Below are 53,802 nucleotides of genomic sequence, written 5' to 3' on the forward strand. Positions count from 1 at the left end.
CTGTCAATTCCTATAAATCACACCAAGGTGTCCCTTGGGTTCACGGATCCTTGCACATTTGTGCTCACCGTGCCTAAACCACCTGATTGTAAGGTAAGCAGAGTATGATTTCCTGAGCTTCCTTGGTCTCCTTGACCCGTGGTCAAGTTTGGCCTCGGCTCAGTTCTAGCAAGGGCGGAAGAAGTGCCCTACGGATGGGACTGTGTTTGGAGTGTATGGGTGACATTCAACAGGATGGAGTTCAACTCCTCAGATGAAAAAATATGCAGTCGGGAAGCCCCAGAGACTTTAGGGCGAGAACCAGTATTATCCCTTTGGGAATGTACTGGTGGGGAGTCTCCTCTTTGTTGTGATTCAGACTCACTTTCTGAGTCTAAAAGGAAAAAGATGGTGGTGTTGAATGGATGTGCAGGCATCCCAAGGACTACCAGAGCCTGTGGAGTGGCTGAGGTATCGGTCCGATCATGCATTTGGCTAGTGGAATCACCTTTTCGTTTCTTGAGGATAGAGATGGGTTGGTTATCCTCTTCAGAATCACTACCAGAGTCATGGTGACTCAGTTCAGCAGTTGTGATTACGGGTGGTGTTTTTCTCTTCTTTGATGGTTTGGATGGTTTAGGGGCATCCTTTTTGGGAGTGCTAGATTTCTTTGAGGTGCGAGGACCATGGAGAGAAGAAACCTTATGTTTGCGTCTTTGAGAGACGTTAGAAAGAGTAGTGGAAAAAGGGATTGCGGTACCTTTAGGGTTTAAGGATGCGGATGGGAGAGGCGGGGTAGGAAGGTATGGGTCAATACCTTCCGTAGCCTCTATGTGATCTGAGACATCAGCAGTCTCGAGACCAAGAGAAGAAAGAATGTGTGTAGGGAGTCTGCGGATGGGACCAAAAATAGTTTGATCTCATGAAGGATTGTACCTTTTTAGTTCTTTGGTGATGAAGAAATTGATGTCATCACCCATGTCAATCTTTGCATCCGCATGCAAGTCAGATATGCATAGAGACCAAAATCGTGCAAAGGTAAGCTCGGATGGGTTCTGCATTGGGCTCTCCTTGGGAATGTATTGGAGAAAATCATCCCAAAGAATCTGACCGTACTTCATGTCGCGGCCTGTGAAGATGCTCCAAACCAGTTCTAACAATTTTAAGCCCATATTGTATGTGCCTCCGGTTCAGTCGGACAGACTGCGGATGATGAAGTGACAGACAAACTGCCATACCGCAGGCAATTGGTTCTTCTTGAACTCACTAATTCCTTTGATCGGCTTCTGATAGCCCATTTGATATAGTGTAGAGGTCATGTCCGCCATTGATGGTGTGAAGAACTTGACGGAAGGATGAATCAGAAGGTTAATGGCTGAAAGGAACTTTTCTTTGGTCAGGATGACCAAGGAATCATTAACAAGGTTTAGGTGAACTTCTTGATGGTTATCGACTGGGCGATATGCAGAAAAGGCGCACTTGTAGAGAGTGGAGAGTGGAACAATGTCTGTAAATGCATCAAAAGGTCCAGACTGGGGATGATTCCTCAAGAACTTGATCATCAATTTGGTTGGTGCATTGTAAGTGGGTTGATCGTCGAACAGTACTTTGAAATTGCTCGAGGCAATTGTGGGAGAATCTAAACCAGTTGGCTCACTGATCCAGAGGCTTTGGTTTGTTTCTTGGAAGCACCAAATTTCACCATTGTTGAGTTGATAAGAGCTTGAAGAATGCAGAGAGGGATCAAGGTTTTTGATAGCGTAAAAGGTTCATTGTGGAGAAGAAAAGGGTTTTATAGTGATTTATTGGAGCAGGAAGCGTTTATGTTTTGACCTAGGTGAAATTGGGTAAAAAAAACGTTTGGGTTTAACGTGCGATAAGCATCTTTTAATCTTAACCACAAATTGACAAAAAAGGATGAAGATTGAAATTGGGATTAACAAAAAAAAATGGATTCTACATTTAATAAAATGTCAGAGGTAAAATCACGTCTTGAGAACGTGTGGAGGGGGGTGAGAAAAATTCGTTGGATAAAGTAGAAGTTGTAACGGATGGGATGGTTTGGGGTAATAGGAAAAGACATATTAGAGGATTCGATTTGCAAAATCTTTTATTTTGTCATCATACCTAAAATAGGTCTGACACGAGGTTTTTGGAAGAAAAGAATGTGGCAGTTTCTCAAAGGAATGTTTTTATTTAATGTTTTATTTAATGAAGAATCATTAAATAGCACACTATTTTTTTTTAAATGAACAGTCTGTGAAACAATTAATGTGACTGCGGACGAACACATCATTACGGATGGTTTCCTTGGCATTGCGGATGACTGCAGTGGGAGTAACTGAGAAGAGCACTTGTACAAAAGTTAGTAACAACAAACAATAAAGACCCATGAAAGATAAATATAATATATGGTTGCAGTACATTGACTGCGGTACACAGAATGTACAAAAACCATCTGTTATAAGTGTCTTTCATCTAGAACCGCAATGGAAACCAACAAGGTCTGCGGAACCTATTAATTCAAGAAGAATTGGGGGTCCGGATTCATCATCCCTAACATTTGTAAGAATGCATTGAGTTTGGTAGAGTCAAGTGCTTTTGTAAAGACATTAGCAATCTCTTCATGAGTAGGGACAAAGATGAGTTCGATGTTACCTTTCAGAATGTGGTCTTTGATGAAATGATATCGTAGTTCAATATGTTTCGTCTTGGAGTGCTGAATAGGATTATGATAAATCGCTATGGCACTTTGAGAATCACAGTAGATTGGTATCCGCATCATTTTGTAACCGTAGTCTAATAGTTGAGTCTTCATCCATAGAACTTGAGAACAGCAACTGGCTGCGGCCACATATTCTGCTTCTGCGGTAGACAAAGAAACACAACTTTGTTTTCTTGAGGACCATCTGACAAGTGTACCTCCCAAGAATTGACATCCACTAGATGTACTTTTTCGATCAAGTTTGCATCCAGCATGATCCGCATCGGTAAACGCTTGCAGACTGAAAACATTGCCTGCGGGGTACCATAGACCAAGAGATTTGCTTCCTTTCAGGTACCGAAGAATTTGTTTGGTTGCGGTCATGTGGGACACTTTTGGGTCAGCCTGATACCTTGCACATACACCAGTAGCAAAAACAATGTCCGGTCGGCTTGTAGTGAGATACATTAGAGACCCAATGATACCTCTATAAGTCTTGTGATCCACATATTCGCCAGAGGGATCAGCAGAGATCTTATATCTGAAGGCCATAGGGACCTTAGCCGAGGAGCAGTTGTCCATAGAATATTTCTTCAAAAGTTCAGTGGTGTATTTCTCTTGATGAATGAATATTCCTTGTTGAATTTGTTTGACTTGAAGACCTAGAAAGAAATTAATCTCTCTATTCATGCTCATTTGGAATTTGTTTGTCATGGGCTTAGCAAATTCATCCACCATTCCTTGATCAAACGATCCGAAGATGATATCATCCACGTATATTTGTACAAGCATAAGGTGAAAACCATTTGCTTTTCCAAATAGCATGGGATCAATTACTCCTCTTTTGTAGCCTGAAGAGACTAAGAATTCAGAAAGAGTCTCATACCAAGCTCTTGGAGCTTGCTTCAGACCGTAGACTGCCTTTTGAAGCTTGTAGCAGTGGTCAAGGAATTCAATATTTTCAAACCCCGGAGGTTGTTGCAAATAAACCTCTTCTTTCAATTCCCCATTGAGAAAGGAACTTTTAACATCCATTTGGTGTACCTTGATGTTTTTGTGGGCAGCATATGCTTAAAAGATTCGAATTGCTTCCATTCTTGCCACCGGAGCATATGTTTCATCGTAGTCAACACCTTCCAGTTGACTATACCCTTTTGCAACTAATCTTGCTTTATTTCGGATGACCGCATCAGATTCATCTAACTTGTTTTTGAACACCCATCTTGTACCAATAATAGTATGGCCTTGTGGAATGGGAACAAGTTGCCACACTTTGATTCTTTCAAATTCTTCCAGTTCTTTTTGCATTGCAGAAATCCAATCTGGTTCCAATAACGCTTCATTGATAGATCGAGGCTCAACTGCGGACATGAATGTTGCATAGTGATAATGATCAGATAAGTCTTTGGCAGATCGAGTATGGATACCTGCGGATGGGTTGCCAATAATTTGACCTGGTGGGTGATCTTTCGTCCATACGTGTAGACGAGGCATCAGATGGTCAGCAGCTGTGGTAGAAGGAATGTTTTCAATATCAGAGGTTGCTTCGGATGGACAAGGAAGTTCCCCCTGAATTTGTGAACAGCCTGTGAAATCATCTTGACTTGTTGGAGCGAGAATGACATTTTCTTGAGTAGTTTGAAGAAGTTCCTCCCGGATTGCTGATGGGAATTCCTCTGGAATTTGAGAAGGTTCCCCCTGGACTGCTGATGGGAGAGAAATGATCCTTGAGTTGGTTCGAGTGTCAATGGTCTCTATGATTTCATCATCCGAATCCGAAGATACGTTTGATGGTAGTGATCTTTTAGGAAGAGGAGCTTGAGCATCATCAAATACTAGAACCTCGATGGTTGTTGCTTGATCCGGAGTAGAGCTTTCCCCCTCAACCGGAGAGGTGAAAGTATTGAGAGATCCTACTTCGGATAGAGATGGACCAGAAACATCATCGTGTTGTTTTTGAGCAGTTGGTAACACAAGAACTTCGGATAGTTTTGCAGTTTCAACAGGGTCGAAAAGATCATCATAATTGACTTCAACCAGGTTTAGAGGACCTGAAGAAGCAGGAATGTCACTTTCCATGATGGCAGTGGTTTCAATAGATGGAGGGGCGTTGCGGATGTAAGCATCATCGAACTTCACATCAAAGCTTTCAATGATAAGCCTCGTACGTCTGATAAGAACCCGATAAACAACCTTGTTTATAGAGTAGCCAAGAAAAATGTCTTCATCGGACTTCGGTTCAAATTTGTTAAGCTGATCTCTGTTATTGATCACAAAACATCTACACCCAAAGATGTGAAAGAAACGAACATTTGGTTTCCGTTTGTTGAGACCCTCATATGGTGTTTTATTGAGGCGTTTGCACACGATGCTTCGGTTTTGAACAAAGCATGCAGTTGCTACAACTTCAGCCCAAAAGTAAGAGGAAGGTGTGCAAAGTTAAGCATGGATCTGGCTGCTTCCACTAGAGTACGGTTCCTCCTTTCTACTACACTATTTTGTTGAGGTGTATACAGAGCCGAAAAGTTATGAGAAATACCTTTTGACACCAAGAAGTTGTTGAGAGGATGATTAGTGAATTCAGTGCCATTATCACTGCGGATGCGTCTTACAGGCAGTTTGATCTGAAGTTCTATCTCTTTGATGAAGTTGATGAGAATCTGCGGTGTTTCGGATTTGAGTCTGAGGAAGAATACCCAAGTGAAGCGAGTGAAGTCATCAAATATAACCAGTATGTACTTTTTGTGATGAAGATTGGCTACGGTTGATGGACCGCAGAGATCAATGTGTAAAAGTTCAAGTGGTTCAGATATTGAAGAATCAATCACCATGGGGTGACTTGCTTTGGACTGCTTACCACATTCACAAGCAGGACATAGAGTGTCATTGCTAAAATTGAGAATGGGTAATCCTCTGACCAGCTCTCCAGTAACCAAGGTGTTGATATACTTGAAGTTGAGATGAGCGAGCTTGTGGTGCCATAACCAGCTAACTTCGGATACAACTTTGGAGAGAAAACACAACTGCGGTTTTCCAATGATGAGAGAGACATCCAAAGGATACATGGTACCCTCAGATCGTGACTTGATCAAGTAGGTACTTCTATCACTTGTCATAACGTAACAGAATTGATCATCAAACTCAACTCGATGGCCTGCCTTACATAGTTGGCCAACACTGATAAGATTGTGTTTAAGGCTTTCTACATAAGCAACCTTCTGTATTGAAAAGTTCCCCGTAGTGAGTACACCGTAACCTCGGATGATTCCATTCGCATTGTTGTCAAATGTAACATTTCCACCATTGCATATAGGCCTGAAATCCCAAAGGTATTCTAATCTTCCGGTCATGTGCAAGGAGCATGCACTGTCGATCAACCATTCTTCTTCTTGATCCTCCTTGCATAATGCCTACAGAAATTAAGTGGTTAATTTGGGCACCCAAGCGAGTTTGGAGCCCGGAGTCACATACGAGGTATTAATCGATGCATGATGTGAGGTGACAGGGACAGGTTTTAAGTCAACTTCCAAGCCTAGTCATGGGTGTTTGAGATCTTTTGGAGCTTTGTGAGATTGTGGATAGTTACAAGTCTTTTGAGAACGATGAGATTTTTCATGAGAGAAGATCTTTTGATATTGACATTGACACGTGAACTTTTTAACATTTTCTCTGACATTTGACTTAGACTATTGTTTTGAGGAAAAAGTATGCTTATTTCCAGTCCGAGGATTGTAAGATTTGACCCTTTTGTCTGTGTGTTTTGAAAAGGTGTTTTTTGTAGGTCTCGCAGGTGTGTAGACACGTGCAGGCCTTTTGTGAGGTGATTTCTTAAACTCTTGAGGTGACCTTTTGAGTGTCGGAGTTGGCAAAATTCCTTTCTATTTTTGAGTTTTTTAGAGTGACTTTGGAAGGGTCGGAGTAGGTAGAATACCTTTCCATTTTGGATTGTCTAATGAATAGACTTGAAAACCATTTGATCGAAAAGACTTATCCTTAGAGTCAGATGATTTTTGAGTAATGTAAGAAACAGTAAACTCCTTCTTTTTTGTTTTCTTGGAAACAATTGTTTTGAAATGACAATTTAAGAAAACAAGTTTTTCTGGACTCTTTGACTTGGGATATTCCATAAATTTCTTTCGTTTTGAATGAATTTCCCGTTGCTTCTCACGGGAACAAAATTCTTCTTTAAAAACTCTTTTAGCTTCGGTTTTAGGAGAACCGCAGTCAGTGACATTTAATTGCGCTTTCCTTAAATCTTTTGAAGATTTTGAAAAACAGGGACTTGATTCATCCGAACTGGAGAAGTCATGATTTTGAGAACATTGACCAAATTCAAAATTTTCGATTGGTAATTCATGATTAATTGGTTCAATAGTCACAAAACTTTTGACTAAGGTCTGCGGTGTAGTGCTTTAAACAACCGCAAAGTAAGCCTTGGTGGACACTTTAGTGGGACAATTGTCACTGGGTAATGGGACGGTTTGCAGTCCAAGACTGCGGTTAGGAACACTGCGGTCAAACTGTAGAGATGGAAAGTCTAATCTGACTTCAGGACTTTCTACAACAATTTCCTCATCGACTACGGATGAAGTCTGAGAATCAAAGTGATCTATGTTATCAACATGATTAGAAAATTCAGGGAGAATTTCCTCGATAACACAGTTATTACTCAGATCATGGAGTTTACCAAAATGAGCTTGGATATCATCAGGAAATGTTTTGTCATTGACTGGAAATAAGAAGTTGCGGTCTGGAGGGACATAGGGACGTTCCGGTGTGAACCGAGGTGAGGAGTCTGTTGCGGTTGGATACCCATTGTACCAACCCCAATTAAAAGTGTTATCAACATTCCCATTATTAACAAGATTCTCAATGGCCTCAGTTTCATTAAAAAGCTTTTCAATTAAAAGATTTAAGCGTACAGTTTCATTATGTGCTAAATCTCTCTGATTTAAAGCTATTTCTAATTGTGTTTCGCTTAACATCCTAGCATCCTTTTCTAGCATCAAGTCCTTCTCTAACATTGCCATTTTGAGTCTCTTATTGTCCAAACGTCCTCTAACGTGGAACATCTCCTGCGAAGCGATGTTCTTCTAATCTAAGGCTTTATTGTAGTCTGTAAGGACGGCAACACATGTGTCATTAAGTGTGTCCAAGTAAGGTTGACAGTCATGCATGCAATAATTTAAAGTTTGAATCATAAGTTTTACATGTTCCACAATGCTGAGAGTTCCATCTTTTGCATATAGCAATGGTTCTTCTATAGCTTGGTTGAGCCGTCTTCATCAGCAGTTGCCATCATACAGATCTTGCCTCCTCTTTTACTGCGATCGTCTTCATCTTCGTCTCCGGATGACCACACTTGATGATTTCTTTTCACTTGAGCAATGTAGGCTTTTCCCTTTTCTTTGTCCTCTAGTTCTTGAGCCATTCTGAGATAGAAGGCTCTATCTTTCACTACGTTTGCCTTGCAATCCTTGGCAAAATGGTTTTCTTTGTTGCACTTGTGACATATAACAATGTCACTTTTGTCTTCTAAAGAGGTATCAGAGTCAGTTGATTGAGGCTGCAGTGGTACGTCTTTAGACTGTGTTTGTTGAGGCTGCAGTGGAGAGAGAGGATTCTTGGTGGAATGAAAGTGATTATTTTGAAAGTTGTGGTTGAAAGGTGGTCGGTTGTACTGTTGATTTTTAGGAAATGAAGGTGCTAAGCGATTGAATTTTTAATTGAAAAGGGCAATGGCATTTTGAAATTCTTCTTCATCGTCATATTCTGAGTCTGCTTCATATGACTGTGGTGATGAGTCATACGAAGTGGGATAAGTTTGAGTGTGAGATGACTGTGCTACAAGAGCAAGTGGACCTCCAAAGTCTGAGCAGTCCTTGAGTACAGTGGACTCTTGAGCTTGTAACTCACCATAGAGCTTATAGAGGGACAACGAGTGAATCTTCCTGTCTCCTTGAACAATCATTTTGGCTGTTGTCCAATGTCTTCCCAAGCCAATAAGGAACTATAGGTTTGTTTCATGATTGTTGCGGACGGTGCCCGCATTGGACAGTTTTGTGACAATCAAGTTGAATCTCTTAAAAGAGTCTTCCAAACTTTCACCGAAGTGAGCTTTGAAGTTGTTGAATTCATTGAGGGCCGTAGTGAGCTTCTTGTGTTGAGCCTGCTCTGAACCTTCGTACAAGTTTTTGAGAACATCCCAAATCTCCTTTGCTGATTTGCAGTTTATGATGATGTCGAAGTTGTCAGGAGCAACTCCACAAGAGATTTCATAAAAGGCAATAGCATCATTTTCCATCTTGTTGAGATCATCTTTGGTGGGACAGTTCAAAGCCGGTTGACTTCCTCCTAGCCTTGTTGTGGCTCCAACAGTTTGGACTGGTGTGAGGACTGGAACATGTGGTCCTTCTTCTATAGATCGCCAAACATCTCTACCAAGTCGTCTAAGATATCTTTCCATTCTTTGATACCAGTGATGGTATTCATTCGCAACCAGTATTGGGGCTCGATTAGAACCACCAACAATGTTGGAGACATTTAGTGATAACGATTGTGCCATTTTGAAGATTTTTTTGTGTTTAAGAAATGAGCTTCAGTGGTATAGAAAGCTCTTCGAGAAATCAGAGTTCCGATTTTCAAAAAGCAACCACTATGGCTCTGATACCAATTGTTGAGAGAAAAACTTTGAGACACACTTGAACAAATCGTTAGAACAAGTATATAGCGGAAATAGTTAATCTCGAAGGATCTGTTAGCTCAACAATAAAACTAAGTATTAGAAATTAGTGAGTTAGATGCGGAAAAGTAAAGAAATGTAAATGACAACAATTGTTATATCAAGTATACACAAAAGCATATTCATAACAAGGAATGCATTCAAACCAAGTTAGTAAATGAGATCTAGCTTAGTGATTAAGTCACAAGTGACTTGCTCTTTTAAAAGAGATGGTAATTGATTATGAGAGTAAGAAGGTTTGATAAGTAAGATAGAATGAGAATTGATGTGCATTAGAATTTGATGAGAGATTCACACCAGTACAAATTACATGAGAAATGAACTCTATTTATAGAGACAAGTTTACAACTCTAACAATAGCCATGCAAGGCATACTGGACATTAGAGTGTTGTACAGATAAGACAAAATAAACTAAGTAAAGATAACGGTTTCGGTGCTGAAGACTTCGGATGGCCAGATGATAAGATTGCTTGACTGCGGTTGCTTAGAGGCTGCGGTAGCTGAAGTTCAAGAGGGTCACTTTTTTTTTATTCAACAATGATTGATGAGATTCAAAATGTTTTGAAAACTAGACAAAATTCCAGACAACTTTCATTTTTGAGAAAAATGTTGATTCCTAGTTCCCACACTGTGGAAAAGCATTTCCACGACGTGGAAAATCGAAAAATTTCATGCACAGGAAGATTCTATCTCCCACGGCATGGCAATACTTTCTCCATGTCGTGGGGACGCTAAAACCTATAAATAGAGCCGAAAGTTAACCCTAATGTCATATCTTGAATCCTAATTCATTCCTTACGAAAATAAACCTTAGAGAAGCCATTTTAAGGGTTTAGAAGGCGGTCGTAGGGCCGTTAAACTAATATGGAGCAAAGATATGAAGGATTCAAGAGCATATTCATGTCGGGAATCATTTGTTTTGCTTTTCTGATCACGAGTAGTATTCTAATTGTGTACAAGGTTAGATGAATCATGAGATTTTGGATTAAATTGCATATTTGGTTTGTTTATTCATATTTAATTTATTGTTTCAAGTTTTATTGAAGATCCATATGTGTTAAAGGTCATTGCTTTATTACCTATTGTTGAGTTTATGTGATTAGAAGAACAATCTAGTTATATGTTATTGAATCATAGTTGTTTTATTACCATAAAATAATTGTGACTAGTGTTGGATCAAATCATAGGGTTAGGTTAATAAAGTTATGAACTTTAATGTGTTTGTATGTCTTAGATGACCAATCTTAGCATGGTTTAATTCTAATAATGTTTAAGATTAATAAAAGTCAAATCTTGCATGATATGAACTGAATAATGAATTTAGGGATAATTAATTGCATGACGTTGAAATTAAAAGTCTTTATAGTCATTAGTATTTGTGTATGGACTAGATACATAAATCAATTTATGAATCGGTGAATAATGAATAAAAGACCATTACAATTGTAATTATCCATGATTTTGAGATGTAATATAATTTGAACCAAAGTACCTGAAGTGATTCGTTTCCAATAAGTTTATCGAGATTAGCTGTTAATTTAATAATAACCCCCCCCCACTTTTATTTATTTTCATTTATTTAATGTAACCTATAATAAAAAATTCTAATATTAATTCACTACCGTTCCCATTGAGTTCAACACCCTTGCTTATAAAAAAAATATATTGTACTCGATCAGGTTCACTACCTGTAAAGTATGGTTTAGATGCGATAGACTAGGAATTATAAATAAAAAACTAGTGCATTAAAAATAAACACATCAATGTCATTTATGGATCATCGGTTTCTGGTGGCTCATAGTGGTCCATTTATTCTTGATTTTGGTGGCTCTATCTTTATGAATCATAGTGGTGAGACCTTATCAGAAGACCTCTATTGTTTATCTCAATGGGTTGACCTTTATATAAACTTATGGTGGCTTCAAAATTCCATTCTCGTCATTCTTGGTGGCTTGTTCCTGTATGGAGTGTCGCGGTGGGTTCCCCAAAATCCTTTGTTGGTAATCACAGTGGATTAACCGTTACAAAATTTATGGTGGATTTGAAGTGTTCCTTATTGTTAATCCAGGTGACCATGCCTTTACGAATTATTAAGACATGTCATAATCCACCTGGTTACCTATAGTTGGTTCATATAGGTTATCATGATAGATTTGAAGTTTCCTTTATCATTGATCCCGATGGCCACGTCTTTACAAATTTTGGTGGTAGATATCGCTTTCCCATAACACTTTCTATAAGATTGTCATACATGACTTCAGTGGTTTTGCTTGACGACCTCCACTCAATGGTCGTACTTTAAATCTCTCATTGTTGCCCATTATCTCTTCTATAGCATCGACGAATAATGCATCGTCAAGGGACAAATTGAATGGGGACAATACATGCATTGCTTTTTTCTTTCCGAGGACATGATCGTCTCGAGGTGGTTAGATCATGTGTGGGGTTTCTTGAACGATTGGTGAACCATTGCACATCATATAGACACATAATAATGATCGCATGCATATGTATATTTATTAATATATTGCATGTTTATGAGATGTTTGGCATGATGCTAGAATTCCATGCTTAGTTGTTATATCAGTTATGATGATGATAATGAGCTTTGTAATTGTTTGCATATTGTTCGAATTGCATGCTTGGAGCTGTAATGAGTTGCATATGTTAATTATGCATTGAGTTATGGGTAAGAAGACTATGAGAGGTCTGGACACACTCTTCGAGTTATAGTTTATGTGAGACATTGACAATTCTAGATAAGTCTTTGTCAGAAATGTATGGGCATTATGGATGTAATAAGTCTTATCGAACAACAACCATTTACACTAAGAATATTACAAATTCTAGTGCTTCAACCAAGCCTCGTACTTGAACCCCATACAAAGACTAGATTTAGAAATTCATTCTTGCAATCCATTTCTCAAAATCTGATTACTAAATGGTTTTCTCTTAGTTGGTCGGTTCATCCCAAACAACTGACGTCTTTGTAATATGTGATGAGATAACCATATCTCTATGGTTTCAGATGAAACCTACTAGACCGACGAGGTTCTCCTGCTTCAAAAGACATAAACATCTTGTCCCTACGCATTTTGAACCATCAGTTAGAGAGCTTTTCATTCTTAAACATGTTCAAGTTAGACGTAAATCCTAATTTTTTTGAAAACAAACTTTTTCTTTGTGAAATAATATGTTTGTGCTTTCCTTAGTATGTCAATCAAACCTACAATTTTTTGATTCATAATTTACTTTATTTAGTGTTTTATCTAATCTTATCATTAGTAATTTATACATATATTGAAATCCTAATCAAACAAAGAAAAATATACTATACTACAACTAATAATTCAAGAAAAATAATAAGGAATGTTTCCTAACCACGTACATGATATATGGTTTGAAGTTTAAACAAACATCAATCATATACAACTCGTTTTAGAATTTAGATTCAGTAAAATAAAAATCAAATCATCTCAAAAATAATATCACATTATCATTTATTTCATATGTCAAAATATTCAATGCTAATGATTTCTAACTGGGCCAAACTTCATAAACATAAATGGGGCTAATGGACTTATGCTGTCATTTTGAGCCCAAAAGTGTTGAGAGAAATAAAAAATGGCATCCATGGTGACAAAGTTTTATGTTGACGAAGAAGAGACGGAGTTTCTTCAAATTCCCGCCACTGCTTCACCGGTAATCGACGAATTCCATAGTTCTTAAGTTCATACAGCATTTCGTTAATCCTGCTTATAGGTGAAGTTGTTTCCTCTTCACTAATTATCTTCTTTTTGTTATAAATTTTAATTCTTCTAGAGCTCCGAGAAGTTAGCTTTTTTCTTCTTCCATTATACATGTATGCTCGTATTTTTATCGGATCCTTTTTGAGAAATTGAATGCGAAGATTTAAATTCCATGCGACTTTCCCATTCTCAGTTAACAATCGACTAAAACAAAAGTCTACTTGTATTATGTCATTGCTTGCTTCAGAAATACTGTAATTGCTTTAGGGTTTTAGCTTTGAACTTTGTTAATTGTTTAGAGATTTGACTGTTGCATGCACAAAATAGAGACTTTATCGACACTTCTTTTCATATAAATTCATTGATAGTAGATACTTAACTGCTTTTTTCTCTAATCATGAATTATTGTTCTGTTGTTTTAGGGTTTAAGAGCTGAAACTCTTGTACAATGGGTGATCTATCAAGGTAAAAGATGTCCTAATTGTTTGAACTATCTATAAACCCTAATTCTTATCACATGTCTACATGTTCTGTATGATATAGGGAGGATAATAGCAACACTGTTCGTGTACTTGTTGCAACAGATTGTCATCTGGGCTATATGGAAAAAGATGAGGTTCGAAGGCATGACTCATTTCAAGCATTTGAAGAGATATGCTCCATAGCAGAACAGAAAAAAGTAACATATTTCTCCTCCCACATTCATCATTAAATTTTTGTAAGTGGATGATATGATAAAAACTAACATTCAATCTGTCATCAGGTGGACTTCCTACTTCTTGGTGGTGATCTTTTTCATGAAAACAAGCCATCAAGAACAACATTAGTGAAAGCAATTGAGATTTTGCGTCGATATTGTCTTAATGATAAACCAGTGCAATTCCAAGTTGTCAGTGACCAGACTATAAACTTTGCAAATGTGTAATGATCTGTTTTACTTTTGGTAACATCTACAAATGGGATTGTCTTTTTTCTTTTTTCTTTTTTCTTTTTACTTTGTGTCAATGTGAACAGGTTTGGTCATGTAAACTATGAAGATCCTCATTTCAATGTTGGCTTACCAGTGTTCAGTATTCATGGAAATCATGATGATCCAGCTGGAGTGGTAATATTCATAGTAGAATTAGGGTTTAGGGTTTAAGTTATAGTGAAAATAACATCTTTTTTGTTTTTTACAGGATAATCTTTCTGCAGTTGATATTCTTTCAGCATGCAATCTTGTAAATTACTTTGGGAAAATGGTTCTTGGAGGATCTGGGGTTGGGCAAATCACTCTCTACCCAATTCTTATAAAAAAGGTCCCTTGTGAATTCTTTTTATCAAAGTTTAAAAAAGTATAATAATGCAATAATTGTTTTATATGACTTTTACAGGGTTCCACTTCTGTTGCTTTATATGGCCTTGGAAATATAAGAGATGAACGTCTAAATAGAATGTTTCAGGTTCTTTCTTCTTAATTCTTATCCAAATTATGCATATTTTATTTTCTTTATTTATTCTTTTTAATTTTCTTTTCTGTTTATGTATTATGATAGACTCCACATGCTGTACAATGGATGCGACCTGAAGCTCAAGAAAGCTGTCAAGTGTCAGATTGGTTCAACATTCTTGTGCTTCATCAAAACAGGTTATAAATAATATTAAATAATATTTGAAACATATGATTACTAAAGTTGAGAAATAGAAAATGATTTTGAGACATAGCAAAATATTAAAGTTATTTTTTATATGCAGAGTGAAGACAAATCCCAAGAATGCCATAAATGAACATTTTCTACCTCGGTTTTTGGACTTTATAGTTTGGGGGCATGAACATGAATGTCTTGTGGATCCTCAGGTGGAATTTGATTCCAAGTTGGAATGGAATGTAAAAGGAATGGAATGGAATAAGCAAGATAGTGGAATGAGTTTTCATATGAACTTTTTCATATGGATTTATGACACCATTCCATTCCATTATGCAAACCAAACAACTTTTTTTTTTTTTTCAAGTTTTTGTATTCCATAAAGCTTTGACTAAATATTAATTTATATTTTAATGTTTAAATATTTAATAGGAAGTTCCAGGTATGGGTTTCCACATCACTCAACCAGGTTCTTCTGTTGCCACATCACTTATTGATGGTGAATCAAAACCAAAACATGTACTTCTTGTAGAAATTAAGGTTCTTCCTGAAAACAAACTAGAAAAAAAATACATTTTTTAATTTTTTTTTTATTCCAATTGTCTGACAAATATTTATTCAGGGTAATCAATATCGACCAACTAAGATTCCACTACACTCTGTAAGACCTTTTGAATATAAAGAGGTAGGTTGATAATATATATGCAATTTTGTTTTTTTATAAAATTTCTGAATGAGTCTTTTTTAATAGCTGAATGTTGATGACACAGGTAGTGTTAAAGGATGAATCTGACATTGACCCAAATGATCAAAATTCAATTCTTGAACATCTGGACAATGTGGTAATTTTTTTTTTAATTAATCCTAAGATTAATTTGACATAGAAATTACAGATATGGTAACTTACTTTAAATTGCATTAGGTAAACAGTCTGATAGAAAAATGTGGTCGAAGGGATGCTAGAAATTCAGAGGTTATGCTTCCACTTATCCGTGTAAAGGTACTAAAACGTACTTAAAATGACTATTTTACCCTTTATCTAATAACTAATGATAATAATAATAAACAGACTTATGCATGTTTTTCTGTTTTCACATGAATAAATTTTTAGGTTGATTATTCTGGATTTATGACAATAAACCCTCAAAAATTTGGTCAAAAGTATGTTGGCAAGGTACTTTCTATTTTTTTTTTTTTTTTTTTTTTTTAATTTAGTTTCAAGAGTAAATCTTTATAAAAGTTGAAGCTTTTCTTTAATATTGGTTCAACTGACATGATATTTTATAAAAATTGTAGGTTGCAAATCCACAAGATATACTTATCTTTTCAAAAGCTTCAAAGAGAGCTCAGGGTGAAGGTTAATAAGATTATCTCAAAACAAGAAAAAATTGTAATTATTCAATTTATTTTCAAAACTTTTAGTAATTGTTTAAAACTTTTTGTTGGCTTTAGCAAAAATTAAGGACACTGATCGATTGAGACCTGAAGAACTGAATCAGCAAAACATTGAAGCTTTAGTAGCCGAAAGTCAACTGGTACATGGTCAACTCCCTTTGACTTCTTATTATAAAAATATCAATCTACTTTTTCACTTTTAACAATATTTTATAATAATTTTTACAGAAAATGGAGATTCTTCCAGTGAATGATTTAGATGAAGCATTACACAATTTTGTTAACAAAGATGACAAGATGGCTTTTTACTCTTGTTTACAATACAATCTTGAAGAAACACGTGTAAGCATTACATTCTTTTTTTTTTTTTTTTTTTTTAAATTTCTTTTAAAATCATATATATATTTTATGATGATGATTATCTGATCATATTTTTATTTTCTGAAAACAGAAAAATATATCTCGGGATCCAGATAATCTGAGCGTTGAAGTTGAGGATATAATTGTCAAAGTGGAAAAGTGTTTAGAGGCAATGAAAGATAAAATCTTGATTTAATTTTGGTATTTTTCAGTTCTATTTTATTGATATAATAATATAATATAAATGCAGACACGAGTGAAGGAAAGATCCAAGTCTAAAGAAGATCAACCATTTTCATCTAGTGCTCAATTCGATGAGGTAGGTAGGGAGGGGGCGGAATTGGAATTTGGTATTCCATTCCATGGTTGTTATATGGATGGAATTCAATTCTTTTTGGGCTAATATTTATTTTTGAATTTCTTATTTATGCAGAATATGATAAATAAAGCTCCTGGAATTGGAAGTGCAGTTTCTTTTAGTGATGATGATGATGAAAGCACACAGTTTATTGGGTCAAAGTCTACTGCCAGGGGCAAAAAAGGAACATTACAAGGATTTAAATCAGCTCGTGATGTCCCTGAAGTCAGCAAAACTTCAAGAGGAAGGGGTAGGGGTAGTAGGGGGGGTAGGGGGTCTAATAGTTTGAAGCAAACTACCCTTGATGCATCCATCATGTTTCGTCGTTCAGAAAGGTCTCCTCATTTTTAATATTATATATATATATATATATATATATATATATATATATATATATATATATATATATATATATATTTGTTTAAGAAAATAAAGTTAGTTTATTTTATTATTCCAGATCAGCATCAGTTGCTGCATCAGCTTCTGTTCAAAGTATAGCTGTTGATGAAGAAAATTTAGATTCTGATTCGAGTGATGAAGCTGTGAAATTTGGATTAAATGAGCTTCATGATACTTCGGGGGTATGAATGTTTTTGTTTTTATTTATTTATATAGCTTTTTGTTTTTGTTTTTACTTAATCAGCTTAATGGATTAAGCCAAAAAGTGACTTAATGTATTAAGACATTAAAACTTAAGCTATGTGCAGTTTCCTCCATAACCTCTCTTAGGTTAAAACTGATGAATATTTTGTTTGAATTAATGGTTGTTTTTGGAATGTAAGGGTAAATTGGTCATTTAATCTCATTCAGATGATTTTTTCAGTCTAGAAAAGAAACAGACTTAATAGGGTTTTGGAGTGTTTCTTTTCTACTTAATGCTAGGGGGAGGAACACTTTATGCATTGAAAAGGGTAAAATGGTCATTTACTCGTATAAAAAATAAAAAAAATCTTAATGTATAAATAAATCACTTATTCAAGACAGACATCAAGTGTATATGGGTGTTTCTTTTGATTTTCCTTTTTAAGTTCTGAGTTTTGACAAATGACAATATTGCCCTTCTTTTTCTTTTGATTGTTTTAAGGATGATGACACGAGTATACAAGGTAAGGGCCGAAAAAGAGGTGCTGCTCCTAGGGGAAGAGGTAGGGGGTCCACTACTGCTAAAAGGGGAAGAAAATCAGACAACACTTCATCATCAATCCAACACATGATGATGAGTAAAGATGATGATGATGATGATGACGATGATGATGATGATGTTCCAAAGAAAACAAATAAATCTCAACCAAGGGTAAGCAACATGTTTTAAGAAAATATGGATTTTAGCACATCATCATCATCATCATGATTTATCATTGTTTGCTACTTTTTATCTTTATGCAGGCGACAAGGAACTATGGTGCATTAAGGAGGTAGCACAAGCGAGGGTATTATCGTAATTTTGTAGTGTTAGTGTGTGTTTCTATGTATAATCCAGGCCATGTAATCTGCATTTTTTGATTTTGACATGCATTAGTTAATGATTTGATTTGTAGTTGAGATTTTGTGAAACTGCAATAAGAAAGTTTTGAGAACAATATAAAATCGGGAGTTTGTGAGCTTTCTTCAAAAAAAAAAAAATAGTTTATGTGGTTTCAACATTTTGGTGCTGTTTGTTTTTTCTGAGGAAAAATGTCTGCAGTCTGCGGACCACATCTGTAGACCTCTGTAGTAGAAGAGGTGGACCAAACGTCTGCAGTCTGAAAAAAGAAGACTGTTTTTTTTAACATCTGTAGGCTATTAAAATAAACTGAAAGCTAAATAAACTGATTTTTTAAAACTTCAAAGTGATTTTTTAATATTTCTATGACTTTGTTATAAATAATTAACAAATCTAGATCAACTTTTATGTATTATTGTATAAAAAATAAAAATAAAAATGTTATGAATTAACGGATATATTTGATAAAAACCAACAACTTTGGTTGCAAAGTTCTAACTAGACATTATAATTAGTGATCAAAGACTTTGATATATAAATTGATGGAAATAAATTTCGATTTTTTCAATTAATTCTATTAAAAACATACCATAAATATTTTCTCGAGAAAAATTGACGATACTATATTAAATAATGTTTTACAAAATTTGACCCAAAAATATAAGAATATAGTATGATTTTTTTTTTTTTCATATTTATATAAACAACTTCTACGACTATTATTGTAATAAATCTTTATTTATAAATTTGTCAAAAATATCATGTTTGTATTGTCGAATGTTTTTTCTTTTAAGTTTTGTAATTTTTTTTCATTAATAAAGTTGGAAAAAATATAAATTAAAAAAAAACTTTAAAAAAATAAAGATATATATGTTTTTTAGGCTAGAAGATGTCTGAAGATGTTAGAAGACTCTGATCCACATCTGCACCAAGAAGAGGGCGCACAGACATTTTTAGGTCTGTAGTCTTCACAAAAACAAACAGTCTGTGAAGGTTAATGTATGCGCGTGGTCTACGCGGCGCAGACAGAAGAGGCCACGCAGATCTGCAGACAAAAAACAAACACTACCTTAAACATGAAATGCGATTTGGAAGTGGTTTCCTTTGGAATTATGTATTTAATAATCGATTGGTTTGATTTGATTTGATTAAAATAAGTCATTCCAAAAAAGTTTAGTTGTAAACTTAATTTTGCAAAACAAAATGTTGAATTAGACATCATAATTCAATATTATACATGAATGATAATGCCTAACTTGTAACAATTTAATTGGATCGATCATGATCCAAGGTGGATATATATATATATATATATATATATATATATATATATATATATATATATATATATATATATATATATATATATATATATATATATTAAAAACAAAAAAAAATTATGTTATAACTGTTTAAACTATAAATGGTTGAACATAATATCTTTTTGTGTTGAAATATATTGATATTAACCGAATAAAGAATTATCAACTTTCATATATATATATATATATATATATATATATATATATATATATATAACACAATAAACAATTGTTAATATAAAAAATAAAAAAAAAAATTGACCACACCATGGGTTCAACATTTCTATGGTTTTTTTTTGGCTAATTCTATCATTTTAAACAATAACGTGAATGTTGTGATTATAATTGATGATATGAATTTGGATATGAACTCTGTCAGAAATATAAATTTCAAAAAAGGAAAACTTTGAAAGTATCTAAATCTTACACAAAATAACTCTGAGTTATTTATAACTAGACCAAGCTTTATATAGGCAAATAAACTTTTCTATCATGGACTTATTATTAAACATCCTTTCTTATAATGGACGTACTTTTGCTAGTCTAGTCTATTTATATCACAATTATAATTTCACGATACATATTAGATGACTAAGCAAACACTATTCACATTATTACAAACAACAAAACTTCATTATCCAAGTAAGAATATGTATTATATAATTGTTTTCAAACATCTTGACGCATCGTTCAGGTATAACGTTCCGATCCATCCTAATTTTTATTAACGTCATCGTATGTGCAAAATTTGGTATCAAAGCAACGTATTGTTTTTATTGTGAATTCTCATCGTTATGAATTATCATGCATCATCATAAATATTATTATGAATATGAATATTCATCGTTATGAATTATCATGCATATTACTTCTCATAATCATCATAAAATATAATAGTCATAATAACCTCCACTATCACTATCAAATTTGAAGCTATAATTTTTAATCGTAATTTTAATCTAAAACATAACTAAATTATTGTTCTTATAGAATTATAATTATGAGTTTTCCAAGTCTTAATTTTAATAAACAAGAATTTTTTTTTTTCGTAAAACAATAAAACAGTCTAAAAAATTTATTTTCAATTTAAAAGTAGATTCTAAAATATCACTAATCAATACTATATCTAATATTGAAGCAATATATATAGTAGATATTAGTATAAATTGGCAACAAGAACAAATAAAAAGTATTGAAGATAAGATAACAAAACTAATTTGTTAATTATGTCTCAAGAAATAGAAAATTCACCAATAATTATTAATAACGAAGAAAATGAATCTGGATACACTTTTGATGCTCTAATAAATAAAAACATTATTAATCAAGATGCTATACGAAAAACAAATTTTACATTAACAGAAAAACATAATTTTAAGTATCACACGTTAAAAAACTTCTATTCTAGAAAAAATATTATATATTATGGAAAAATTATAGGAGAATAACCTATACCTATAGAATCAACTCAAAGAAATATTATTATACCCATAATAAATAAACAACAAATAAGAAATCGGTTATCTAATATTAAAGAATTTGATAGGATAAAAATTGTTTATATTCATATATCAACAATTCAAGTAATTTTAAAAAGCACTTTTAGTGATTTAGATACTCCATTAGAATTAGAAATTAGAATGATCGTATAATTATGGAAGCCATCATAAAGCAACAACAACATCAGAAGCAAAAACAAAAAGCATCCCTACTCAGACATGGAAGAAACTCTCTTCATGAAAGAATAACGTCAGCAATGACACAAGCACGCATTATTGAAGCAAATATATGTCCTTTCGGTGGTGGGAGGATTGACGTAAGCAATGACGAACAAAGAAATTATTGAAGACATGTGTCATTTCCGTGTGGAAGGAATTGTAATTATTTGTCATTTATTTCGTATAATTATTATTACTAGTCGAGAGAATGTGACATAAAGTAAGTGTCGGTAGGATGTAGAATGTGACATAAAGTAAGTGTCAGTAGGACGTAAAATAAAGTGTAAGATCCTTCATAGTCTAGGGGTCTAAAATGTAAATATAGTTTGTCGTATTGCAATCATACGATTGCAATAATAATTGTAACCGACTCTTTCGAGCCTATAAATAGGGCTTTGCCCAAATGAAATAAATCAGGAGTTATTTGTGTGTTTAAGACTTGAGTTAACTCTCAATGTTCTCAAATTTTGCACATACGATGACATTAATAAAAACTAGGATGGATCGGAACGTTATACTTGAACGATGCGTAGACTTGATTTATATAATGGATTTGTTTTGATTATTTGGATGATTATATGGATGGTTTTGGATAGAGGAATAAAATAGAAATCTATTTCAATAGAGAAGAACATTGAGAGTTAACTCAAGTCTTAACACACAAATAACTCCTGCTTTATTTCATTTGGGCAAAGCCCTTTTATAGGCTCGAAAGAGCCGGTTACAATTATTATTGCAATCGTATGATTGCAATAGGACAAACTATATTTACATTTTAGACTCCTAGACTATGGAAGGTCTTTCACTTTATTTTACATCCTACTTATACTTATTTTATGTCACATTCTACCGACTAGTACAAATAATAATTATACAAGACAAATTACAATTCCTTTCACACGGAAAGGACACGTGTCTTCAATAATTTATTTGTTCGTCATTGCTTACGTTAATAATTATTGAAGACACGTATCCTTTCCGTGTGGAAGAAATTGTAATTTGTCTTGTATAATTATTATTCGTACCAGTCGATAGAATGTGACATAAAATAAGTGTTGAAAGGATGTAAAAAAAATGTAAGACCGTCCATAATCTAGGAGTCTAAAATGTAAATATCAACAATTAAGACAAATATTATTTAACTGTGTATATGTAAAGCCACAAGGATCATAAAGGGATCAACATGTCACATGTTAATCCTTGTGGCTTTGTTAATCCTTGTGGCTTTACATATACACATTTAAATAATATTTGTCTTAATTGTTGATATTTACATTTTAGGCCCCTTTGATCCTTATGGCTTTACATATATACATGTTAATCCCTTTGTGATCCTTGTGGCTTTACATATACACAGTTAAATAATATTTGTTTCTTTTCCTTCTTAATTGTTGAAATTTGCCTCTACAAGAATTATGATTATTACTTAAAAAGTTAATATTGATCTCACCATTAGAGGTGGCAAAAATTGACACGAAACCCGACACGAAATAAACGGGTTTGGATAAGATATTTTAACCCGTTTAAATAAATTGGTTGACACAACACGACACAAAAATTAAACGGGTAAGGTTAGAGTTGAGAATTTCAACTCGAATATGACTCGAAAATGACCCGTTTATTTATATGCAAGTTTTTTGAATTATTTAAATAAACTAGAAAGATACAAAACCAAAACCATAAGTAAGAGAAAACCTTCAAATTGAGTCGTTTTGTAATGTTGAAATGACTTAGCCGTCTAGATCAAGACTTAATTTCAGTTTTTCCATTCTCTCCCAAACTACCCAGTCTCTTTCACCACTCTCACATCCTCGCGACCTTTTCATCCGCCTCCCCAACTCCCACTCTTTTAATTTTGTCATCTAAACTTGCTATGACTTCATCTATTCTGCCTCCAAACTATTAGTTTTTCCTTTCTGCCTACCCAACTCCTACTCTTTTAACATGCTCAATCTTTTAACCTCACATGACAAGACATATTTCAAGGTATAGCCCTAACCCGAAACCCGACACGAACTCGACACGAAAATAAACGGGTTGACACGACACGACACGTTAATTAAATGGGTCGGGTTAGGGTCAAGCACTTTCAACCCGTTTAGTGTTTCGACACGATAAGAACCCAACACGACACGACACGATTGCCACATCTACTCACCATTAATGTCTTAATCAACATTATATTATGATCAATGATCTTACAAATCATAAAACGATCATTTCTATAGAAATACATTGTATTTAGCCCCTCTAATTCATTACCATATTCATCTATTCCCCCAACTTCAAAATATTCACAGCCAAAATTTTCAAAATAGACAACATATTTCGTATGTACATACAAACCAAACCATATATGAAATTAAGGATACATATCCCAAAACTCGTTTCACAAATGAGAAGAACACATTATCATAAATGGATTTTGTTGAAGTTTTTCAAGACAAAAAACAAGTTTACAAAATTAATGTTGAATTTAATTTTGCTACCGAAAGTAGACCTTTCGACTTGTATCCTTATCTCTGTTTTGGGTGTTGGTTTTTTCCTGTGTCAACAAACTTGCAAAATGAGACAAACAAAAAGAATAAAGATATTGCTAAAATTAGCACCTATGTTAATTGTATTAAAAAAAAAAGTTAAATGCAAGAAACAACAACATACTGTCAATGTTTTCTTTATTAAAACATTATACTTTGACCCTAAAAACAGCTCAATTTTCGTTTCAAGAACATGTAGATTAGACTTTAACAGAAATACATGTAATTTAACTTTAGACTCTAACCTATATTTACTTCCTTTTGATCCAAAAAAAAGAGGTGCATTTTCCTTTTTTGCCCCTTTCAATATGACTAAACTAAAATTCGGGTAAAACACAAAACATGAAAAGATAAAATATCGTACCTTTAGGGAAATTAACTTTTTACTTCCATTTTTCTGTACATTCCCTGTAGATTGAGCTCCTTTATCTCTAGATATAATACCCTTTTGACAAGTAACAATCTTTGTTGATGCAACTTTTTTAATACCAAATCTTTTTTCAGCTTCTTTACCAATCATTTGATTTTGTTGAACCTGCAACTTTGAAGAACAATCAAGATTAAAAAGCATCAACAATCTCACATTCCCAAATAACATTTGAACATTCTTTTTAAGGTAAAAAGTAAAAAAGTTTTCAACTTTGTTGTTACCTTGGAAGCGAGTATATTACTTATACTCCCTTGTTTGTTGGATTTGGTTAAATTTCTAACATTTTGAGCAGGGGCCTCTTTTGTCACATTCAAAACTCTAGGTTTGTTTTGTGCATCTTTACACTGATTCAAAGAAGAAGAGGAAGAAGAAGCTACACTTGATTTTCTTGAAGAAGATTTGAGCCCTCCTTCTGAACACCTCACAACCCTTACAGCTGGCCTTGTGGCACAACTTCTTCTAAGATTGTTCCTTAAAGATGTCAAGAATTCACTACTTTGGTTTGACTTTGACACCTCTAATCCTTTCTTTTCATGGTGTTCATTTCGATTAGATGTAACACTGCTCATTGCACTGCCTTCTTTTTCTTGTTCTTGGCTTGAAAAAGAACATAAACTTGGTTTTGGTTTTGAAAGTTTAGGTCTAGAGGTGTTGTTAGTAACACCACTTTCACAGCTTGAAGATACTTTTGGGGTTTTAATGGAATTGGGTTTTGTATTGTTACTTGATCCTGTGGTTCTAGAAGACTTCATGGTTAAGGTTTTGACAGGATGTTGCTTATTGGAGATAGTAAGATTGTTTCTTTGTCCCCATGCTTTTGTTTTGTAGTTTTTGCCTCTTGATTTTGAGACTGAAGGAGGGAGTTTTGGAGAAGGTGGTTCTTGAATGGTTATTGAGTTTGGATGGAAGATTGTTGAAAGTAACTGGCTTGAAGAACATTGATGAAACCTATAAAAGTTAACTTGAGAATGTGATAGAATCCAAATGAAAGAAGAAGCAAAAAGCAAAAAGCAGGTAGTTCTTTGATGCTTACTGATGGATTATATCGAACCATGAGTCATTACTGCAACAAAAGAAACGATAACATTGGACATTAGTACATTACAATCATCTCTAGCATTAAACAAGCTTATTATATAACTAAAATGAAAGGAGATACTCACCTCTCATCATTGGTCAAATCGCATATACTGAGATCAGCCCACATGGGTGCTTCAATTTGGTCCTGGATGATATGATTAAACAATGATATGAATACCTAAGATATAAATATTTTCTCATGGAAATTGCAACAAATGCATTTGGAAAGTATTTTGTAGGTGCTATTATCCAATTAAATAGAAATTCTTTTGAGAATCTTACATTAGACTACAGTGTAACAAGATTAATTGTTGCAATTTCATGGAAAGAGGGAATACCAGTCATAAGATAGAATCAAAATACATTTTGCACGCATGTAATATTTATAGAGAATGCAATGGACCAGGACTACAGGCTGAACAGAAATCCTTCACAGAGCTAAACCAAATGAACACTGATTTGAAGTGCAGGAAACAATTAATTGAACAAACACTCGAGAGACGATGATTAAAAGCATCAGGCGAATGATATACTTAAGAAAATAACCTAGAAACCAATTTCTTATCCTAGAAAGTGGTTTCATCAAACTGAAATCATGAAAGTACAAATCTGATGACACCAGGAGTACGATTTTACCAGAAAATCCCAGTGATCTACTGAGTCGGTGGTCTTAACTGCTTCAACCCCAGCGCCGATGTTTTTTCCACCGCCATCGACGGAAGATAATGCCGTTTTTCGCATATTCTTGCGTTCCGTAATCATCTTTTGATTCTACAACCCAAGCATCAAGTTCTGAGAGAATTTCGATTTCTTCTGCGATTCCATTACCTTCAAGGTCCGTTGAAGCGATTCTTCAATCTACAATGCCGTTAATCTTGAGTCGTGAACCATTTTGAATTTTTTTATAAAATGTAATACAAGCCCTCAAAATATTGATAAATATCAATCAAGTCCCTATGTTTTATTTTATGCACAAATGTTCCTCTGACTATTTATAATTTTATATCGTCAACAAAGACCCTTACAAAAAAATGAAGGATGTCATCTACTTTGATGGACATTCAGACCAGTTTTGGGTCGGTCTTGAAACGGTTAGGTCTGGGTCTCGGAACGATCCGGTCTTTTTCCGGACCGGTCCCGTCGGTCTTTTTTCGGTCCGGTCGCGGTCTTTCCGTATGTCTTTTTCGGTTCGTTTTATGGGTTTTTTTGGTTCGGTTTTTGTATTTTTTTTATTCTTTTGTTTTTTTTTTTGAGTGTTTTCCATTAACAAATATGTGATTAACACCAAAATGATAAATTAAGATTTATTAAAAATGATAATTTAAGTTTAATAAAAGAAAAAAATGAAATAAGTTAGATAATTTGTGATTAAAACTTTGTATAATTAACAAAAAATGATATATTTATAAAGTTTGGTTACCGGTCTTTTTTTCCAAACTGGTCTCGTTCGGTCTCGGAACGGTCCGGTCTTTTTGGGACCAGTCTTTTTCCGATCCGGTCTTGTTTTAGACCGATTTAGTCTCTGTCTTTTTTCGGGTCCAGTCCAAGACCGATCTTTTTGTGCAGGTCTTCTACAGTATCAAAAAGTTAGTTTTGATTGGAACCAATTAAAAATGAGCATGAAAAGAAAATAGAGGTTGCAGAAATACGAAAGCTAAGATGGGCTTGAAGTAGAACATTGTTGGACAAAATCTCAAACTCTACTTTCAGAATTTCCTTTGGAGTGACGTCGAACATCGAGAAATTAAAAGATAATAAAAATTTATAGGAGTTCATACATGTAAAGAGACAACCGATTGTTGTTGTTAGAAGGATAGAGACAATCTCTGTTACCAATGCATGCAACGAGGAGAGGATGGTTGAGAAGAAAATGGAAAGATAAAATGAGTTTAGACTTGAAAATATTAGCCCTTATAAAAGACATGATATCCGATAGAAGGGTTTGAAGATTGATTATTAAGATAGTAGAGTAGTATACTTTGTCTATGATTTGGTGTTGTCTTTTGCGTCTTACATTTATTTACTTATTTATTATTATTATTATTATTATTATTATTATTATTATTATTATTATTATATAATATTATTATTATTTTCATCTTTACTTTTGCTTACATTAGTGTGTTTGTACACGGTTTATTTGTTTACCATGTCCATCATTGATGTTCATTTAAAATCATCCGTTCGTGTAATGATGCTTATATTTCAAATTTGTCACGTCAATTTTGCAATAATCATCCACATTAATGAAATATCAATACTCTTTCAAAATGGATCTTATTGCCACATCAACAACCATTTTGATACTCTTTCAAAATGGGTCTCCCTACCACATCAACAACCATTTCGTACATTTTCAATAAAACTTAGTTGTTTATGTTAAATATCTAAATATATGCAAATAAATCTATCATAATTATTATAATTAATATGAACATACACACTAATTAACTAGTATATATATTTTTTTCTTTTGACGGCTTAATACTATAAATTTACAGTGAATAAATAATCCCCCACCAACAATATTTCTTTTCATTCAACAAATATAAAAAAATTCAATCCTATATATTACCGGTGGGGCTTACTATTAGGTTGATTTGGCATTGCAACTCTCCTTTCAATATTTGAAAGGTTTGTAATACATCTAAAGTTGTGATAGCGCCGTTTTATTTTACATTTATTATTATGGAATGCCGGATCATGGTATTTTTATTGTTGTATTTGGTTATAAAATTTTTATATAAATGGTTCGCTACTTTATTTTATTTTTTAAATTGATTTGTTGTAACCTTGATTCTAAAATATTATTTTTCTTCAAAAACCACTTGATGCACTAACTTAGAGCTTATATTTTACTTTCAATAGGTAAAACGAGTAAAAGTATATCTAAAAATGAAATGATTTGAAACTGCTAAAAGCGTGTATTCAGTTATATCCAAAAAAAAAAAAAGAATTCCATAACTATTTCAACAGCAAGTATTAAATAATTTGAATGGTATAAATTTTATATGACAATTGAAAGAAAACAAAGAAATTTATCTTTTCATATATTTTCACAATTCACTATAACAGTTGAAACCCATATACCCCAACAATATAAAAAAAAAATAATAATAATAAAATAAAAAAAAAAAAAAAAAACACTTTACCATTTGATATAAGATTTTTCTTTTTTTTTTCTAAACAACATGAAGAAGCAAACCTATATAAAGTATAAACACTAGTCAGTATCTCTTGCTTAACTTCCCCCACCATGACTGTTTTGTCCCTCCTCCTTCCCCATTTACACCTTTTACCAATTTTGCCCTTGTCTCCTTTAATCGATTCTTGTACTCTTTCTTCCATATCTCAAATCTATCTTTGACCTTCTTAAACTCTTCCATTTGTTTGAGATAAGGCATCTGTTGTTGTTGTTGTCCAATAATGGCTTTAGCATTATCATCAAAATCATGTGTTTTTTGCTCCAACTCCTTCGATAGATGATCCACCACCCCACCACCACCACCACCACCACCATTGTATTCCACAAGATTTTGAGTTCCTGAAGAAATGCCGCCAACGCCAACGCCATCCCCCCCTGAATCCCCAAGGCTCTTCTTGGCTGCAACCAGACTCTTCTGCACCATTCAACAACAAATACATGGTAGGTAAAAGGGTAAAAAGGTAAAATCACTTAAAGGGTAAAATGGTAAATTGACCTGTAAAGAAGCAATCTGTTTTTGCCAAGCTTCCTCCACAGACTTCATTTTGATTTCATGTTCAGACCAGCGTGTTTCAAATTGCTTAATTTGGTCCCTCAAAGCCGTATTTTCTTGCTCCTTTTGACTCAGTGACATGTCTCCCTTGATGATCATCTTCTGCAGCTCTATAACATCCGAGGGCATAATCGGAAGATTATCTTGCAACATACCCTATACACACACCAAAAAAAAAAAAAACAACCATTTTGTTAAATTATATTTAGTTTCTAAAATAAAATAAAATAAAATTACCTTTGTAGACATCTTCCAGCTGCAGACATGGGTGAAATACCTTCTAGCCAACCACCCACGACAAACTGACTGTATATATACAATTGCATTCAGATTCTCATCCACTGATTTTGCTCTTGGCTTCTTTCTAACAACATTCCACTTTCTTCTTGAATTTTCACCACGAATAACTGCAAACACATTTCTTACATGATTGCAACGTGACAAAATAAAAATAAAAATAAAAATAAACAACCAAATTTTCTTACATGATTGCAATGTGACAACTCCTGCCATTAGTTCACGGAAATCACAAGCAATTCCAATTCCAGAAACCCCCTTCTCCACCTTATTTTCAATAACTTGTTTTCTTAATTTCTCCAAAACCAAAAACTGTTCTTGTCTGAAATATATTTTGGTGTACCCAAGTTGGTATGCTTCCGGAAGAACCCGGAATTGTTGCAAAACAGCAACCGATGTACTCAACACATCCTGACAATAGCTTTTCTTCGAGAGAAGAAGACACCCAAACCTAAATTTATATAAAAACAAATTATCAAAAACATTGCGCTATTAACTATTCTTATGTAAAAAACAAAGGTTTTACTTTTACTTTTACTCACCTGTTAGCAAATTCTTGATGTGACATACGTGTAGGATAGCGTGATTTTGAGATTTTTATAATCTCCAAAATGCCACTGCACCTCAGCTGCTGCAACACGGTTTCTTTATCAAATGTTCCCTGAAGTTGTTTTGCATTTGGTCTTATGCATCGGATGAAATGTGGGTTTGACTTTTCCAACATTTGAATCATTTTGAACAATTGGTACTGAAAAAAAGGTAGGGATAGTTAGGTAATTTTCATGTTTATCTCTCACTAAGCTAAATAAAATCTCAAAAGCTGTAAACTCGCTTCTTGTAAAAGATTAAAATCACAAAAACGGTAAAAAGGTAAACTCACTTGTAAAGGGTAAAAAGGTAAATGGTAAAAGGGCGTGAATCTTTTACCTTAAACTTTGTCCCAAGAGTTAGATTATCGAAATCAGTTTTCAGAAAATTATTGCAGGATGATGAGAGAAATTGGAGGGTATCAGAGTGCAGTGTGTCTCTGTTCTTTTCCAAGAACCCGGTTGACTCATATTTGACCTCCCCAGCATAATGGTTGACCTTAAAAGATCCCTTTTCATCATCAAACCCCAAAATCAAATTCAAATGCTGTTTGATCTTGTTGAAAAAGGTCAAATCAGTGGCTTCTGATGTATTTGAAGCTTCATCTAGTATAGATAGTAGCCCCATGTTTTTCTGCAACCCATCATCAAATATAAATTTTTTTTTTTTTTTAAAATGAAAGAAATTGCCCTAAAAAATCATACCTTTTTCAAAAAAAGAACATAAAAGAATCAATACCTTTTCAAAGAGGTCTAAACACCCTTGATTGTCCACAAACTCCACCTTTTTCCACTCAATACCCTCCGATTCATATTCCTAAAAATAAAAAAAAATAAAAACTCATTTATTAAAAACTACATAAAATTTCTAAAAAATAGCCCTTTGATTCTCTCACCTCTTGTTCAAGCTTAAATATATGTCGAACAAAGTGCTGCTGCAGCCTCTCATTAGCATAGTTTATCAGCAACTGATCAAAGCTATTTTTCTGAAGATTCAAATATAATTTTAAGTTTCTATTATGAGTTTAATAAATAAATAAATTATATACCTGAAATGACTCAAAGCCATAGATGTCCAAAATGCTTATACACCTACTACCACTCTCCCCCTTCAGTGATTTATTAATTGTTTCTACAAGCCAACTGAACACACTTGTGTAAACAAATTTCACCAATGCATCTCTCACATCAATCGCCTATTACAAAAATCAAATTAAATTAAATATCTTTAACTAAATTAGAATATTAAATTCATAAATAAATACCTGCTGCTGGTTTTTATTGGTAGATAGAGTCATCATGAGGTCCTTCACATTGCATCCCATCAACCTAGCAGCACTTCGACTAGCTGATAAAACACAAATTATTTTCATAGATAATTAATGTATTATTATTAAATAATATTAAATGAATATTCAAGAATATACCTTCATCAGTGACAACTTGAACATGATTTTCATGATCGATTACTTCAAATGATATATTCCCTAACCATAAAATTGAAGCCACCAATTTAAAGACACGTTCTTGATCTTCATGAGAAATTTGAAGGGCATCCATGGCTTCCTGATCCAATATATAATATAAATTAATTAATTTCTCGTTCTCCAAATAATAATATTAATCAAATTTACCATCAGTTTTTTGAAATTTTGAGCATCATCAACATCATGAATTTTCAAGCATCCACTTTGATTCAGGAACTTGTACTCACTCGCCATTCTTAGATTCAATTTATCTATCAAGAGATATAAAAAAATAAAAAAAACATAATTTTGAGCAAACAATCTCAATAATAATAAATTAACTTTGAGATAAAATAAATAAATAAACCTCTCATATCAGATGGAGCACCAGCACACATTTGGTAAAAGATATGATATGACCTTTCACTTCGACACAGATGAGATATTCTTGACTGGTCAAAAAAGTCAAAATTACTTCAATAATTTCGTTTTTGAATTGACACGATAAAATCTTGAAAATAATAAAAAGAATAAGTACCTTTTCAAGAAGAACTGTTGATGTTTAAGCAAAGAACATTTAAAACCTGTTAGTAAAACTTAAGTAAATCAAATAAACTTTAAAAAGTAAATATTGCTTACGTGTATGAATGTAAGCCCCACAAATTATCCCTTCTGAATTATAATGAATATCAACTAGTTTCCCCTGCACCACATTTAAAAAAATTAAGTACCTTTTCAAGAAAAAAAAAAGTTTTTTTTAAAAAAAAAAAAAAAAAAACCCACAAATCGGCTGGAATTTTTATTCCTTGATGTTTTTGCATTCCCAAAAGCTTCCAATATACAGCAAGTTTGACTTATTTTGACTGACATTTCACTCTTCCCAGCTTCTATCAAATACTCCATAACTAACTTTGCTGTTACACTCTTTCCAGCTCCACTTTCCCCACTACAATAAACAAAAATTCCATTTTTTCAAAAAAAAAAATGATTTTTCACTTCATTCAAGTTACAATACAAACTAACAAACCTGATAATAATCGACTGATTTACACCATCTGCAAGCATCAGCATCATAACAAAAAGTAGAGTCAAATTACGTAAATACCCTCGTCTTTATTTTATTATAATACTCAAGTATCTGTAAAACTCACCTCTCATCATGTGAGTGTAGGCAGCATCTGCAATTTTATATGCATGAGGACTTTCCAAAATCTTTTCTTTGTAAGCCATGATGACATCACTTCCAGCAACTGAAACATCTTTGAAGGGATTGATTGCTAATAAAACGGGCCCCACCATAGTCTGTTTCACATGAAGGATAAAAAGATTATGATGAATGAAGGAAGTATGTAAGTAAGTAAAATTCATTATTCAATAAGTGATGGAAAATATATTTATGCATACATAAATTACATCACGTTGATATCTATACTGGATATTACATAGAACAGATGGCTCATTCAAGTAACCAAGCTCTACAAGATTGTTGACACCATCAAGGATTTCTGTATTTGTAGGGAAGAGATCTCTTGTAGACACTGTCATCACCTACAAAAATAAATATAATTTTATATTTTAGTTTATATTTAATTACAATTAGCAGATGTATTTATAGTAGTAGACTTACAGTTCCATCCAAAAGTATAACAGATGCTTTTCCTCCAAATGCTGATTGTATCTTTCCCAACTCCCAAAACCCATTTTGGACACGACACCATACTCGGAGTTGCTGAAAGGGTAAAATAGTCATTTACTCACTCACATTCAGACACCAGTCACACATCATTAATGGCTAGGTGATATTATATTTATGTCAATGTAAACAAGCAGTATGTTAGAATTTGAAATTTTGTCAATTGCAACCATTATTTTGTCTGTAATTATTGGTCCTACTCCTATCTGTTGGTTTTAGTTTCTAGCTACAGTCTTTTTTATAGCTTTTTTCAGTAGCTTTTATCAATATGAAAGTTAAAATAGTGATCTATTTGATACTTAAAATTCAGATGTGGACAAACAAATAGGATTTTAAAGAAAAACCAAATTAGTTTATGTTTGATAAGAATTGAGATTAAAGGAATCTGTGAATCATAAGGTGAAACCATGAAATCTTACCTTCTTGATATAATAATCGATGCTATTATCCCATCCAGAAGCCAGTGAGGGTGGTGGTGAGGGAGTGGCAAGATTGGCACCACCGTTCTCCGCCAATCTATGTTCATGCACAGCCGCCATGGTGTAAGGTGATTCGCCACATGAAGGAGTTTCCAACACATTTTTCCGGCCAAAACTACCATTACTGACAACATCTTGCTTCCTGCTGTCACCAACCTCTGGCGACACGCCAAACATGGCCAGGCCTGGACGCTTAGGAAGACGTGCCCTTGATGCCGGCCGTGCTGGTAACGCCGGCGGCAAGTCCGCTGGCTTCTTGCTCTCCTCTTTCCGCTGGAGAGAGTCGAGCATTTCCTCCAAAGAACTCCGAACTATCATTTTCACCAAATTACAACGTCCACTCGATTTGAAATCAAGGCCGACTAAATCGACGTATAGACGAAAACCATCGTCTTCGAGATTCGAACAATGCCGAAAAGAACTTTAAAACCCTAATCCGATTCAGATTAGAAAAAAAATGAAGAGATTATAGAAGCCTGCGTTCCAGAAACGGACAAATTTCGTAAAATGAAGAAAATCAAAATTCAATTCAGTCTGAACTTTACAAAACCTAACCCAAACAACTGAACATTTCCTCGAAAAACAATTTGGGGGCGAACAGAAACTTCAAACCTAACAAACAAATTATGGAACTATGAGCTGTAAAAGCGACATACAATCATCATTTATGTTTATATGCGCATCAAAAACAAGAATCGTCCGAAATAAGCAAAATCGGAACTGGGTTTTGCGTTAAAATCGAGGGTTTCTTGTTTTTAAACTAATTTCTACTGCCTTGAAAGCATGAATTACAAGATGATGAATTATGGTCCAACAGAGAGAAAGAAATGCAAAGATTAATGGCAGAAAGAAGGAATTATCTGATGAAAAACAGATGTAGTGGTTGTTTGTAGATTAATTTGGGGGATTTGAGAAAATTAGGGAAAAAAAGGAAATGTGATTTGTCTGTTTGTTGCTTAAAGGGAAATTTTGAATTTATTCAGGTTGGTGGTAGTGGCGGGGGGGTACCATGATATGATCCGTTGGGTTTCTGATTGTAGTGAAGTAATAATAATCTCATTACTCTTTTTTTCGCTCTAATTTCTAAAGAATAATAATATTATTTTATTATTTTTAAGGTGTTATAAATTGTAATGTTTTTTTTTTATTATTTTTAAAATAGATTGTAATAATTTTATCCAGAGAATAAAATGTGATATTTGATTTTTATGTGTGTCAAATTTTAATGTTCTTAATTGGCGAACACTTTTTATATTATTTGGGGTAAATTTCGTTGTAAACGTTTATGTGTGGTTTTATTTTTTATCCATATATCATCAAATCTAACTATTCATTTAGTGCATTTTAGTTTTTATCTCGTTTTTGGCTGAACCCCTAAAATAAATTTTTTAACCAAAATGGGGTTAACGAAAAAAATATTTACCATATAGTTTAAAAAATATTTATCAAAATAGTGTTTTTCTTCAATTTTTTTTCAATATTTCATATTGTTTTTCTATTTATTTAAAATATCGGCTTTTTTATTTTTTTTATTTAGTTTTTTTTTTTTACTATTTATTGTTTTTAAAAATCAGTTTATTTTTTTTATTTTATTTTTGTTTAAGCTTTTTTTTAATATACATTTAACATAAATATCTAACACGCAAAATAACTTTATTATTTTGGTTCATTATATGTCTATTTGATTAACTGTTTTCTACCGTTTATATAGTAATTACGAGTTTATTTTAATTTTTTTACCATTTATTTATACATATATTTTAAAATTTTAACCCTTTACAGAAAAAAGTTTTTCTCATGTTTTTATTTATATAACATTTGCATGCTTTTTAATTGAGTCTCGTTACATTGAAAATAAAATATAAAAAGCAAAAGCTTACATATTTTTTTGGTCCACCAATGCCATCATTGACAATGTCCATGGAAATCTTGGAATTAGACCCTATAAGCATCTCTGCTTCAGATGTGTTCTTAAACATTTCTGTCTCATCAACCATCAACATTTTGGTCAGATCAATTCGGGTCACGTCGAGGTTCCTCAAATAAAGTTCTTAATGAACCGATCATATGACATTGCAAGCAAAAGAAGAACCAAATTAATGGCTTGCTCTCTCGGAAACACGACACCCATCCTATCCAATTTGTCAATGTACAAATTCATTTTTTAGAATGTGCACACACACAAAATTTCCATCTTCATATTTACATGCCAAAAAGGCTTGAGTTGTTTCATATCTTTCAACTCGTGACATTGGGAGAGTCACATGAGGAGGAAATGGAAGAGTTGAAGAAGCATGATGTCCAGTTCCACCATTACTCGAAGAGGATAAGACGTTTTCACCTTTATATGAATGTTGAAGACACTCTTCAAAAGATTGAGGAAAACTATTTCCATAAGAATGAGGAACACCATCATTTTCTTGATTTAACATCTAAAATTGGGAGAAGAGAGAATTCATGTTAGCTGATTTTAATCCTTAATTATTAACCCAAAATTTAAATTAAGGTTAGGATCCATATTTTCGATTCGAACTTTAAAGAGGGATGTCGTAATCAAATTCAAATCTATTTTAGGTAGGTAGAACATTTCACCAACTTCAATTACATGAAACTCCTAAATATTTTGAGTTTCATTGAATCATATCAATGACATGTTTAATATCGATTATGATCTTACCAATTGTGGATGGGATGTCGAGGATCATAATTAAGATGTGAATATCCATGCAAACCCGCCCAACCACCCTTGGTCGATTTATTCTCCCATTGATGTGTCGATTAACTACACACACTCCATTAAGAATTATTAACACAAGTTGTTTCATCATTTCATCTTTATAGTCCCAAATTAGTATGCGGTTAACCACATATGCTCCACTAACGACTCATAAAGAAACAATGTGCGTTTTCATGGATTAGCATACACTTCAAATTTTTCCTAAAGTAACTAGAGTTGAGATTTATATAAAAGGTTCTACTACTTTAATATCACTATACTTTTAAGAGGTTATGTCCTATTAAATTTCTTCGGCTAACGACCATCCATCAACACAAAGGAGCAGTGGGTGAGAGTGGACACCCATTCAACGATCATTTTATAGGTCAGTTCCTTATACCCCCTTATAGTGTAGTTTCGTGAATGAGGCATACTAGTGATTTGACTAAATTGTCTTACACATATCATATATAGTATAAGATGTATTTTAAAACTTTTCAAAATACTAGGTTAAAAATTAATTTTCAAATTGAACTTTTAATAATTAATTAATTTTAACCAATTAATGATTTACCAATTATCATTTAACTTAAATCAATAAGGATTTAAATAATTATCTTTAATTAAACAATTAATAAAATAATTCAAATTTAAATCATTAGGGATTAACTAATTGTCTTTAATTAAACAATTAATAAAATAATTTAAATTTAATCCTAATCCAATAACCCTTCCAATTTTCGAAAATAAAGGTATTAGGGTTACTAGATTTTAATTGTTCAAATTTTAAGGCATTTAAAATTAGTAGGATGGAGGCTATGTTTTCAAGAACCCTAAGCCTTTTTCGAAAATTTAAGACCATGAGGATTTAATTTCCATAAACCCTATTTTTGATCAATTCACAATTATGCACAATCAATTAGAAAAATAAGACTCTGATACCTCTGATGGATTTTCTAGGTTATAAAAAATACATATGAGAGGAAACACATTTAAACCCTTAAGTTTACATGCAACTTAGAAAAGATATATGTTTTCTCTATTGATATCAATAAACCATGAACATCAAGAAACACTAAAGAGAGGCTATGAAAATCAAAATTAACATAAAGATTAGGGTTTACATACCTTTTGATTATTATAACAAATAATCAAATCCTCTTGAAGTTTCTTGGAAAGCAAGCACCAAAAGGATGATGTCTCTAATGGCTCACACCCAAAACCAGAAACCCTACAACGAGGATGAGAAAGGAGATATGAAGGAAATTTCGTTCCTATGCCTTTAGCTAATGTGAATGAAAATTGCAAGTCAATGGGTTCTATTTATAGTTTAGGTAAGTTGCATGCAAATGAAGATTTGAATTAATTAAATAATAAATTGAATCCAAATTCAAATCTTTTCCTTTTATGAAATCAGGAGGCTTCCGGAAACCCTAAGAAACTCTAAAAAACCATTCACGATATGGATGCTTCTAGAATTTCCACTTTTGTTCAACTATTGAACAATTACAAAATCACGCCTTACACCTTCAATTAATTTCAATTAATCCCGAATTAATTCTAGATAAATTCCGATTAATAATTAATCAATTCTAATTTATATCATATTAATTTATCAATTCTAATTTATATCAAATTAATTTATTAATCAAATAATAAAGTAATAAACCAACTATCTATTTCCAATTAACATAATAATCATATAATATATTAACAAATTATTTCCTCGTAATTTTCAGTTAGTTTATTAATGATATAATAATCTGATAAATCATCTTCTCTCTATAAATGTCATTCTAATAATGTTTTAGTTATGAGGGAAACCAAAAAAGAACTTGAATTAGACACCTTAATCTAACAGTCTCCCACTTGGATAAGTCTGTAACTACAACTGAAAGTATATGTAACGCCCCGTTTATAAAATAAATAACTAAACAAATAAAAAGCCTAAAATGAATAGTTATAGAAGTTGGGGGTTAAAATGTAAGTTTCGGGTTAGTTTAATAAATATTTATGAACACATGGGGCTCCGTGGTAATTATTGGGACTTAGTTTGAAAGGAAAAGATAAGGGAGGGGTCATGTGGTAACTTAAGGACTTCATTTGGAATGAATTTTAGAGGACAGGGTTAAATAAGTAAATTATGGGCTAGGTTTGAAGGAAGATTTATGGGGAGGGGCTATAATTGTAACATCCCAAGTCAGAATCAAGAGTTTAGGGGGTAAAGTGTAAGTTTGGAAAAGAAGGACTTGGCGAGTAGGAGCTTCAACTCGTCGAGTCGAAGCGTGTGCCGGGCACATGTTAAGTGACCGGACTCGCCGAGTCGGTGGCTGGACTCGACGACTCTGTGCTGGAATGAGAAACCCTAATCCCCAGGGTTTGCACCCTATTTAAGGAGCCTTAAGCCCCCATTTCGGCCCTTTATTACCCCTCTGAGGACCAAAAGCCCTAAAATCATAAGAGAAGAGCCTTGGGGGCATTTTGGAGCTTAGATAAGTGATTTAAGAAGGAAATCTTGAAGACTAAGGAGCTTGGATCAAGGAGGCTTGAGGAGATTTGGTTTACTCTTCAGTTGGAGGTTGTTTTGAGGTAAGGATTCGTCATCTTGGCTTATTCCTTCTAGATCCACCTTTTTGGAGCTTTAGGGTTTGTTTGGAAGAATTTATGTTGAGATCTTGATGCATGAGTTAGATCTGGAGTTGAAACTCCAGATCTGAGTTCCATATGGATTCTATGTGAAGAAAGCCCTTTGATTAGTATGCAAAAGCCATCCCTAATGAGTTAGGTTCCATTTTAACTTGGTTTTTGATGAATGGGTCATGGAAGCACGTAAAGGTAGCAACTTTATGTTGCTAATGAACCATAGGGACCCTGATTTAGTGTTTGGAGTAAGGGAGTGGCTCTGTGACTCGAGATTATGGAACTTCACGTTGGACTCGGCGAGTTTGGGAGATGACTCGGCGAGTCGGACTAGAGATTAAGCATGAGTCGCGTAGGAACTCGGCGAGTCACATGGGTGTACTCGACGAGTTACATGAAGATAGGCAGGAACTCGACGAGTTGGAAGAACAACTCGGCGAGTCTGGTCATGAAACCCTCACCGTTTTTGGTTGAGTCGTGAATCGATGAGTCTTGGGGTGACTTGGCAAGTTGAGCCGGGATATGGGAGTTTTCAGAGCATAGGGACTCGACGAGTCAGTAGGTTGACTCGGCGAGTAGAGTCAGTCACGGAGTTTGACTTTGACTGAGGACTTTGACTTTGACCAAGAATTGACCAGTTGACTCCCAGGGGTATTTTGGTAATTGTTGATATTATTGAGTTCAGTCACTTGGTTTTAATCAGCGGTGGAGTTCGTGTCGGAGGTTGGAGCAGCGTGATCTTATTTCTGCAGATCGGCTTTGCGAGGTGAGTTATCCTCACTATATCGACAGGGTCTAAGGCACCAAGGGCGGCCCTTTATCGGATGGAAATCCGGGTAGTTGTTATGTTGTTGCTTTGCTATATGTTTACATCTTGGTAGTTAGGATGGTATATGTTAGAGACCTGGTTAAGGTTGGAATCTTGGTATATAGGATGATGCTATGTTAGTGACCGGCTAGGTCGATATCCTGGTTAGAATGTGTTATGTATGTGATCTGTTAGATCGGTGGATTAGTGATGAATTGCTATATGATTATATGTTTATGTGCGCATGGTTGGTTGATTGGGGTTGGGTTGAGGCGGGTCCTGCTTTGTGTTGTAGGCCAACATACCCAGGGCGGGCCGGATATCCCGAAGGCCCAACGAGCGGTCCGGATAGGCTATAGGCCCCACGAGGGCGAACCAGACGTGCCGAGGCTCAGAGAGTGGACCAGGCTGACTAAAGGCCCGGTGCAGGCAAACTAGTCATACTGTAGACTCAGAGAGTGGACCAGGTGGGTTGAAGGCCCGGTGCGGGCGGACCAACCACATTGCAGACTCTATGTATATGGCTAGACTCGGAGGGTGGACCAAGTGGACTGAAAGCCCGGTGTGGCGGACAAGTCACACAGTAGACCCGAAGTGCATGGCTATTCTGTTTATGATATGATATGTTATGAGTATGGTATATGTGGTTGGTATTTTGGGGGTAACTCACTAAGCTTTCGGGCTTACAGTTTTCAGTGTATTGTTTTAGGTACTTCAGGAGATCGTGGCAAGGCGAAGGCGTGATCGTACCGTTCCTCATGTTCTATGTATTTATGATGTGGTTCTGGGAAATACTCTGATAATAAATGAATTGAAAACCTTTTTGTAATAAATTAATGAACATGGGTTGTTTTTGAAAAGTTTAAATTGGTTGAAATTTTTTGGATGTTACAATAATTGCCATTATGGCAAACTTCTTAAAGGGACACGGGTATATAAGGGTTTTGTAACCCTAACCCTAACTCAAGAGTGGAAGCCGTCACCTCCTTTTCCCCCTTATGCCTCCCCCTTATGCCTCCCTCGTCGACGCTACCTCTCCACCACCGTTCCCTCCTACCGCTGCTTTATCGCCGCCTTACCTCCTCGCTTCTCCGATCAACATATCACTAGTGAACCTTGGTGCTTTCTCGTCTCTGTCGAAGGCAGAGACCTTAGCATGGAACTGTTGTTTGATCAGTAACGTTGGGAGGCGGATCATTGCCACCGCCTCTGACCATTAGAGCCCACAGCTGCCTCCACTGCCGACGATGACACCTCGATTGCCCCTGCTGCTGTTGTAGTTTGAGTAAGCAACTCCCACCGCCGGGTGCGAGCATCCCATTCGCGGTGCGTTTTTCCGATGGGTTGAGCCACCGAGCGTGGCAACCTCTATTTTTCGTTCAAGATCAATCAATGGCGTGTTGGTTGGGTCTAAGTGCATCGCCGGTTTTTCCGCCACTCCAAGTAGTTGAGGTGTGACACTGTTGCCGCCGCCTTGGGGATCCAGTCGCTGCCAAAAGCCTCGACCACTGTCGTGCTGCTGTTGCTGTCGGACCACCGTGAGCCACCAGGTGGGTGGTTGGGTCCTTAGTGCAAATAAGAAAATGTGTTTGGGGCTGTATTTCCATAGTTAGTGGGTGTGTTTTGTATAATCGGATAATGAGAACAGCCACCACCACCGTGAGGTGGTGGCTGCCGCCGAGCACCGCCGCCGGCCACCATGGTGTGGCTGTGTGTATGAGTGTGTGTGGATTATGTTTGGATGAATCATTGTAATTGTAATTAGCTTGGTTAATAATAAAAATAATAGTAACCGCCATCGTAAGGTGGTGGCCGCCGCCGTGTGCCGCCGTAGACCACCACTACCCCAGGTGGTAGTGGGTGGTGCCCCACTAGCAAAACCCTAATGGGGTTAAGGATTAGTTTTGGGCCTATTGGGCCCTGTTTGGGTGAAAAACCCTAATTAGGGTTTAGAAAACCCTAATCTTGAGTAATTGGGCCTTGGACTTATTTGGACCTACATTTGGGCCATTGGAAATGGAATTATGTATGAGGCCCATTTTAGTTCATATCATTTATCTAGTAGAGTAAAGGACTTAATGGATTAAGTCCTTAATGGATTAAGCCCTTAATGGGTTAAGTAAGAAACACTTAACCCTAATCGTCATTTTATGTGAAACCCTAGTTTCACTTGGGCCTTGAGTTGGGCTTTTCGATTGGGCTTTAGTAATTGGTTTATTAATGGGTCATCCAAGATTAATCAAATGGACTAGATAAATTAGTTGGGCTTTAGGGTAAGGCCCATATGAAGGATTGGGCCCAATTTGGAAAATTGGGCCATAGATGGACCATTGTTTGGGCCTAGATGGTTGTATGATATTAGGCCCTTAGAATGAGACATATTGGACTGAAATGAACAATTGGGCCCTAAGGGAAGTCCATGTAGAGGTTTGGGCCCAATTTAGAAAATTAGGCCATATGTTGGGCTTTAAGCAATAGTTGGAATTTTAGGCCTTTGGATTGGGCTTTGGGCTTGAATCAAGCCAAGTTAGGGGTAGAGTAGTCTTTTACCCAAGTATGGACTTATGGTTATGAGTTGGAACCCAATTATTAATTGGATGTTATTTTGATATTGACAGATCGGGAATTTGTCATCTAACAACTATGGTTTTTGTTAGCGGGACTTTAGAAGTGTGAGGTGAGTTTTCCTTCCAGTAGGAACGAGTCTACGGCCACAATGCCGACCCGTTTATTTAGCAGTAGTTTCGGACTTCGGTCCGATGCAGTAGTTCAGTGTGATTGATGTCTCTTTGATTCAAGCATGTCTTTGTGTTATGTGTTCCGGACTTCGGTCCGATGTAGTATGCAGTTTATGTGTTTTGTTAGTAGATATGATTATGTTATGCTATGTTCAGTCAGTTTCCGGACTTCAGTCCGATGCAGTTTCCGGACTTCGGTCCGATGCAGAGGGCAAGGCCCTGGTTAGTTTCCGGACTTCGGTCCAATGCAGTTTCCGGATTTCGGTCCGATGTAAAGGGCAACGCCCTGGTTAGTTCCGGACTTCGGTCCAATGCAGTTTCCGGACTTCGGTCCGATGCAGAGGGCAAGGCCCTGCTTAGTATCCGGACTTCGGTCCGATGTAATTTCCGGATTTCGGTCCGATGGAGTGGGCAAGGCCCAGTATGTGCTTTATATGTTATTGTATGGTATGTGGTAGTTTCGGGGAGCTCATTAAGCTTCGTGCTTGCAGTTTCAGTTTTGGTTTCAGCCTTTCAGGTACTCAGTTTTCAAAAGAGGAGCTCGGGAAAATTACAGTGCACACACCATTTGTTCAGCCTCGGATGTTTATACTCTGATATACTTGACAGTTGTTATAATATTTTGAGATACATTGCTTATGATTTTATATGAGGTTTATTTGTAACGCCTGTAGATAAATAATCTTAACCAAGTTGTAGAATATGTTTCATGGGTTCCGTACATATAAAGAACGCCGATATCCGAGTTATAACGAAGAAGTTATGGTCCGTCGAAGTTTTACGACAAAACCGGCACGACACCGGGAGACGTTAATAGTGAATTTTTGATAAAGGACTTTTTAGTCTTAGTGATCTAAATAAGAGTTGTAGTATACATTAAACCGAGAACATAGAAAAAAAAGAACGCCCAAATCTGACTTCGTATGAGGAAGTTATGAATTTTCTGGCATAGCAGTGCACGGCCCGAAACTCGAATTTTAGTTCGATCGGCTTTTGGCCTACGCGACCTAAATGAGAATTGAAGATCTCATTAATAGGAACTCAACGGTAAAAGGACAGATGAAAACAAAGTCCGTAAGTAGAAGTTATGAATTTTACGCGGACATTTAACAGTATAATATCCTCGTACTGTTAAATTTAAGATCGGTCGAAAATTAGCTGACAGAGTCAAAATTAAAGTTGTAGATCTTATTTTTATCTACGCGTGGATATAAAGAACGTCAAGAACGGAGGTCGTATGTGAAAGTTATGGATTTTAGAAGTCGGAAGTGTGCTGTGCGAAAATGGGTGATGTGGCACAATCCTGGCCATTGCTTTCTCCCCAAGTCTTGCCACTAGATGGTGACATGTGGCACCAAGTTCAGCCATTTTCACCCTATAAATAGAACCTCTCCCACCCTCATTTTCTTCACACCTTTCCCATTCTTTCTTTTCTTTACTCTCTCTCTCTCTAGCCCGGAAACCCCCCCCCCCCCCTCGAAAAGCCTAGGGAACCTCCCTAGCACGAGGGGGAAGCCCCGAAGCGCACGATGACTCCGAGAAGAATAGCTTTTTTGCTCAGGAACGCTGCTCCAAGCAAATCCCGGTTTTCTATAAAACCCGCTGTAAATGAGCTACGCCTACGCTATTTTTAATATAGCTTTTATTTAATTATAGTAACGTTATTAGGAACTTATAATAAGTACTTGGGATATTATTATGGGTTATATAAGTATTATTTAACGCTTATATAATAGTAATAATAGCTAGAATATTACTTAGTCTCGACGAATAATATACTAAACTCTAGTGGTAATAATACTAAGTTTCGTCGAAGGAAATTATTTTTAAGAAATGAAGCGCTGTCTGAGTTCGGAATCACCACATTTTCAAGTGAGTGCATGGTCCCTTTCATCTTACACATAGATATGATGTGTTTTATATAAACTACGTGCTACATGTGCATATTATATGTATACTTGCTATCTATGCTGGATAAACGATTTTATACAAGTTTTATATGATTTAAATTGTATATGTATTTATATATACTTAATATGTTGGGTAAAACATGGGTAGATGAAATATGAGTTGGATGATGAGTTGAGAGGTGATATAGACCATGAGGTAAGGGTGAGAGGTGGACGATGTGAGAAGCCTTGTTCCTAAAAGCTAGCCCCGTCATCTAGCAGAGTATGGATGACAACCAAAGACTATTCTAAACAGTCCAGTGGAACACTAGCAGGCTCGCAACCTATAGGTGTTGTGAACGATGTGTTCACCGGTGTACTCTAAAAACCTCGTTGACATGTATTGAGAGTGGACTCTCGAAAACGATACTGTCAATAAACGAGATAACCCTAGCAGCTGTGCTCAAAGGACAATACTCGCAGTCGCGCCTCACATAGAATGTCACAATTATGGCAGCTGCGCCTAAGTGATAGAACTAGCAGCTGTGCTTGACAGCTGTGTCATTGACAACGATGGACTTCGTACCTATTCCTTAGGATAATCCTTAGGAATGAATAAATGAGAAATAGTTGATTCTTAGGGTAGATCCTTAAGAGTAAAGAAGATAATGGGGATGGGTAATTGGGTTAACTGTTTGATGACTAAACATAATAATTATATTATTGTGGGTTGAAAACCCTATGTACTCACCAGGTTTCCCAACCTGACCCACTCAGTTTATTTATATCACAGGTGCTGATATGAAATTGTTGGGTTTTGAGCATTCTAACACTCCTAAGTGTACATGCAACCCTAAATACCTTGGATCTATGTTTTCTCTATTATACATGCAAATAAGAACATCCAAGGTATTATCCTAATCTAGCATACAAAACAATGAATGTAACAAGATAGAATACATACCTCTTTGATGTAGAAAGTCTTCATGAAGCTTGAGTGCCTAGTGCCCCAAGTGTGACACCTCAAATGGTTCACACAACACCAAATACAAATGGATTAACTTGAGAGAATTCTACACTTCATGAAAATCGGCTAGCCCTTTCTTACTCTCTCTAGTGGCCAATTTTGTCAAGAATAAGATCTTTATATAGTGTTACAATTAGGGTAAACCCTAATTGTCATGACTTTCCATTTCATTGGATCCATGGGTTCAAATACACCATGGAGCATCCATGGACCATCCTATGGGTTTTAGCCCAACTTGATTATCCATGGAGCATTAGCCCACTATACAAGTATGGATGATTTACACAATCAACCCATATATTTAATTAGTCTTCTTTTGATCACTTAATTAATCCTAGATTAATTCTTGATCAATACTAATTAAATAATCTCATTATTCTTATTATTAATATACTAGAACTTATAATATATTAATAACCATAAGTGTCTTATTTCTCTCATTATAGTCTATCCAAGTGCATGATGCCATGCAACCCAAATGGACCATGCCGGGTCGGGTCAAGTCTTACCAATTATAGTTATGGACTTAGACATTAATCCAACAGTCTCCCACTTGGATAAGTCTAAAACTATTATTGCGTATGACTTCAGGAACCAACTGGCAATCGTAGCTCTCAAAAGCTTATGTCGAACTCTGACCTTGTCGATGAACTCTGACCTTTGTCAATGACTTGTCCATTAGATAAGGGATCATATATTCCTCCATTCTAGATATCATATGGACTGAGACATGGATTATAATCATTCTCTCTGTCCATTTGTTGTTTCCCGATTTCCGATTTATGACGACTGACTAATTGAACAAATCAAATCAGTCCTGGCCCGGCCGAGCACTTCCATTTGTCATCATCAAATCATCGAGGGGCCCACAAATATCGCTTTTATCCCGAAGGTAAAAGGAATGGATAAACTTCGACTCATATGGCTTGTTCTACTACTTGTTGAATCATACACAAAGGCACGTTTTATAGCACCGAGTTACCAAATGCGTTTTCGTGCAATCAATGTACTATCAACTCATAGTAACAACTCAAATCTCTAGGTTTGAAGAATATAAGATATTATCGTCTCATGATCACTCGTGATAAAATCCATGAAGTGATTCCAATGAGCGTGGGTTGAATCCAATACTCATAACTTATGAGCACTCATGAGTGTTGTAGCCCTTTGTCCAACACCTTAGACCTCTACAAGCCAACCCACGACAGTCTTAATTCATATCTACTTCCAACATATGACCGACTGTGGATGGTTTGAATAACTTAGTCATTCCGGAAGAATAACCTAGTTTATTCGGGAAGTCAAAACATGCAAAGTGAAACACAATAATAATGGAATCCAATATGGTATCAAAACCTATGAACATAAATAAAACACCTTTTATTTATCACCATATGATTACACATTATTCATTGTATACTGTTTCAGCTATCAACTTTATTCTTGAATTTAAAACAATAGTTGTCCCATGCTCCAAGCATGTACACTATGTTTTCTTAAACACTAGTCATGCCATACACCAAGTATGCATACTATGTTTGTCTATGATCTTTACTTTGTGAACTAGATCAATTGAACATAAATTCAATGATTCTCTTTTCACAGTCCCAAATCCTTACTGCAAATGCAAGAATTCCAAATTCATGCCATTTACTGAAATCTGTTAGATTCTAAACTTATATGCATTGATCCTCTTGTAATGATTATACACAAAGTCATAAAGACTTGACAACAAACATTACAGAGCATTCCAAAGGAGATCAACTCCTTGGAAACATCCTTCTTGCATTAAGTTTCCTTAATCTTACACAGATTGAAAATTCTAACTTTGAAACATTTCCAGATTCCATTTTGACTATCACTTCTGAACAAGAGTTGCCTCCTTACAGATTATGTCAATATGGTCCTTCCAGAATTATCACTGTACTTCCAACTGTCCTTGAGCAACCAATCTTTGGAAAACCTTAGATTGTCCTCGACAATTGTTTAATCCTTTTAGTCATATCCAGTTCTAAACCTTTTCCCTTCTTAATGCCCAGGCATTTGGAAAATTTTAGAAAGGATGAATATAGCACATGTAATCGATCCTATATACGAAGCATATGGGAATCGATTCATGATGTCTCACATAAAGACTAAACCAGTCTTTTGCTATAACATTTCCATTTCAATTTGCCAAGTTCTCATAATTCAGATTATGAAAAGGGATCCCGTAATCATAATCGAATTTAAGAACGCAAATAATGGACCCATATACATAATTTCCTTATGTTGAGCCATTCCAACATGAAATTCGTATATATCCTTGACTAAATGATTAAAACCTCAATCTAAGCTTTTAGATTTGAGATGAAGTATAATTTCCTCTCCCTTAATTATAGCAAAACAACTTTTTCCCAATTGAAACTTTTGTTTTCTATAATTAACATTGCTAACTTGCAATACTTATCATAATTATCATGCTCCCACTAACATGATGATTATTAGAATAACACTTATGCTCCCACTAGCTTTGACATGTACCCAGAAATCAGCTGGACTTCTAGAAATCAATACTTCATTGACTTTCTTACCAAAGTTCAGATTTCTGATACTAGATTGTTTTGATAAGACTTTATCAAAATCATACACCTTCCCTTAGATAGCACACTTGTGTGTCTAAACAATTATGAAGAGAGATGTCGTAATCATAATGTTTAGACCTTTTTGCCACTTCTCACAAGTCCAGGTTAGTGTGCCGGTAAACCACACACGCTCCACTAACGACTTTGAGAATGCAAATGTCACAGTTGCTATCTAGCTAAAATCTACTTAGTGAAAGTGTTTCCTCACCATCATTTTCATGAATCGGAGAGAAACCTTATGACACTTAGATTTACTGGTGTATGTGTTCTTATCCATGTGAATTGTCAAAATCATAGTCACAAGACAAGGATAATGACAAATCCAAACTCATATGGACTGAACTCAATCTTAATTTCTTGCCACCTGGCAGCTCAAGGGCCTACCATTGCTTCCAAGTTGTTGTGCAACAAATTGAGAACTCTAAGAACTCATATGCAAAGCCAACTTTACTGGAATGGGCACAGAATATGTCAACATGATAGGTTATAAACCTCAAGTCGTGTGCTAGTAAGGAACTTCAGGTTTTATTCTTGATTAGTTCTTGAGACTTTCAAGACCTTTAAGACTCCCACTGTCCTCTTGACCTATAAGACTCCCTTGTCAAATATCCAAGAGATAGTGTGGATTCTAATCAAGACAAACACTTCACACAATTGGCCTAAGTTGGTCTTTGTTTTATCCAAAACATCACAACTTACCAATTTCAAATGTACAAGAGTAGGAAACTTTTACTCTTACATTTGACAAGTGTTTTAAACCTTCTTTAAGACATGTCACTCAAGTTACAATCTTGGAGTATGACTCTAAGCCTTGTATTGGAACGAAGTATGACTCATCTTCTTGATTTAACCATTTCAACAATTCAAGATCCTTCTTCTTAGTCATAAGAATGCACTAAGATTTCCTTAGAGAACTAATTTTGATATGGTTTCTTAATCATTAAGATGATCACGAAACTGATACTAAAGTACTCTCCCATCTTTTCAGATTTGAGAAACTTTTATCCTTCTGCCTAATTTGATTATTCGCTCTGTCATACATTGGAACCTTTTTCCAATGTCTCAGAGTTACACTTAAGCTTGTAAGTATAATCATATTTACTGAGCTTTTGTAAACTATGACGAATAGTTTTATCAATCTTTTGTGGTGGACTTGACCAGTGCACAAGAATGTGTACTCGATCCCTTAGTCCTTCACTTGACTCACACATCCATGTGAACGAGTAATTAGTCTTAATTTTTCCAATATTTGAAAGTTCTCATTCATCATGCTATACAACTTGCATGATTCCTAGTTCCGGTCCAATTGAAACTTGGGTGACGAGAATCTTTCCTTCTTTGGCAAATCTAGACACTACCACAAATGAAAGAATCAATTTCATATTTCCACTCTTGCTATTAATGGAATCATATAAGCAACAATTTTTCCTCAAATGCCATTGAAAGATATTTTAAAATAAATAAAATCAAAAATTTCTTTTTATTTTAAAACTTTGCGGAATAACTTATCCTTACAATCCATATGAAAACTTGTTGCTATCTATTCCTAAGCAATATATCATAACTCCTAAGAAGTAGCTCAAGAATACGATCTTCAAACTATGCGTTAGAAATCCATCTACGCGATCAGATTCAGCATATTCTTTCTTTAAGTTTCTTCACTTTTCTTTGATTCTTAAAACATCACCATGTGACCCAGTCACATCATGTATCAAGAATCTCAGAATAGAAACTTAGCAGAGTTTGTAACACCCCAAAGTTTGGAAAGTCAAGAAAAGAAAGAAGACCTCAATTTTAAGGAGAGACTCGGCGAGTCCAAGGAGGGACTCGACGAGTCCGAGCGGGATCCGGGTTGAGGTGTTAGCGACCAACTCGGCGAGTCGGCCAAGGAGACTCGACGAGTTGGGTCTGAACGAGGAAAACCCTAAATCTGGGACTTGGAGCCTATTTAAGCGTCTCATTCTCTTTCTTAGGGTTCTTTTAGTGCCTCTTTACCCCCCAGAACATCAACCCTAGCCGCCATATCCGTTTTTGAGCTAGATCTCGCATCAAAGAGAGCACTATAAGCGTGGAGAAGGAAGAAAAGCCTTGGAAGAGCAAGAAGGGACTGTAGATCCGAGAGTGAGAAGACATTTCAGATCATTTGGAGGTAATAAGCTGTTGATTGGACTCCCTTTGCATATAGATCTATCCTTATGTGTGAGTTTTGGTCATTATTGGTATGTTTTGTAACCAATTCGGGTTGGAGGTTCAGATCTGGGGTTGCTACCTCAGATCCATGTTGGTTTTGGTCTTGAATCCCCTAAAGTATCAGCCCTTGGTATGTTGAGGAAGCATGTTTGCCATAAACCCTAGTTTTGTGTGTTTTGAGCATAGATCTCTCAATCTACACGTAAAGTTTGCCACTTTACGTGGGGAATAGGCCCTAGAAGTTTGGATCTATGAGTTGGAAGTTCTGTTTGTCTCGAAAAGCCACTGCATGGATTGAGGACTGGATAGACTCGGCGAGTCCTTCGAGTGGACTCGGCGAGTAGCTTGAAGATGAGGAGGAACTCGACGAGTAGGATGAACAGCTCGTCGAGTCGGTTGAAGTTAGGCATGGACTCGGCGAGTTGGATGAACAACTCGACGAGTTGGCTGAAGATTGTCTTGGACTCGGCGAGTCTGTTCTTGGACTCGGCGAGTCAGGTCGCGAAACCCTAAACCCTTTTGAGTTGAGACTCGAATCAGTGAGTCGGGTGATGACTCAGCGAGTTGGGCAGGACAGGACTTGGAACTAGTTGGACTCGGCGAGTCATGGACTGACTCGGCGAGTCGGGTCGCGAATAAGAAAGTCCCTAAGCTTGTGAACTCGGCGAGTCTTTAGGAAGACTCGGTGAGTAGGGTTGACCTGGAAGGTTGACTTTGACCAGAGTTGACCTAGTGACCTTTGGAGGTCAGTTGGACTAAGTGTTATTTTGGCTTTTGATAGCTCGGAGAGCTAGAGGAGCAGCGGTTTAGGGGATTGTCGAGTAGCAGCCAGAGGTTTATCAGCAGGGCTCAGCAGTTCAGGTGAGTTACCTTCCAGTAGCGGTGGGTCTAAGGCCACAATGCCGACCCACCAGTAGGAGTTGTATGATAGATGATTGTCTTTGTGATATCATCTAAGTTCGCTAGTACCTGACATGTTATATGCTAGCATGATATGCTGTATGTGATAGTAGTAGAGTTTGGTTGTTCGGACCGAAGGGTAGTCAGACACCCCAGATACGTCTGACAGTATGTGACGATATGTATGCATGCTGGCTTGTTATGTTATATGTGATCGTAGTAGTAGGGGTGAAATAGTCCCCGAGGATCGGTTGTTAGGACCGATGGGTAGTCAGCACCCCAGAATGGCTTGACACGGGTAAGACGGCACCCCAGAATGGCCGTATGGGTAGGTCGGCACCCCAGAATGGCCGTACCGGGTAGTCAGGCACCCCAGAATAGCCTGACAGTATGTATGTTATGTTTTTGTGTGGTATGTGGTAGATTGGGGGAGCTCACTAAGCTTCGTGCTTACGGTTTTCAGTTTTGGTTTCAGGTACTCGGTTTTCAGAGGAGGAGCTCGGGAAGATTGCAGAGCACACACCATAGTCAGTTAGCCTGGGAATGTTTGACTCTGATAATGATATTATGTTTTGAATTTAATACTCGAAAGTTATGTTTGACTTATGATACGTTTTATAAATCCAGTTTTAGTAATGTTTTAAAAGAAATTTTTAGTCGTGATTTTTGGGTCGTTACAGAGTTAGATAGTGGAATTTACCTGAAGTATAGTCAAACTTATTGACTTTAACATCCTTAGGTAAATTTGGCAGCTTCGCAACCAATGCCCCTTTCTTTGGCAATATAAACATATGGACCCTTTGATAAAGATACACAGGACTATCACAGACTTAGCTTTTCTCTTTACCATTTGGTCAACCGAGTTGACTATGGCCGATCCCTTTCCACCGGGAAGAGAGAGCTTTACTAGATATCCAATGTCATCATTGTCAATGTCCATAAAGTTTTAGGAAGTTGATCTTAACAAATAGATAAGATCATTAAGGGTCTTGTCATAGTCTGTTTCATAGGTGTTCCAAAAGAACTCACTATGTGACTTAGAAAGTGATTGAACCACCAACTTTCTCAAGACTTTGACACCCAACTCTCCTGGCTTGTCAATATGTGACTGCATCTCCAAGATGTGATCACACCTAGACCTTGCCTTGCCAATAGGGCTTGAGTGACCTTAAACTTTTCAAGAACTTATGGGTTGGGGAGAATAATTGGAGGTGAATGAAGTATGATTTCCATGGGACATCATCTTCATTAGGAAACCTTGTTTCAAGAGATTTGGGAAGATCATAGGTGTCTAAACCAGACATCTTTTGGGAGATATTCAAGATAGTTGATTTTAAGTCCTTAATATGACACCCAATATGAAATATTAAGGCTAGGACCCAACAAACTATTTTATAACTTAGAAGAGGTATGCCGTAATCCAAGCTATAAAATATTTGAAGGTAGGTGAATGACGATTCACCAATTTCCACCAAGATAAACGAAATGTATTATTAGGTTTTAATTGGTTTTGAAACTCCTAGATCTTTGAGATTCATTGAACTGTTCAAAGGCATGTTTCAATCTCGAGTGTGCCCTTCAGGTTTTATGACTGGGATGCTGAGGATCACAAAACAAGGTGTGAAGTAACCATGCAAATTACTTGGTACCCTTAAGTGTTTACCCCTTAATCGATGTGCCGGTTAACCACACACGCTCCATCGATACTATGATAAACATTAAGTTACCCATTTTCTACCTTGTTAAATACGCGTTAGTGTGCCGGTTAACCACACACGCTCCACTAACCGACTTAAACAAAGTGCAAAGTGTAATTTCATGGATTAGCACCTTATTCACATTTTTCCTATGTAATTAAGATTGGGTATTATTAAGAGTTTAGTTACTTAGTATTATCATTAATACTTTTAATGAAGGGAGAATTCTAGTCCTGTCAAACCCGTTCGGCTAACGACCCTCCACCAGTCAAGCAAGCGGTGGGTGAGAGTGGACACCCATTAAGTTGCCATTTTATAGGAAACAACCTTATACCCACCTTATAGACCGGCTTCGTGAATGAGGCGTACTAGCGGTAAGACTGACTTTACTCTTATACATATATATTATAAAGTATAAGGGTTGAATTTTAACTTTTAAAATTCTAAGGGCTAACTTGGAATTAAAGTATTCATAAGGAAAACTTTTCAAATTCCAAAACTTGAGGGCAAGTTTTGAAACTATTCAAAACTAATTAATTCCATAACTTATGTGTTTAAAGTAGTTTTAATCCAAAAACTCTTCAAGTTCCATAACTTGAGGACAAGTTATGGAAGACTTTAAACTAATAAAAGAACTAACTTTTTCTTTATTTTATAACTTATGGATTTAATTATGGTTACATATTTTTCTTTTAATGAAGTGACTCTTGAACTTCCATAACTTGAGGACAAGTTATTGAGCCATAAAAAAATTATTCAATGACACAAGACTCTTCATTTTGTAACTATTGCCAACTTTTATGAATTTTA

The 53,802-nt window shown here is 35.4% G+C and overlaps 3 protein-coding genes across 7 annotated transcripts; 1 reads left to right on the plus strand and 2 right to left on the minus strand.

Moving 5' to 3' along the window:
- The first annotated feature begins 13,044 nt into the window (after positions 1–13,044).
- On the plus strand, positions 13,045–18,514 carry MRE11 (DNA repair and meiosis protein (Mre11)). Of its 4 annotated transcripts, none has more exons than XM_079021050.1 (23): positions 13,045–13,128; positions 13,598–13,640; positions 13,760–13,854; positions 13,939–14,096; positions 14,190–14,280; positions 14,354–14,473; positions 14,549–14,617; positions 14,711–14,802; positions 14,910–15,012; positions 15,233–15,340; positions 15,423–15,485; positions 15,571–15,642; positions 15,723–15,800; positions 15,912–15,974; positions 16,097–16,157; positions 16,253–16,335; positions 16,424–16,537; positions 16,647–16,724; positions 16,806–16,874; positions 16,989–17,248; positions 17,371–17,494; positions 17,998–18,207; positions 18,300–18,514. In XM_079021050.1, exons 1-23 carry the CDS (start codon positions 13,051–13,053, stop codon positions 18,330–18,332), a joined length of 2,265 nt encoding a protein of 754 aa, XP_078877176.1. In that variant the 5' UTR covers positions 13,045–13,050; the 3' UTR covers positions 18,333–18,514. The 4 variants fall into 4 exon arrangements, with proteins under 4 accessions (XP_078877176.1, XP_078877177.1, XP_078877178.1 ...); XM_079021051.1 differs by having other exon boundaries at positions 13,066–13,128; positions 13,719–13,854; XM_079021052.1 differs by having other exon boundaries at positions 13,075–13,188; positions 13,719–13,854.
- A 5,188-nt stretch (positions 18,515–23,702) lies between these two features.
- Positions 23,703–26,365, minus strand: LOC145077233 (uncharacterized). Of its 2 annotated transcripts, none has more exons than XM_079022984.1 (6): positions 26,120–26,365; positions 25,567–25,628; positions 25,437–25,466; positions 24,625–25,351; positions 24,338–24,508; positions 23,703–23,981 (listed from the first exon to the last, which is right to left on the minus strand). In XM_079022984.1, exons 1-6 carry the CDS (start codon positions 26,243–26,245, stop codon positions 23,922–23,924), a joined length of 1,176 nt encoding a protein of 391 aa, XP_078879110.1. In that variant the 5' UTR covers positions 26,246–26,365; the 3' UTR covers positions 23,703–23,921. The 2 variants fall into 2 exon arrangements, with proteins under 2 accessions (XP_078879110.1, XP_078879109.1); XM_079022983.1 differs by having other exon boundaries at positions 24,338–24,514.
- Positions 26,366–28,508: 2,143 nt separating this feature from the next.
- On the minus strand, positions 28,509–34,769 carry LOC145072555 (myosin-2-like). Its single transcript, XM_079019005.1, has 21 exons — positions 33,704–34,769; positions 33,219–33,320; positions 32,996–33,139; positions 32,743–32,893; positions 32,619–32,646; positions 32,375–32,537; positions 32,231–32,294; positions 32,130–32,143; positions 31,959–32,043; positions 31,760–31,863; positions 31,553–31,691; positions 31,391–31,473; positions 31,175–31,321; positions 31,022–31,111; positions 30,865–30,942; positions 30,466–30,759; positions 30,081–30,286; positions 29,727–29,989; positions 29,479–29,648; positions 29,185–29,397; positions 28,509–29,103 (listed from the first exon to the last, which is right to left on the minus strand). Exons 1-21 carry the CDS (start codon positions 34,079–34,081, stop codon positions 28,711–28,713), a joined length of 3,309 nt encoding a protein of 1,102 aa, XP_078875131.1. The 5' UTR covers positions 34,082–34,769; the 3' UTR covers positions 28,509–28,710.
- Positions 34,770–53,802: the final 19,033 nt, after the last annotated feature.

The sequence above is a fragment of the Lactuca serriola genome, chromosome 9 (assembly GCF_051521515.1).
Source record: "Lactuca serriola cultivar US96UC23 chromosome 9, Lser_US96UC23_V15, whole genome shotgun sequence".
Classification (NCBI taxonomy): domain Eukaryota; kingdom Viridiplantae; phylum Streptophyta; class Magnoliopsida; order Asterales; family Asteraceae; genus Lactuca; species Lactuca serriola.

Excerpts from the sequence above, each read along its gene's own strand:
- MRE11 (XM_079021050.1), top strand. The coding sequence starts at position 13,051 with ATGGCATCCATGGTGACAAAGTTTTATGTTGACGAAGAAGAGACGGAG. Across the intron at positions 15,643-15,722 it reads TTGAACATCTGGACAATGTG|GTAAACAGTCTGATAGAAAA; the intron begins GTAATTTTTTTT and ends AAATTGCATTAG. Across the intron at positions 16,336-16,423 it reads TAGTAGCCGAAAGTCAACTG|AAAATGGAGATTCTTCCAGT; the intron begins GTACATGGTCAA and ends TAATTTTTACAG.
- LOC145077233 (XM_079022983.1), bottom strand. The coding sequence starts at position 26,245 with ATGATTACGGAACGCAAGAATATGCGAAAAACGGCATTATCTTCCGTC. Across the intron at positions 25,467-25,566 it reads GATTTGACCAATGATGAGAG|TAATGACTCATGGTTCGATA; the intron begins GTGAGTATCTCC and ends CTTTTGTTGCAG. Across the intron at positions 25,352-25,436 it reads TGGTTCGATATAATCCATCA|GTTTCATCAATGTTCTTCAA; the intron begins GTAAGCATCAAA and ends TAACTTTTATAG.
- LOC145072555 (XM_079019005.1), bottom strand. The coding sequence starts at position 34,081 with ATGATAGTTCGGAGTTCTTTGGAGGAAATGCTCGACTCTCTCCAGCGG. Across the intron at positions 32,538-32,618 it reads AATCAGTCGATTATTATCAG|TGGGGAAAGTGGAGCTGGAA; the intron begins GTTTGTTAGTTT and ends TGTTTATTGTAG. Across the intron at positions 30,760-30,864 it reads GTTTAGACCTCTTTGAAAAG|AAAAACATGGGGCTACTATC; the intron begins GTATTGATTCTT and ends GATGGGTTGCAG.